This window comes from Danaus plexippus, assembly GCF_018135715.1.
Source record: "Danaus plexippus chromosome 22 unlocalized genomic scaffold, MEX_DaPlex mxdp_33, whole genome shotgun sequence".
Lineage (NCBI taxonomy): Eukaryota > Metazoa > Arthropoda > Insecta > Lepidoptera > Nymphalidae > Danaus > Danaus plexippus.
The window spans coordinates 2,218,061-2,290,149 of NW_026869856.1; the positions used below are offsets into that span (position 1 = coordinate 2,218,061).

General features: G+C 27.6%; 1 protein-coding gene across 1 annotated transcript; it reads left to right on the forward strand.

The window, feature by feature from the left end:
* Nucleotides 1-15,836: 15,836 nt before the first annotated feature.
* On the forward strand, nucleotides 15,837-44,028 carry LOC116773630 (uncharacterized). Its single transcript, XM_032666116.2, has 8 exons — nucleotides 15,837-15,998; nucleotides 34,293-34,646; nucleotides 34,940-35,421; nucleotides 36,537-36,638; nucleotides 38,418-38,526; nucleotides 38,757-38,903; nucleotides 42,010-42,144; nucleotides 43,407-44,028. Exons 2-8 carry the CDS (start codon nucleotides 34,430-34,432, stop codon nucleotides 43,526-43,528), a joined length of 1,314 nt encoding a protein of 437 aa, XP_032522007.1. The 5' UTR covers nucleotides 15,837-15,998; nucleotides 34,293-34,429; the 3' UTR covers nucleotides 43,529-44,028.
* Nucleotides 44,029-72,089: the final 28,061 nt, after the last annotated feature.

Genomic DNA, 72,089 nt, shown 5'->3' on the forward strand with positions numbered 1-72,089 from the left:
TGTTATTAGAAATATGTTATCCTCCACTGATGAGATGTTCTTATCAGTTACAACTGAGGCTAAAAGCGAAACGTTCTCCACATATATAAAGAAACATAGCCGACAATCCAAGTTATTCTAATTGTAGCATTTTCTCTTCGCATACATTTTAAAGCCTTTTATAAAATGTCTTTAATTCAATCATGTACTTTTATAATTATAAATTTGTATTGCAATTAACAAAGACAAAAAAGGTAAAATACACGTAAAGTACGTATGTGCATCTACAAGGTATTCTACACAGTTTTAATTAAAATGCAATGCAATTTTCTAAATGAATCCGTTTTAATTTTATACTTCGAAAGTCAAAGTACTATCAAAGTGTATAAAAAAAAAACAACATGTTCTAAGTGTGGAAGTTTATTATGGCCTTATACTATTGATTATAAAATATGTGAAATAGTTAAAAAATCAATAAAATTATTGAAGTGAAAATCATTCTTAGAGTGAGATAATTTTTCGGGTAGCTTTGTGTGGTGGCTATTTAAATTTTTCAAATGTAAAGTAAAGAAGTTATGAATTGCAAAAAAAATTTTGGCTCCAACAGGTAATAAATATCAATTTGCACCTTCTAACTCGTAATACTGTCAGAGTTATTATTTACAGGGGTATGAGGTTTTCTCGACATACAGAATTACGACAATCTATCATCTTTTTTGTTAAAATACAAAAAACGCTTAAACAACAGAATACCACAATAATAATATAAGCCTTAATATAGAGAATTGGTCTTATAAAGTCAATATTAAGGCTTTCAATTCATTTTTATTATTACATGTCACTTTTAATTTGGAATTATATACCACATTTTGTTTTTTGGAATGTAGCATTAACGAAGCTATTTTTTCTAGCAAATTTAGATATGCAACTGAAAATAATCTTTTCTTGTCTACTATTAATTTTTTTTGTCTACTATTAACTTTTTTTTTACATACGATTACTGTTTACAATATTTCTATTTCTATCACAACTCTTTTTTGTTTGTTGAGGTATTGTTAAGAATACGCTAATTAAAACATCTTATACGTAAATTTCTTATATTATAGAATTATAAAGATTTTAAAGAATTATTCAAAATTCAATCAAGAAACAAAAATTATTGAATTTAAAGATAATAAAAAAATTTACTAGCCTAAATTATCATCAATATGAAATTATGTGCAAGCTCTCTTGGTCTTAGTCTCTACAAAACTAGAGGTCTACAAAATGAAAAAAGCGGTCCACTTACACGGTTTGTCTATTTTTGTGGATAATAAGTAATTTGTTGTTGTTGTTTTCGGATGATAATAAATAATTTGTTCTTAACGTGTTACACATAGAGAAAAAAAAGAAGATTGTAATAAATACAAGACACTTAAAAATATTATTGATTAAATAAAATGTTTACAAGACATATCAATAGAACTTCTTTAAGTGTTGATCTTCTACAAGATCATCCTACTTTCGATCATATTTCATCACTTTATTCAATTAAGTTTTAGTACTAAATCCTTTAAAGTTACAAACAATTTGAAATATTTATAGAATTAAAATACATACTTAGGCCACCAATAAGACTAAACGAAACAATTCAAAAGCTTCAGAGAATGCCCTTTCAGTGCTAAAGTCTCACGGGAAATTTCTGGCTCAGAAACTATCGTACGGGCTTGCAATTAAAATCCTACAGTTCCTAAAAACAAACTAACTTAGCGTAGTAGAATTTCAGAAAATAAATATTGTATTTCATCGAAGGAATGTTGATAGTATTTCTTATTTTTTTTTTAAAATAGGGTAACAACATCTTAGGAATTTAGATGTCCCGAGCCAACAGCAAAATTTAAAATAACATGCAATAGAATCACCCAATTTCAACATTTGGATCTTAACTGCGTTTGACTTGTTAACGTCCGACGCAGGTAGCGAAAAAAAAGAGATCAAAGAAATACATTTACCCACATCGTGTTTTGGTGCAAATGAACGAATAAAATATAATTTGTATCATAAATTTTATTAATTTATTTTGTATACTAATAAATACATAATCATTCATACACAACCATAAATAGGAAAAAAATATTTTTGTATCTAACATTTTTTATACATTAAGCTGCTTAGAAATAAATGAAATTTTATTTTAACCCTTTACTAATAAATACAGACTAAAACCAGTATCTCAAGTTTTAGGAGTACGCGATTTTCGACAAAGTACCATTGGCCACTCGATGTTGATCGTGTGCTTTTCGTAACAGAAACCCGAACTACTAGTTCTATTAGTACGAACTCATTGTGATAGTAGAACAAATTTCAAGTTTTCACGAGATTGAAATACAATACAAATCATAAAATTTCCAAATATAAAACTGCTTTGGATGAACAGTTTCTGTACAAAAAGACGCTCATTTCAAAAGAATATTCAAAACCATCAATTTTAAACCCTTAAATATGTAATCCTTCTATTAACTAGTATCTTTATATTTGTTATTTAATCCTATTTGCATTTTCCATTTTTGCCAAGAGATATAAAACCAGGATTGGATTGAAATTTTAAAAATTCAGAAAACCATAAAACGTAGCAAGTGCCTGTGTATATTATTCTATCATTTCTTCAATACTTATGTTTTCCAAAGAGTTTGCAATTTAATGGAACTATAAAACAAGAATTTGTTAAGCCGATAAAATATCTACTTTCGTGACAAAAACTATTTCTTGTTTATCTTCTATAAATAGTAAAGTTTTGAAACTGTTTATATTATATTTCCGAGGATTCGAATTTGGTATAAGGTATTCGAATTTGGTATAAGGTATTGGTATTCAACATGTGTATTATAATAATGACTTAGTTCTCAAATACTAAAATATTCGAAACGATAAATATCAGAAAGCATTTTAAGAATTTCACTAGTTCATTTATTAATGCGAACTTTTTAAATAAGTAAGATGCACTTCGAATGAGAGGATTTTGCAAACGATATAAAAAATAGCTTCTTTTGGATGTATTTATTGTTAAGTTTGATTGATTATAATATTTAGTGAAATAGGACTTGAGCGATGCCTTGAAATAAGATCCCAAAAACAAGTTCAGATATACCGTACTAATATAAGTTTATTCTAGAGACCCATTTTATAGACATTCGCTCCAGAAACCGCTAAAATTTACTCTTGCCCGATCACCCACCGTACGACTCACTCTAGGATCAGACACAGCGGGGCAGACTTAAATTTGTTGCTAGCCCATTAATTATTCCCCTCACTGACTGGGTTGCTCACAAAGCACCCTTCTTGAGACTTCACAGCCCTCCATGACCAAGCATGATAGGCTAAGATTTTTATTAAATCTTAACTTATCGTACTTAGATTATACGGTTTGGTTTTGTTATGGCTTGACTTAAAAAATATCTTTAGTCCCATCTTCCAGTCGGCTTCATATACAAATACTTTTTCCAACAGATAATTCTAATGTTTTAAAGGTGGTCTTTTACAGCCTTTGATACAGGTTGTAATACGTAGTAAAATATTAGTATTATCATTCATTAGTCACATTCGGAATACTTATAAAGAGATTATTTTCTGAAACTATTATAACTACATTTTCCTCGACACATGGATTGTAACATTAACCTTTAATTAACAGTTTTAATGCGCTCATGGCCTTCTTAATACCCACAACATAATACGGCATGGTTCTATTCAGAGCAACACGTGTCTCATTTTGAACAATGTGCAGATTATTATGCGAATATAATTTATACGAGATAACATTGTAACATACACTTATGATGTTATTAAACAATGGGCTAGTTAATAAGCCTTATTTTAAGGAAATTTGGTAAATGTTTAACTTTTATATTCCAAAAATATCCATTATTATTGAACTGACCATTACTTTATTAGTTTTAGAAAGTCTGGCTGTTAAGATTTGTTGCAAAGAAAAATTCTTTAAAAGATACCGTGTCACAAAAACTGAAGCTTGCAGATGATATTCTACATTTTCTTTGTGGATATGTGTAAGATGGAAATTCCGTAACATGTTTATATTCACGAACAAATCCTTTACATTTTTCAGGGACTACACTAATTTATAGCTTTTTAATAACAAACATCTACTCTATTGTTTGACTTTTCTGAATTCTATACATTAAACTAGAGGCATTTTATATTACTTCTCGGGGATCATGATAATTATAGTAATTTATTTTATTTATCTATTCAATACAAATCTGATCTCTCTGTGATTTATTTTCTTCCATTGATGTTATAAAAATAAAATAGGCGTAGAAGTAAAATAAATTTTTAACGACTGTCGCCAAAAATAAATTAAAAACGTACTTATATTTCCCCATGTGTAGTTAAGACCAGTGTAGCAATTAAGTGTCCAAAAATTATTTCCGTGCTTATGTAACGAGTTTAAAAAAAACTTTTTCATTGGTTTAAATTATTTATGTAAAATGTAATTTAATATACTATTGTATATGTACATATAGTTAAAAAAAGTAAGCTATTATTTACACACATTACACTAATACATCAAAGAAACTGTAAAAGACAATGGTAGAATAGCGAAAAAATCAACGCTGTTGTTGAAAACGAACCAATAATAAAAACATTACTTGTCTAACTACTTTTGTTACTTTAAATATTCAGTTTATCAAATCTTAAAACGCTAGTTACTGTTTAATGTATCACAAAACGTCGAAATGAAACTCCCATTCACTTTAATACAAATATTTATCAAAAGAAAAGTGCTCCTAGTGTGCCCCGCCATTTATATACTAACCCGATGAAATCTAGTCTGTATTTTGTGGGTAATAAGGGTTATACATTTGCCAATGTACACAACAAAAGAAACGTCGGTCGAGTCGGTCTGTCATTCATCATATATTACTGAGGATATGAAATGTTTTTGGAGACAAAAAGTTTGAGAGGGTTCTGAGCGAAACGCAACGTTCCGCTTTATTGCAATGCTGCCCAAACGATATTGCAATTAAATATATAATTTTGATATTTCTAAAACTCTTAAAATTTTTAAAGGTCAACCATAGATGGAACTTATTTTGAAAGTAACATAAATATGTATTTAAGTGAAATTTTAGAATATTTTTTTTTTTATTCTAATTATTTTAATTTTAAACCAACAAGCTTTTAAACTATATAGTTTATATTTTTATAACATGAAGGAAACGGAGCGAATGTTTGGCAATTAATTATTCCTAGGAAGTTTTTATAAATAAAAAAAATTGTATAACAAATATATAGATAGTGGGATTAACGCAATATGGTGTGATTATATTACAGGCAATAATTTTTTTAATTTGCCTTATTTTTTTATCTAAAGAGCGATCAAATTCGTAAAAATGTATAAAGTACATTCTCCAGTATTCAACTGAATTCAAGATATCTTTAAGATTTTCGATAATCAAATCCTTAATGCAATTCAAATAATATCAGGTGCAAGTAGACAGATGTTTGATTATTTTTCATCTAAAACAATATAAGTATATGAATTAAGAAAAAAATTATGTAAAACGGTAACCAAATGCCATACGAAAATTAAGACGCATTTAATTTGAATAATTTTCAATCGATAGGATCAAATTATTAATAAAGGACTAAAACAAATATAACATTCACATCTTCTGCATTCATACATGTTTATGGGTAAGACCTTAAAATAGCATTAAATGTTAAAAGAGTAAGTAGGTCAGTACTGCAAGTTCAACAGAAACCACTCATTAATATTACGGAAGGCTTTTGTTCTGAGTGAAATTAACTGCGGAGTGAAGACTCCTACTTTGAGTTACGTAACTATGACAGATTAATTTTGTACAACGTAAAAAAATATATTTTCTGCTTATTCTGGGTACATAAATTTCTGGTCTTCGGATTTGAATATAATTTTGAAGCTAACTTAATATACATTATAGCTAGCTTATAGCTTATAATACATTAACGTCAGTTTTCAAGGCAACCGAGAAGTATAAATATTCATTGTAAGGAAGGTATTCTTAACTTTAATGTAATAATTTATCAAAAAAACAAAATACATCTAAATATAACTTTTTATTATTAAATTTCCAGCTGAAACTGCCGAATACCACACTATAGGGTAATTTTTACAGAATTGTAATTTTCAGTGAATCTAATAGTTTCATTGTTCGTGAGTATAAATTTATTTCAGGTCATCACACGTTTTTATTAGTAGACGGACATATTATTAATTTTATTCAAAAAACTTATTATTTTTCTCTACTTGGAAAAACTTTTTTTATAAAAAAAAGTAAATAATACATTCATCAAGGACCTTTCTTAAGACAAGCGTTTGTTCTTTTGATTCAATTATAAAAAAAAAAAATAACACCACAACTCGTAGACACCATCAATTTGTAGTTGAAAAAACTAATTTGTAGTTGAAAAAATTTATAAAAACAAATTATTATTAATAAAATAAACAATGTATCTCGATCAGCAGCGATATATTTCGAGAATCAAACTGTTTATCAAATTATTGGATTTTTCGCAGCAATAAATTGACCTGATTTATCGAGCAGAAACTTAATTTTAAAATATATAATTTAAGTATTAAATCTCGAGTGGAAATAAATTGACCGGGAAAGTTTTGATACGGCAAAATATTTATTTTAGTACTTACAAACTACTAAGAACTACAGTTTCTATTGACATAAAATTAACTAAAGGGTATCAATGCCTCCCTTTGTGTCTTAAAATTACAATTTTAAATTAAGTATATTTACATGCAAATGGTTATTAAATATATATGTTCTAAAATGTTCATACAATCAAACTTAAAATGAAAGTTTAAATTATTATTTTGTTTCCGTAAATTTTTAACAGCCGCATTTATATACGAAATCGACTGGACAGTCTTCTTCCAGAACCCTTATATATTGTTTTTAAATAAATAAATTTTGAGAATTTAAAAAATTGCTTCTAAATAGGGTTGGCAGGGTTTAAAGGTTAGATGGCAGTCTTGAGTTCGGCACCCTAATAAAAGCTTTAATTGTAGGTATAAATTAACAACTTTAACAACTAAAAGTTTTGTATTTATAACTTTAAAATTTAAAGATGCCCTCAATTTTATACACTACTTAGAACTATATAATTAGTTTAATTAATTTCTTTTGTCTAATTTTAAATATAAACATATAATTTTTAATATATTTAAAGATACAATAATGAGATCTAAGATTTTCGCGAGTATTCATTTACTATTCACGTGACACCTCGTCTGCCCGTGATCACGGTTGCTGCAAAGTAACCGAAACGTCGGGATTATGTAGTTTTTAAATAATAAAATCCGCGAAGTAAATCCGAATAATACTAGTTTCATTTAAAGATACAATCTAATAAGATTTTATTAAAATATACATTCACGACTCATTTATTAAAACTGATTGCAGTTATTACCATGTTATTATAATAATATATATTTATTATCTGAAAATTTCGTTCAGAATATATTAAGCCTGTATAAATTATATCGCTCATCAATTTTAGGAGTACTTTATAACGACATTACCATGAAACTCAAAGAAATTAAAGAACGCTCCATTAAGAGGCCATTTAAAAAACTTGGGAATTGGCAGGCATTGGAATAATAAATAAGTCATTCTCTGGAAAACTGGTATCCTATACTACGTTGGAGTCAATATATCAGGAATGGCATGACAATAGGGGTTCTCAGGGCTGACCATTTTAAGATATATCTAATCCATATTTTCTGAGCTATTTATATAAGACACAATTAAGAAAACAAGTATATAATATATCTACTTTCTTTAATTACACACTATTCGTTATTATATAAGTTTAAGTTAGTTTTACTTATGGTAAACGAAACCTTCAATTAAGGAATACAGAACGATAAAGCGATTTTTTTTAACCAAAGGATATAGAAGCAGGGTGTGAAATAAATTCCAAATGAGAAAGAAAATTAAAAATAATGTTGATGTCAAACCCAGCCCTGAAATACCTACCGATATTTTACATTGAGGGACAAGCCTTTGTTCACTCGGCCTATTGTAGCACGCGAAATTAAGATGTTCCAAAAATAATAGAATTCTGTTCCACGAATCACATCACACAGTTGTTTTATCTATAATTAAAATTTATTGATTTTGACTAATTCAAAATATATGTAAAATATTAATGTCACAAACAACGAATGCAAATGTGAATCGAAAATACTATTATCACATTTTAAATTCAAATAAATGATAATTAATTTCTATAAACACACAAACTAAAGTCACGGAAACAAATATTAAATAATTGCGTAAATTATTTAAATTTAACTAGACCATTTCCCTTGTATAAATTTTATCATAATATATTTGTGTTTTTAATTAATTAATTATTAATATTATATTTCAATCATTTTTTTAATTTAAGTACATATTTTATACATATATATTTTTTTACACTACTCTGTTTTATACGACCTTGGACGTTATTGAATTGAAGATACTGAAATCAACATACCGAATAATACAAATAGTTTCAGAGATTTCAAAAGTATTTAATGTAAAGTACCAGTCAATTTTATAAGCTCTTACCGAAAATGTCAAAGTAAATGCGGTTTCATCTTGTAAGCTTAGAAGTACAACCTGTGTCAGTGTTGCCAGATAGGATTATTTGGACACCGTGTCGCCCGAATGTCATATTAATCCCAACGGCTTGACAGATTTTATTTCGTTATATTGAACAGGATGCTAACCGTAACCAGGTAAACCGGTGATAAATAAAATAAATGCTCTTACATTTTATTAGAATACAGTATTGTAAGATTAATAATTGTATTCCAAGTATATAATATAGTGAGGATGTTGCCCATTTTTAAGCAAGTATCTATGGACTAAAAAAGAACTCATGCTTCATACATATATAAATATCTATTTGCTTAGAAAAATATTATTTATAATAGACTAAAATGTACCTAACATGTTAATATGTTAGAAGTGATATTGTAAATTTTCAGTAGTGCACTCGATTGGACAAAGCCTGATACGAGATTTTTCGAGGCTTATGATATCCGACAAAGAAAATAATATCTTTAATACCATTGAGAGTGTTTTCTTTCTTATTTTATAAAGCTTATATTTTTTTTCAAATGAATGAATTTTATCCCGTACATATATATTATAAATTGTATTATTTAAGAAACTTTAATATTAATTCACAATAAAAAATGTTTATAAATTGAGCCTTATAATAAAAAAAAATAGTAGGAAAAGTCATGAAAGAAAATACAGTTTAGAATGTTCTATACTATTTTTATTATTTATATAAATGTCACCGCTGTTTTATATGTAGGTACAAAGATACACAATATTGGAGCAGGTGGAATTCAAAAGGAATTTTTCTTCATTAACTCCGTTAAATGACAATATTTCTATTCTTTTACTACTAAATGCTTTTATATATATATTTTCTAACACTCCCAGGTCTTTTTCTGTTTATAAAAATTATATAACTTTTCATCTATTGTATTGTATTTCTCATATAGAGTTTCAGATTGTTATAAGAGAATCTTTCGAAAAATAATTTCCCTACAAAACTGTTGATATTCTAGACTTATTAAAATTATGCATTTTTTGTTATCAAACTGCGACATAAAACACATTTTTTTACGTTTTTGTATTTAACGTTAATGGCTTCCAAATAATAAAATGACTGCGAATAAAACGCTGCAAATGAAATATTTTTATTACGAGAGGAGGGCGTTTAAATTAACCGTATCGGTGATAAAAGATGTATATCATAATATGTAAGTTGTGAGCACAAATATTAAGGCTTTCATTTTCAATTTTCATTAAAGTGGATTCTCAGTATTATTAAATTAATATTGACTTTACTTTGCGATGTAAAATTAGAAATCGTTCTTGTATGTATATTTATATGTATTATATCTTTTGGTTTATTTAAAGTGTTATTAATAATTTTATAGGAAAAGTTAGCCAATAGTAATATCATTCAAAATTATGACTTTTAAGGCATTGCACCTAATTTTTATTGTCTGTGGATTATAAACGAACCATTTCACGGCAACAGATGGTGTTGGCGGGCTCGTAATTCTTTATAATAGTCCATGAATGACAAACCGAATAATCTATGGCTTATTTTATATCACTCCATTTCGAATGACTATATATATTTTTGGAAGTAATTTTTTAAATATTTCTTAAGAGGAATATATTTAAAATGAATCAGAACGTTAATGTAGTTCTAGGATTAAACAAAGGAACCAAAAGTCTCAATACAATACGATGTTTGTGTCAATAATTATAAGATATTTAAATGAGAATATCAGTGTACAAAACGAAATACAGATACTACATTCATTTTTGTGTGAGGCGATATAGTCAATCGATTTCACAGTCCGATCGTCCGCTTGAACGCACATTGGCTAGATGAAAGTATCCGTATTGACAGTGCGGTTTTATGAAAATGTATGCTATCAAATATTAAGTTCTTTGTGTGAGTTTTATTTCATAAAAAAATATATATTCAACCATTCCGATCATTAACACAATTTCAGTTGTGGGTAAATCTGTAACAAAACCAAAAAGTAAAACCTTTAGGCAACATACATTCCTTTGAAGCCCTTGTTATGTTGGTTGATATGGACAGATAAAAGTTAAAGCAATGGAACCCATATCAAAGTCTTTCTAAGACTTACAGAAATCTTACGTAAGCTGAAATGCGCTCTTTGCGTTGTCTGCTTATAAAGACTAGCGGCTAGAACCTTTACGTTTATTTAATAAAATTCCAAAATGTCTAAGTATATTTTATGTTATAAAAACTACTAAAACGATATAACAATAATAAAAAAATCCTAACGCATATATCATTAAACAGAAATTATTATTATGTAAAAAAAAAATATTTTACTTCCTACTCTATTATATTCATGTTTTTACTAACGATCACTTAAAACAAATTAAGCCTAAAAAGGCTTTAAATAGCTTTTAGCCATTAAACATAATCATTGCTTTAATCCCGTCTTTATCTGTAATCCGATGGCCGCAAATGTTTCCCCGAGCGATATTCCAGCGAAGATTACCAAGTTATTTATATATAAGAGGGTGACATTGTTTTTGTATTTGCAATAAAATGTTAGAGATACTCTTAAGAATCTCAATATCTCAACTTTAACTATACAATATTTACTTGGGATTGAACGAATAAGGTATTTCACTTCATCCATCGGAGATAATAGATATGTTCCATAGAAATATTCTGCTGTTTTTTACGATATATTTACTTCATTTCATCATATTTTTGTAATCGATATAAAATATTCAAACTTACAGAATATAATAAAAATATAGTACGGACCAATATGATTAGGATTTAATAAAATGGTAAGATTATTAAAAACAAGTTAAACACAAATACAAATCTAAAATTTTAATAATATGTTAATTATAAGATACATACATATTTGTTAATTTCAACCGAAACGACATTTTATTATAGTTTCCTATAATTACGCATAAATATAATAATAACACACATATTAAATAATGGATATATTTTTTTATTTAAACAACGTACAGCACATCTGTTGCGATATAAATTAAATAAAAAATCTAAAAATATAAGATGTTAACGTTTAGAAGTTATTTAAAATAGGAATAGAAGCGTTCTTTTTATTTCCTTGACCGCAAAAGAGACGTCGTAAAATCGGTTTACCGCTCTTACAGATATTTGAAGAGTCTTCGTTAATGTGAAGTGTATTCAAATAGGAACGCTCTTTAATGCCAAGTTATTGTTGGATTATGCATAATCTATAAGTAAAATACTATCATAATAACAATCATCTTATGATTATATAGTTCAAGGCATTTTCATTTATTTTTTGCCTAACGTTTATTGGACAGACATTTTTTTTTCTACATTTTCATGTCCATCATACAAATAAAGGGTTAATTATCTGTAAAGGGTAAAAATGGACATTTCACGGATTCATTTTGTTAAAAGTAATGTATTTAATGTATATATCGGCGCAAGGAGCTTCAATGACGGATGTAACATGAAAATAACTCAAGGCTGGCATCAATTATTATAACAACTTATTGGTCGTCGTTACTATTGTTAAAAGTAAAACGAAATCAAAGATAATAGAACTATGTTTGAATTCTGGTTTAAATATGACGTCTGGACGCACGACAGCGGACTGCAGAGTTCAGCGAGTGCGGATCATAAAGAATGTGATTATGAAGAACCTTCGAGAAATACAAGAACATTTAGAAGAATTGAAGTTTCATTTTAAAATATCTGGAACGTACTGAAACAAGTGACATTAGTGACGTCAGCGAGTCTGGCGTCCTGTCTTTAAAATAATGAATTTATAATAAATCCGATATATATTATAATGATACTATTTTATGGTTCCAAGAGAAAAACCAATTTAGAATGTGAATATAATGAAATACCGCTGAATCTACACGTATATCTATAAGATCCAACCACTATGATATGCCTCCATACGATTATCATTGCAATTATAAAAGTTTGACGGTAGTATTATATTTTATAAAATATATTATTACATTATAGAACATACAAAGGCAGTTCATATCCTTTCAAATGCTTAAGGATCTTATTAAAATAAAATTATATCGCCTCTCAGCATGAAACTGCCGGTGATTCACTTCACTTGTGCATTCCTTGTATTGTTCGGAGACAAGCGGCAAGAACAAGACCACGTACGGCGAACTGGTGATTTTTCCTTTTGTCAGTCTCTTATGACATGAATATCCGCAAAACAACTCAATATCGATAACGCTGTATCACTATTCAGAGCAAAGGAACAGAAGGATCAGGTCTATAAAGAGATAAAACTATTAAATCGCTTCTAATTATCAGTGTAGTGCAATAATATTATAAAAGACTACTAAAAACATTGAGGAAAAAAGATGTGATGTAGAAGTAGCCTCTAGTTTAATCTAATTTAATGTGCTATTTGTCTAGTTATGGAGACCTTGTTTTTAGGCATCAATATAAAAATAAATAAAATCATTAAGCCTGGCGGTTCCTATAAGGATAATGGAAAACTGTTATCAAATTATTGCATTGTCATTGGTCCGTGATACGTATGAAAGTTTCAAATTATTCAGACTTCTAGAAACCGGTGAAAATTAAGCTCAAAGATTTCGTTATATACATACATACATAGATAGACAAGCATACAAGACATACAACACAAGCTAATAAAAGCGTGCTAAAAAGACTTTTAACATCGAAGTTTAAACTACAACTCCTTTGTGCTTAAATATTGACAGTTATGAGTAACACTAATATTAATAATTTTTTCAATCCAACTTCGGGTAAATAATAAATATATATTTTTATACTGAAATGTACGATTTTCGAGTGTATTTATTAATATTTAACTAATATTTTCGAGTATTTTTATTTATTTTTTTCAACCAGCCTATCGGAGCCCACTGCTGAGCAAAGGCCTCTTCTCACATGGAGAAGGGTAGAGCATTAATCACCACGATTTCTGAAGAGGGGTTGGCGATTTCAATCTTATAATTTGAAATTATAAGACCAAGTTTCTTCACGATGTTGTCCTTCACCGTCCGTCAGTGGTGTCTAAATACTCTTAGAAAGTACATATGACTCGGAAAAGATCACATTGGCACTTGCCCGGTGTCGAACCCGCACTCTCACGTATGAGACCTCCAGGCCACCACGATTTTTTTTGCTACTTATTTTTTATTATTTTAGAATGACATAATCCCGACGTTTCGATTACTTTGCAGCAACCGTGGTTACAAGCAGATGAGTCAAATGTGTATGTGAGTTGGTCTTGTTATTTGTCACCTACCGCCAACATTCATCTCATCTTCCCGTGAATACGATTGCAAAGGAACCGAAACATCGGGATTATGTAGTTGTCAAATAAAAAAAAGCATAGTAATATCCGAAAACGTTAGGTTTATTTAAATATATATTTTTTTTAATATTACAAGAATAATTATAAATTATTGCAAATTTTACGTAAAATGTTAAATTTAAAAAAAAAAAAAATAAACCAGACTTAACATTGTTCAATGGTAGATAAAAGCACCGGTATTTCTGGTCTTATTTCTTGTGTTAGGTCTACGCCTATAACGGTGACACTTAAAGTTGTTATGGAAATCATGAAAATACTGAAAACTATTACCAATTGCATATAAATAATAATAAAATGTATGCGAGACTAACTGTTAATGGTTTTAGATTGATTAGATTATGACTGGTGAATGTTTAATACAAAAACATATTTGATGTTTCTTTCAAAATCTACTCATCTACTGAGAACTTCTTATTAAAATTAGCTGAATCAAAAACAAAATTAAAGATATATATTTAACAATTACTATTACAATAACAGGGGTATTCAACATAAATTTCGTAGAACTTATCTGTTATTCAAAACATAGTTGTAATTATTAAATCATTATAAAATGTCTAGTAGTTGTTTATTACTGCATTATACTGTGATGCTACTCATTTCTGTATATATGTGCAACATAGCTATTTACTATTCACAGTACTTATCTAGAATTAATCAAGGTTAGCGGTAGGTATCTAGAGTCTTTATAAATAGATACAAACCAACTCAAAAGTCGCAATTAAATACGAGATGTTAGTTACTTTTTTTCTATAAAGTTTGATTAGATTGGACATAATTAACAGTCCACTTGTCTTTGAACACAGTGAATAAAAAAATGATATATAACTACAACTGAAGTTTAATTTCTACTGTTGTTATAATTTTTGGATGGATACGTTTTTAACGATGGAAAATAAATGAAATTTACGATGGAAAATAAATGAAAAATTTTTAAAAGTAAATTTACTTTAATAAATAATACAATACGCATATAAATATGTGACGAGATAATTTAATGAGATTTTAATACAATGATTGTTATTAAGCCTATAAGAATAAACATCAATGGACCTAATAATAATATGATTAATTGTTAATAACCTGGTATTCTTAATTATTACATTTTAATAATATTTTTTCATTATAATTAGTATGAATATTTAAATTAAAACAATCGTTTTTTATTTACAGTGTGTATTGACAGAAAAATAACAGAATCTATTCATATAATAATTAAGATACATATTCTTCAGTTTTAAAACTGTAAAATACTTTTGACTTCAAAAATTAAAAATTAAGGTCTTGAAAATCTAGCAAACTTTGAAAACCTGTGAAAGATAAAACAAAGTGGAGCTATAGATTTCAATCACCCCAACTTGGTAACTTTTATAGATAAGAAAGTTACTATAGTTCACCTTCCATATAATCTTGATGAATAGGGATTTGTTTTGGCCGTGATGTATTAAGCAGGGGTGCATTTGTTATATAAAGACAAAGGCTTAGTTAGTATATATACTAAAATATAAAATTCTTTTAATTTTACATCATACTAAGCCGCGCTATATTTTAATTACTGCCCTCAAGAATTTTCTTCTAGTCCATTTCTAGCATTTCGAGAGGTACATATTTTATAAACAATCTTCAGCAACTTTTTGTTCCATATATATTTATTATATAAGATAATTAAAAAAAAAGAAAACAAAGAACCGTTTTGTTATAGTAATGAATAAAAAATTTCTTAGTTTATATTATGTCAGTAAGTTTTATTTATATAGGAACCATACGAGTAGAGCTTCCGCACCACTTGGGCAGTTTATAAGTTGTATACCCTATATACATTTCTCCCTTGCGTAGAAATCATCTCTCTCACTCCCACACTTGAGTATGCCCACCCTACTCAGTGCGTTATGAACTGTCGTGCGGTACAGACTCGTTTCTTCCTGTAATATTATACGAAATATTTCGATAAATAAATTGCAATATTTTTATAGTGTCGAATTTTGTTTGGTGTTTGTGTATTTCATGATTTTGTGAATTTAAGTGCTTTTAGGAATTTATGACTACGTTTAAAACTAAGGTAATAAAACTATAAATAATAATATTTTAATTTTGTAGTGAATTTTAATTATGAAGTCGAATTTTTTATTCATAGTTTATGTAAGCAAAATAATTGTAGTTGAGTTTGTATAATTAAAATAATTAATAAGAATAACAAACTTTACTATTATGGTAAGAACAAATTGTAAAAAAAAATATTTTTATGCGGTCTAGACGCTTAAAAAATATAGATTTATTTTAATTAGAGGTTATAGAAATTTAAGTAAAAGAAGAGATCTTATTTAATCATAATTATATATAACTTCTAATCTGTTAAATAATCTTTTTTACGGTGTGATGAAAAAGTATGTGTATAATTTATATTTTGCTGTGATATACATAAATATATGTTTAACTTAGTATCTACAATTATATGAAACCGACGGCTTCAACCTAAAACATATTTTCAACGTCAGTTTTTCATAGAAATCGGGGTAATAAAGGAAGATAAATTGTAGGTTTTGGTACAAATACTTAAAAATGCTAACAAGTGCATATTATGCCTTCAAGTCTTATTTAATCTGAATATTTTGCAACTGTGATATTAAAGTTACGTATAAAATTATGTTCAGTACATTTTCATCATAATTTTCAGATCTGATTTATTTGCAAGCGGTCGATTGACATGTTTTTGAAAAATAAATTTAAGTAATAATTACCGCAATTTCATAGGGTCTATTTTGTCTGATTGTACAAAAAATTGTTAACTCATGCTAAATCTATAATGTAAGGAGCGTCGTATCTAGGAGCGCCTTTGATACTAATCTATTTAGTGCTATAGGCTTCGCGGTTGTATATTTATATCGACTTCGAAATTGACTTCACGATAAGTCAAGGTCATTCTTCATTCGACAAACCTTATCACATCATCAGCAAACTTGGAAGTGACACTCAAAACCGTATTCTATGATACTTATCTTTTACCTATTTTTTTATAGTTATTGTAGGAAAATAGTCTCAACTTTTGTCCACGTTGCTTTGAACCATTATTAAGCTGAAAAACCAATTAAACTTAATGGTTTCGTCAACGCTTTAATGCAAATGTTTAATTGTAATCCTGATTGTCTGATATAATATGATTGATTTATTATATTGTGACATAATTAAAAATAATAAATATTACTTACTCACTTTTTATTCGTTTCACTTTATATTTTTTACTAATATTTCAGCGCTGATTGTTATTTTAATTACAATTCCTTTGTTTATTACGGAAATGTTAATTCAAATAGGTTAATACTAGTCATGTATAGGTTCTAAGTTATATAAAACAAATACATGAATTTATCATCACGTCTTTAGATTTATTTAACAAATAAATTGAATATTACGGACAAAGAAATAGATGAGTTTGATCGTTAACTAAAATTATGCAATCTTTGTGACAACCACAAATTATTAAATATATTTAAGTAAGACAAAATTGAATAGTCCTATCCTATTAAAATACATCGTTCCAATAAATAGTTAAACAGACAAAGTGATTACACCAATAAAAATAATGAGAGGCTTGATGAATAAATTTGAAGTTTAAGTGGTATGTACTTAAATGGTATCGCGATACCTAATAATATCTCTATAAAATTCCATCACGGTGATTAATATAAGCCCAATATTCGCTTAATATTATCTTACTTAATAAATATTTGGAAATATAAAATTATCAAAGAAATATCACATTTTACATTCAAAGCAATGAAATAAGAGAAAACAATTTCACCGTCCTATGGGAAATTTGATCAAATCAAACCTTATTCCGGCGCTGTTTATTCAGAAGAGCAAAGATCACATTTGTTTTGCACGTTTTAGTTCCTTTGAAACCTATAACACTGAAATAAGTTACATAAAAAAGTTTTGTATGCAGTAGCAAAAACAGATAGTTATACTCGGAATTGGTAAGATTTGGTTAGTCATAAATACATGTAGACGTATGTAGCTGTGTAGCTTCCCATCCACACCTTTGCTTTAGATGAAACCAAAAGAAATATTGCGTTTCCGATGCAATTTTCAAAATATGTTTAAAAAAACAATTCAAAGCTTCATCGTTGTTAATGTTTTATCTTAGAATTCTAACATCGTTAACCGATCTTATATCATTACTAGATGGGAATACGCTATAATAGTTGGTTATCCTCCACTTAAGTACTAATAACAAAAACTAATGATTTATATTAAATGAAAAAATATATTTTTAGTTCGAAATAAAAAATATGAATAAAACATAATGACTACTGCAATATTTTTCTCATATATAGCATTTTTTGATAACCATTCGCTGATTTAATTGTTGTTGACATAGTCCCCCTGAATGCTTGACTCGATTTCTACCGAACTTATCGATAACTCTTCACATTTGTTTCCCTAGATTTTATACCGTGTTGTAACTGGAAAATTATTAATGAGTATAATGACTTTTTTACCGATACAAACAAGTTTGTTTGAAGATATAGGTTTTATTCGCCTATATTCTTTCAAACAAACTTGTCGGTGGAATCTTTTTTTTTGATTATCATAATTAAGACGTAAGTTTCTTGAATTATTTTCTAGAATTTGCTGGCTTTTGAGTTTAGAAGCTGAATTTTTCCGATTATTCTTCATTATTATTCATTAAAAGGATATTGAGATTTTTAGCATGTCACCTTTGCAGATAGAATAATAATTTGAGTTATTTGAGTTAACCTCCCTTTTTTAGCATCTTTTTAGCATTTCAAATCGAATTTATTCAACAGTTATTATAAAGCCAGTTGATATGTGAATAATAATAATAATATAGATAATGAGATCTAAGATTTTCGCGAGTTTTATTCATTTAAATGAAACTAATATTTTTTCAGCAACTTGCTGCTTGCTAAAAAGTAACCGAAACGTCGGGAGTATTTAGTTTTTTTACAAAAATAAATCACGCGTAGTTTATCCGAATAATACCAGTTTCATTTAAATAATATAGATTATTTTAGTATTGAAAAAAAATATTTAACATACAAAATTGTTTCAAAATATTAACCAGGTACTTGTAAGTGGGTTTGAAATTATTTCTTCCCGAGTATATGACATTACACATTATATCTATATCATTAACAGATATTTGAAATGTCACTTTAAAAATTTCATTATTCTGAGAAGGTACCGAATAGCCTATTTTGTATTCTAACTCAGGTTTTGTAAGTTTCCCCAGATCCAGTGCAAATAGTTTCTGACTTTTGCTAGATTGCCGTCCGAACTCTGTAAGTTATTTGAGGTTTCAATAAATAAATAAGAAATATATATTCCAAAGCAACTACTTGTGATGGCCCTAGAATAATTCATTTCAACTTTTATACAGATTTCTTTTTACACAACTTTTCAGAAAATAAAAAATATGTACCTAATGTATCTAAGAATTTTTTTAATTTTTTCAGTTGGAATACTTACAACTATTACTTCTCGTGCTGTACAGTATAAAAAATATGAATACGTTTTAAATTTCAAAAGATACCAGTGAATAGAGTCTAAAGTGTTAATAGAAAAAGAAGAACCTTTTTTGCGCCAATTATTCGATCAATTGTGCCGGTTTGTATTAAAAGAGCTGCGTCGCTAAAAAAGTTGCTAAATCGTAAACAGTGTGATTTTTTCGATAAAATATTCTGGAAACTGCTGCCATGCAGTAAAGTTTAAACGGGTGAAAGGGCAAAGAGTAACTTTGATCAAACTATTAACAGCTTTTGTAGGTTGCAAGCGTATGGTAAATGTTTAACTTTGTTATTAACTAAATAAAATTGCAACTGGTATCCAAATTTTTATTCAATCGAAAGTTCAAAAATTATTGTATTTGTAATTTTTTTTGGCCTCAGTAAAGTGTCAAGTTCCGACTTGATAAATAATAATTGCTTCGATTAGAATCAGTAAGCGGTACAGGTTTAAAAAGTAAAAATTACAATTAATTTATGTTTAAAATATTTTGTTTGTAAGAATATTAAAAAAAATTACATCAAAAGACCCGAGATTTCGCAAAAGGTTGAATAAGGGAATTCTGACAAATAACAACAAACAACTTTGGTGATCTACATTTTATTTGTATTAACGTCTCAAAAGGTCTACGTTTCTGAGTATACCAAATAGGAAATATATAAGTTCGCATACAAAAACCCAAATGACAACAGTCTAGTAACCAATTGTATGCCATTTAGTAGTCCCCAGTAATATTAAATCGAAACTCTTTCGAAACGAGATAGACGAAATCTTGGTGAAAAACATAGGCTATCTTTTATCCTGATTCAGAATCCCGAATCCGAAATTACGCTGTTTAAATTTGACAGCACATTTTTGTATCGAATTCGAATAACCCAGTATTCGAAAATCAGCTGATAATATATTTCATCCCGATCACGATCCCTAGCCAAATCCTGATCCCAATCCCAATCCCGACCACGATCCCGAAACTACGCGGGGAACCATGGATTGTAGTTCGGGTTCAGTGGCCGAAGAAGCAGAGACCTACTCTAATATTCACACGGACTTAGCCGCGGGCAAAAGCTGATAATTTATAAATTTCTTGTAGAGTTGTAACTTCGATCGATGTTTTATAAAAAAATAACTTGATTTTACATAGTATTTGTATGAACGACAAAGTTGTGTATGCGTTTTTTGAAAATATATTATTTCTTAAAAATTAATAATGAATAAATAATTTATGAAAGGATATCTCGTTCGAACCCATTTTTGTTGAAAGTTTTCATTGAAATCTACAGCACAGATTTTTTTTAGTTTTCTTACTCTCTTATTTTAAAAGCTAGAGGGGGGACACTCTTTTTTCCACTTTGGAAGCGCCTATCTTTCAAACAATTGATTTTGACGATAAATGGTTTTAGGAACAATAATGTTTTTTTTTAAAGCTCTATCCATAGACACCCATATTTTTGAATCGGTTCCGTGTATGGAGTGCCCCCTTTAATTTTAAATTTATTAATTTTTATTCAAAATTCGAATGAAGGCCCGAAAGTTTCGGAAATAAATGGCTGTGATATGCAGACGGACAGACAGACATGACGAATCTATAAGGGGTCCGTTTTTGTCATTTGGCTACGGAACCATAAAAACATAACTTATGAATGAATAACTTTTACATTTATTCCTACTGACATTTATATAAAGTATTTTATATGAATTAACGATATATATATATAATTATAATTAGATAAATTAACATATGTTTTGCTAGCCCATAAAGATTGTAAATTATACGTAGGTTAAAAAATCAACATAATTGTTATCATTTTAGAGGCTACGAATTGTTTTGCAGATGTAAAGCGATTACGTTCTCAGCACAGTTTCAGACGATATGTTTTGCATACAAAAGCCTTACAAAGCCTACACACGAGTACGTAAAGGATTCAAGTCTGTAAACGAAATTATCCTTCTGGTGTTCTAAATGCAAAAATTTTGCAATTTTTATATAAGCACGAATTTCATAACTAAAGTTTGTTACTAAATAATTATATAAAATATATTACATGTTTAAGCTAAAAGATAATTATATTATGCATATTATGTATGCATATTTTTATTTCAATTTAAAAATAATAGATTTTTATAAAATGAACATTTTAATAAGATTACTTGTAATACGTTTTTTCATATTTTAATTAACAAAGCGGATTATAACGTTAATATTAAGTTTAAATGTGCACTTAGAAAATCATGATAGGTGATTACAACTCTCACGAAATGAAGATAATGATTTTATTTATTTTAATAATATTTTCTTTAATGTAAATATATAAAATATTTGTTGCTTTATAGCCTACTCATACATTCAAGTAACGTAACGCTGAAGTTAAAATGTTCCAATAGATTTGGAGGTTCGTATGAAATAACCTTATAAGAAAAGTAAAAGCACGTCCAATATTTGGAGATACCAATTTAAGTATCGCAAAAATATATTGCAATATTTTACAGTTTTCGTATTATTGGTTGTAATTCATCTGAATTCTTTATTTACGTTTTTTATCAATAATAAGTTAGTTGGATGATATTATTTTTTAACATAAAATAAATATTTTAATAAAATCGAGGCATGAAATATTTTTTTTTAAATCTTTACTATTATGAATATATATAAAAATACTAGATATAAATTATGTTGTTGGGAAATTTTCACGCTTACGTTCCGGTGCTATAACGAGATGATACACAGAGGCATTTCAGCCTTAATTTGTAGCATACATTTCAGTACAGCGGAATTAGAACTACGGTTTCATCAGGCTAAAATTAAATAGTGAATAGCCAACGTGGGGGTAATGTGTTTAAAAGTTATAGAGATACTAATGCTAGAAATATGAAATAATATTAAACACTCCAAAGTGAAAATGTAATTACGACTGAAAGATGGTGGTTTTGCTAGATGTTGAAATATGGCTATTAAAAAACAAATGGTTATTACTTTACTTATAGTCAAATTATGCTACTATTTTTAGTTTATTATTATACTTCTCAGAACTTATCAACAATCATTAATCGCATATAATTATGTAAACTAAATTCCATAGACCGCAATTTTCACCAGAAATCAATATAAAGCGGAGCCATTTATTAAAATTTAAGAACGGTATATGCGGGTAACTTTTCGTTTGATATTTATTCCGTGAAGTTAAACTACACGGATTTGAACTACAACCAAACTGTAACACACGTATATTAATTATGCAAAAGGAAACTACATCGCAGTGTAGCGTTTTCAGATTAATTTGTTGACGTAGCACTAACACTGGTTCTTCGTACCGCGTGTTATTTCTATCATTACTGCATTATTAATGAAACGTAAAGCACAATCAAAGGAGTACTGATATCAAATTTTAGATTCTAATAATTTTCTATGTTATATGCAACATTTGGTTTAAATATATTCATGCAACTGTAGGTTGTAGTCAGATTACGCTGGCCTCATTCCAAATTTTGGAGATGACACACTGTTAGGGAAACACTCAACCCGTCTTTCATTTAACCCTCGGAGCTAACACTTGACATGGAAATAGTCTGCATTTTGAGGTTGTAGTGTTTTACATTTTTTAACAGACTTGACTGGTAACTTCGGTATTTTATTATCTATTACAACGTTCATGGTTAACAAAGGCTAATTGTTACAAACAGTAAAATAATTAAACCTTAAAAATAGTCTACATAATAGAAGCACTACAATTGCACAGATCTTTTATGACGTTTCTTTTAATTTGAGTAACTTAATTTTTGTTTCTGAATTTAATGTTTTGAAATTTTTGTAAGTCAAATGCTTTAGGAAGTCAATGTCTCAACAGTCTGTATTTCGTTAAATTTGTTTATTGTAATTTTCTAAACATTTTATATTTCTATCAATACGGACACAGCTTCGAGGAGACACAATAGGAATGGCTTAAGCAAAATAGCCTAGAGAATATAAAAGTAAATTAATTAACTAATCTTAAACATAAATCACAGAGTAAATTATATCTCATTAAGCTTCTGATTCCACTGAATTCTAAAGAGCTCAAATTCGTTATGCTTATCTGTATGTGGATTATACATTTGGGTTTAATTATTATAATCCCAGTTATGTATTGAAGTTTGCTAACACTATTAATTATATAAACGAAATTATTGCTTTATGTTTGTAACATATTTTTCTCTGATTACAAAAAAAATATGAATACGAATATTTGTCTATTTGTTACATCTATTATACTATTTATTCTTTCTGATTTTTCTCTTGTCGGTTAGCTTGTATACAGAAAACCTTTATTATCTGTGTGTTTCCCCTGGGTTTTGTCTTTGTCGTAACATTTTTTTATGGCATAATGAATTTTAATGGGACCTTCACTGAATGACAGAAGGTTTTATCGGGTGAATTATAGGCAAGATGTCACCAAAATTATTTTGAGTTTCTATCATAATACTCAAAATTAGTTTGTGTCAAAAAGTAAGGAAATCATATATCATAAGGGTGAAAAAATATTATCATTATTAATACACAATGAATTGATATTTTCAATCTTATACCTAACAAACTCTATGTGTCTCCCAATACTTTAATCGAAATTGTAGATTTCTTTTCTTTAAATTATATATTTATTGAATTTAAACAATTTTCATAGACTAATTGATTTTCGTGACAAATCCCGCCTTTAAATTTCCTAGAAGTTGAACCTCTACTTATTGTTTTCCTGACATTAAATTCAAGATAATAATAAGTGCTACAATATTACAGCGATAATATAACTACTCATGAAACTGACATAATCCATACTTTAGTGTGGGTGTGTTTAAGTGACGTCACATGTCATACACACTACAAAATTAATATCAAATCTGTTAGTAATAATATTTAATATTCTCCGGCATACATACAACACAAATTTAACTAAGGATGAATTAATCTTCACAAAAAGGATTCCGAAAAGTAAAATGTATATATTATTTTCATAACGCAAGCAAATCAAAAAATAAAATAAATATGTTGTAGACGTATCAGTTCCTATTTAATGAATGCTATTTTTGTTTATACAGCTCTGAGCAAAATGAACTACACAACGAAAAATAATATGTTACGCGTGCTGTACGGTAATGAACAGTATTGATTATTTGCAAAAACATTAAGTAAAAATACGAATACTTTATATAGATTTTAGAATAAATATATATATATATATACTTAATAATATATATATATATACTTAATAATATATATATATATATATATATATATATATATATATATATATATATATATATTAAGTATCCACTTTGTATTAAATAATAATGAAAAAAAGTATCTTAATTTGAAAAGTTGTTGAAAAAAAGGAAAATTCAGCTTACAGATGCATCCATTCAGTCATGTATTGTTAACAATGATGTAAAATAAATATCGTTAATATATTTTTTATTCTGTTTTAAAGTTATTCAGTCAGTACCCTAGGGTTTGAATATTATTTGGCACAACCTTAAAGTTCCTGTGTAGCTAGCTATATAAAATAAGATAAAGCAATGGATAATAGAAAAAAAAAACAACATCTATAGTAAATATTTAAAATTCTGAAATAATTTTACCAGTATTGTTCTTTCGATTGGGAAACCATTTTTGTGCATTCTTTTAAATTAATCAGGGTAACTTCTGGCTATAATGGCAGTAAAAAATTAAAAAATAACACTGAAGTTTTCTCCATAGAAATTAGTTAAAACAGGATTAAAAATACGAGAATTCCCATTTTCAATTAAAGCGCAGTTTTCTAGCCATTTAAGTTAGTGAAACAATTAGACTGGGTTTTCAGTTTTTTTTTTCATATATTATTAATTTTAATTGTCAAAGTTTTCACAAAGATGATAACTAAGATATTGTAAAATTTTTGCATTTTGCATTCCGTAATATATTACGTCACAATTATTTATATAAGAAAGTACTAGAGAAGATTTTTATTAGTTTTAATGAACCTCGTAAGGTGTGCGCCACAAAAGTAATAGATATGTATAATTAGATAAAATAGGGGGTTTGAAAAACGCCTGTAAAACGCCCTTTTAAACCACCACAAGCAGGATTTAACTGTGAACAATTAAAATCGTCACAGCGTTAATACAAGCTGGATGTTTAAAAAAGAATTCTATGATTAAAAGAGTAAAAATCTATAGTAAAATACCATAAGATTAATACCTATCATTTAAAACACTAAATAGGTACAGTATTAATGATGTGTTATGTTGTATTGTTTTTAAAGAACTCTTGTTGTAGAATATATTTTTAGTTTGCAAACTACGATGTCATCTGGTGGTTCACAACTTTTTCAACAAGCTTGAACAAAACAGGCAGAACAACTAACAGGCTTAAGTCTTTTATATCTTCTTTGACTCTTTCGGTATCAATTTTGTGTACTGCGTATATTTAGGTTCATTATATTATGTAGTTAAGCTACGAAAAATACTTCTATTTTAACTCTATGACAGTCATGTCAGATATTAATTGTGCATTGGCCTTTATTATATCGTTCTCACTATTAATACATAATATTATATATTTTAGGAGTTCTGTGCATAGAGTATTCTAGCGTTTTCGAAATCAAAAGTTCAATATTGTTATAATTAAGTCAATCTTTAAATTAAAGAATCATTATTAAACCTGACACTTTAAAAAAGATACTTATGTACATTTACAATATTAAAAACCGTCTATTAGGGTGAGCTGTTTTGTAGAATATGTTGATGTTATTGCATAACTTTATTTATGATTTTATATGTATATATATATATATATATATATATATATATATTCTTCAATTTTAGTTAACCAAGATTTTTATTACCGCTTTTATAATATTTTAATTATTATTTAGGCTACTAATGAAGATGAAAATTCAAGGTTTTTGGTCCATTAGTTAAATTTTAATCTTTCTAGAAAGATCTTGTAATCTCTCAACAAAAAAAAAATATGTATTTGAATTAGAAAGCAGTCTTATTCAGTAGAGACTTCAAATTATTTCATTTATAAATTAAATACTTTTACATTCAATAACAACTTATTTCAAAACGGAAGCTATTTCATTTAATAAATACATTGAAAATATATTCCTTACGTCTATTTCTGAGGTAGGCTTTTTCGACCCAACGAGGCAGCGAAGGGTTGACGTCTAATATCAACCAAAGCTAAACCCAAGTGAATAAATGTCATGAAGCATGCGAAGGGTTAATTTGATATCTGAATAGTGCTACTTGTGGGCTTGCCCGTAGTGTTATTTACACGACGGACGTTACTGATGTCTTTGTGGGTGAATTATCTTTGAAAATATATCCTTTACATAAAATAATACGAAATACGGGAAATGAAACACGAAAACACAGAACATAGAAAGATTAAAGTTGTCTTTACAGCACATGTTTATAATAGCATCGTAAAATCTATTTCGTTTAATTTTTTTATCACAATCATAGTGATAATTTAAAGATAAAGATTAACCATCAAGACGCATTACTTATGCGTCCCAGTTACTCTTCGGACTCTCTTCTTTTGGCATTTCTAATCACTGAAAAAAAAAACACATTCCACCATAAAATTCACATAAAATACTCGTTTGTCAAATATTGCAGAATATAATCTATATTTATTACTTTTATAATTTCTTCCTAAATGTTATTCGACAGGTCTAGTTTTGTGCAATATTTTATATGGCTAAGAATATAAATAAAAATAAACTAATAAATTATTAATTAATAAATTATGTTATTCAGTTAGTGCTACGATGATTGCGATTGGCAGGATTTGTTAGTTTTTTCAAAATGTAAAATGAAAACATTTTTTTTTTGTACCTAGACAAAATTAACACTCAATTGTTTGAAAACCTTTTGGACTATAAATGTGAAATATATATACAATCTAGTTTCAACCGTGGAAACAGACATGCTTCAAGACAGCCTGTGTTTCATTACTCCTTACTGTCACTTAATGAAAAAGATTGTTCACTTATAAGACGTGAAGTAATTTGGTAGAATTCTACCACTGTATTGATTAAATTTCAGAAATTTTAATACAATTTTAGTTTATACTTTTGATTAACTTTTCAAACAAAATATTTATAAATTCAGATCTGGTCTAAGTTTTTATTGACCTGACGTCTGAAGGCTAGACATAATTTAATGCAATGGGATAGAAATACACCCCAGTAATAAATATCTTTCTCATATTTATATCAAACTTTAAGATAAATTATGACAACAAAATTCATGTGATTTATGATTTATCAATATAAAATATTGATAATTTGCAAAGCGAGTGAACATATCGAACAAATGTATGTATGTAATTTTACCAACTTAAAGTTTAAATACTTATATACCGGTAATTAAACCTCACTAACGATGCTGGACATTATATTTGGGAACCACCTACAAACCATTACTAAGAAAATTTATCATATAATGAGAAAAATTAAATAGTATTAAAAACCGTTTCCATTATATAGCAATTATAAAAATATTTACTTGCATCTTATTTTTAGTTTACCTTGTTTTATTGTATTTTATTTCTTTAAAACTCCTAAATTAATTTTAATATCTCCTTTGTAAAAATTCTACAAATTTGTATGCCTGAATTATGAGTTTTCCATTTATATACATAATACAAGTTCAGAAAAAAATTTAATTCCATTCCAATAATTCCGGCCTTATCTTTTATAAGTGCAAATTACGTTCTGCGTTATTGAATCTTGATGAATTTGAATTCCTATTAAAATCTTCCCTTTCGTATTATAAATCAGCAAAAAAATATTAAATTATATTATATCAGCAGTGATACTTCAACTCTGAGTGAACATAAAAACTGGTTACTCTAACTTTCAACGAAGCTAATAAAAAGGTCATTTGAACTTTGACTTTTGCTTTTTCTGTTTCGATTTATAAACCAAAATAAATTTTAGTTTTAAATTGTTACAAGTTTTCGTTAAGGTTACCATGAATAAGAGTTATTTTTCGTATTTTTAAAAATTTTACGTAACTGCTTAGCGTCTTCAAAAAGTCAATGCTACTATTTGAAATTCTTTTATTAGAGCAAGCTTCAACCAACCTTGATTACATTAAGCTCAAAAAAATCTTGTTATCTTACTGTAAGAGAAATAGTGCTTCTTTATTTTTTTCCCTATTCTTTAAATAAGGTTAGCTGTCAAAGAGCTCGCTTTCATGAACTGTAACCGACGGTCGATATAATAAAGAATTAACTCTATTTAGTGCTCTTTCGATGTTATTTAAAATGAGAAACAATAATGGTTGTAATATTTTATATTGGTGGAAGTGTAACGCTTTAACTTTATTCCTTCGCAAGGATTTTAATTCATTTAAATGAAACTAATATATTTCGGATATACTACGCGGATTTTACGGTTGACGTGAACCGTGATCTCGTCTGCCCGTGATCACGGTTGCTGAAAAGTAACCGAAACGTCGGGATTATGTAGTTTTAAAATAATAAAATCCGCGGAGTATACTCGAAATATATTAGTTTCATTTAAATAAATAAAACTCGCGAAAGTCTTAGATCTCATTAAGGATTTTAATTGTAATGAAATAAAACGTAACGTATTCGTAGTGCCATTTTTAGTATTTTTATGTTAAGTGCGTAAAAATTTGGGCGTTATTAAAAAAATAAAAAAATCTATATTTTATACTTTTAGACTTTCTGAGCTAACGATTTTCTCAAATGGCTTAAGTTTTTTAGTACTTTCAAATTAGCAGAAAACACAATTTTATATATTAGGTATATTATTGCAAGTATATCTTTATATTTTCCCTCCTTTGTAATTTTTTTTTAATAAAGTACAAAAATTATCTACTTTCAAACCAATAAAAAAAATCTATAGTACGTAAATGTTTATCATATATTTTTCTCCAGAGAAATGAATGTTTTATATATGTTTTAGAAATTCTATTTGCAGTTTGCTGAAATATAAATTGACTTAGTTTTAAATTTTAAATCATACTTAATTTTACTAAGATTATTATACTCAGTTTGCTACCAAAATTAAATTATAATCATGGCACATAATATTACAAGCCCTTTAATAATAAGACTAAAGGATGTATGTACTGAAAATAGTGGTCGCTCCTTAACTCAAGGCTGTTAATACTGTTGAATATTCAAATGAACCCAAATTACAATATTACTTATTAAGATAACATAGTTATGATACAGAAGTAGCGGGGGAGTTAATACATATTCTCGTAATTTAATTTTTCCTATATTATGTGATGAATTATATTAGTTATAAATGAAATAAAAATATTTTTATAATAGTTTAAATCATTGACTCTTGTTATCTACAAATAAAAAATATTGAATATTATCTGAAAAACCGTTGAAAACGAAAGATAAGTTTTTCCTTTTATATTACAGGTTTATTCAAACAAGTAATTTAAGGCACGGCATGTTAGCTGCTGGCATATTCTAGCACTTTCAAACTTTCCTGGCCTTTGAGACATTATATTGCCACGAGCTATTTCCAACTGGTTGTTCAACAAACAATCCAATTAATTCTTGCTTAAATAACATAGAACGGATATTTAATATTTTTATATGTAAATTTGTAAAGATTGTCTTATAAAAATATGCAAATATAAAAAATATGTAATACTTAAGAGTGACTTTAAATTTATCTTTTTGATAGTTTTTGAAATGTTTAAATCTGATTCAAGTTTTTTGTAAATCTTTTTATAAATATCACTTTCATACAATGGATAAACAGTTAAATATTTTTTTACATGCAGAATGTATGATTACGATTTAGAAGATGAAAATTAAAAGAAAATAAGAAATATGTTATTATTTTAATAAAATACCAAAAATAATATATAAAAATAAATATGCAATAATGATATTATGCAGATGAAAAAACTAATTTTTTATGTCTGGCTATATATAATCTTGCACAAAATACTTTAAGTCGAACCATATCTGTGCCGCACCCTTAAAGCTGAACATATTTTCAACTCACCCCTTACGTTACTATTATCCCAAACATAAGTATCAGCATAAAAAATATAATACCAAAAATAAATTATGTACGATGTGATACTCCGCGGATTAGCTGTCTCATCTTAAATGTAGCCTTCGGGTTTTAGTCGTAAATAAAGATAACAATCTTGCGAGGGAAGCGCTTATCTCGTCGATAAAAAGTACAGTTATAATAAAATTTCATCACATACTAACATTTCGTATGACACTCTACGTTTAGGAAAGATGTTTAACAAAGTAAAATTGATAATATTGTCGCAGGCAATCCTGATGACTGCTGCTGTGTGCTTCATACGATAAAAGTAGTTACTCTACTATTTGTACAGGACGACCACTTTTGACGTAAAGCATTTAATTACAGTAATAGTTGCCTATATTACAAGAATTATATAAATGTATAAATGAAACAAAATACCGGTTTCATTACATTTAAATACAAAGTAAAGAAAAGCTTAATAAATGACTCAAAGAACAGAAAGCAAATTGCTTATAATACGTGTTATTAGTGAAGAAACGTTTATAATATTTGCTTTGGTCTAATAAACTCAATTTGTATTTCGAATGTATTAATTGAAGAGCTACGCATCGTTTGTAACATAAAAAAATCGTACCATGCACGCAGTAGCACGAATACTTTTCGTCCGTCTGTAACCATTTTTCGCATATGAATAAAAGATTAGGATACTTCTACAATACGTTTGAACATGTTTTTGCGACCCTGAATCTAAAACTAAGATTGCCTTTCCTTTTCCAGTCCGGAGTTTTTACGGTCAATTAAACAGTTTTTGTTTTTCATGTGGTTCCACTTGTTTGATTTTAGCTAGCTTTTAGATACGAAGTAGAAAGATTGCCTTAATTGCTTTTTGAGAGTATATCAGAGTTACTTTTAAATAAATAATGTGTTGTCGATTTTTATAAAAAAAAAATCAAATAAGTATATGATTATGTATATATACCTAGCGTTTATATTATTTTTGATTAAAAATGCTTTATGAGGGAGTTTAAAGCGATAAAAAGTAAATTTGTATTTTTTCCAATTCCAGTTTTCTAAAATTTCGAAAACTCATTCTTAAATTCTGAACATAATTAAAGAATTTAATCTTTTAGAATATGTACTAAGACTTATGTTACAGTAACATAGTGAGCTCATACTCAAATGTAATATTTGTATTTTAAATATATTTCATTAAGGGGTAGTAAAAAAAAATTCATTCTCAAAACGGATATTTAAGTGACACGGTCACTAAATGGTTGGTTTATAATTAAATTCAGCTATTTTAATTTAAAATAAAATGATTACACATACGAATAAGTTAGGTATTCCTTTTCTAGTTTGAGACGCTGAATTATATAACGCGTCAGTCATATAAAGTTTCCGAATGAAAAAAAAATGGTTCTGTACCATTGGATTTCTCATCGTCATACTATATAGTTACAGTAAATTTATTAGGTATACTAAATTTTTTAAGAAAATCCAATATAAATGTAACAATTGATAATGCAAAGCTTTATAATGTTATGAAGGTGTAGATGTCTTTTTTCTAATTATTTTTTGTTATAATAGTGCAATTGTTTAAGATGTGTTTTTTTATTCTCTGTCATCTTATATAAAATACTTAATCACATGAGAGACCAATCTTTTAAATAACGTATTATACTTTATAACTTATAACTCTTATAATTTATTTTTTCACTCGAACCAAAACTGGTTGAATGATTCGATTTGGATGAAGTTTTATATAGTGATAGTTATAAGCTGAGATAACACATTGTAAAATTATAAAATATTGGAGGTAACAGTGGGTATTCAAGGATGCAAAGGAAACCTAGATGAGAAGTGGTATAAAGTGATATATTACGAAGATTACTGAGCAAATCTTAATATATTAACTATTAGAATAGCCATAAGTAACATCTAATTTCTTATTACTTTTACAGTTTACACAATACACATTAATGCATATTGATAAGTGTTTCTTATATTTTTATTGAAATTAAATACTTTGTAAGTGTAAAGAAAATACATAAATATAAAATAATTTTAAACTAAAACTTTAAAGTATTTTTAGTCATCGTTGTGGCTCTAAGAGTGCTACGAAAGTTTTCCTCTGCGAATATTGTTATCACTTCTGCAGAGCTCTTCAAGTTGTATGTATATTTTTTTTCATTTTAAGAAGCAACTCAACTTTGATTCATAAAAGTATACATTTTTAAACTTGAGAAATGAAATGGAATAATATTAAAGATTTTATTTTTAGACGGAAATAATATGTGAGATTTAATAAAAAAAAGAATATTTGTATCCGTGTTAAGAAGAATTAATGTTGCAAAAGTAAAATAACATTACTTATACCCAAATATTAAGTCTGATCTATAATGTTTTTATCAATAATATACAGTAGATAGAAAGTAAGATTAGAATTTTTTTGTATAATCATTAACGTATTTTTTTTATGTTTTATAATTGAGATTAAGCCTTAATTGTGACCTGAATCTGACTCACACTGCACTAATAACCTAACCTTGACCTCAGCATATGATAGAAAAATCAATGATTTTAACGAATAATGTCATTTATTTTTTGCTTAGAATTGATGGACTGAAATGATGATGATGAGAAGACTAATGCAAGATGGATTGTTTTTCAATAACAATTGTTTATTTCTTTTAACAGCTTATAACTTTGTATATGGCTTGGTAGAATATATATTTCTTTAATCATAGCTTCTTAAATTTTATTTTTAAAATGACCTGAATCTAATTATCATTTCGTGCTCTTATTACATATTATTTTTTTGTAAAAAAAAAATTTGTAACTTCAAGCAACTTATAACGAGAATGTGTTTGATGAGCTTGAAATAATACTAGAAAGATTTTCCACATTTCTATTCCAAAAAATATTGAATATTATTGTTTTTTAAATATTCACACAAACACAGAAATAAAATATCCACACACGAGATGGTTAAAAACACATGGCACATAAGGACGTTAAAGTATATTATGCAATCAGCTATAAATGTAAGCCATTAATTTTAATTAGCAGTTAATCTGATAATGCACGTGTGTAAATTATGAAACACTGCTTCATTTAAAATAAGAGTATAAAACAATCCATTTCAATGTATGTTGCTATTATAAATAACAATTCGGCATTCTGTCTTCTAATGTTTCAAATTAAATTTAAGCAATTGTCGAAGTTTTTGATCAATCTCTATACTCAAATTTTAAAATTAAACTTTCTTTCAATATACTGATGCAACTTCATTTTTGAACTTTAATTTATTTCTGCCGTAATGTGCACAACATGTTCTAAATGTTAGAAAACATAGGTTTTTACTACACTTTGACTTTTTTCTTACGTCCGTGTTTGTGGTTAAAAGTTGGGATTGAAATAGATTCCCAGAGAAAAAAATATGTGAATTTTTTATTTATGACACCATTTTTTCATGTCTGGTTTCTAGAGGAATACGTCATAAAAATTGTGATGTTATCAAAAAAAATTCAAGATATTTGAATCACTGTCTTAGCGTCAAGCAGCTTTGTATGAACAAAATTTCAAAATCATATCTATTTTGGCAAAAAGATCTATACTGATAAACCTTAAGAAGACTTACTTTTGATATTAAAGTATAAAGTGCTCAGAAATTATGTCCTTGTAAATTTTTCTCCGTAAGAAAAAATACATTTACTTTGTTATTACGCCGTACTGAAATTAAATTAAAACTAAATTAAGTTAAGTTTAAGTGGCTGATTCTAATATATTTTTTTCTTTTTTTACAGAATGTACCAGTCATTCAGAAACAAAACATCGTTTTGCACACAACCAAAATAGCAAGTAATAATGACTATCAATTTAAGTGTAAAGAAATGTGACAAAATTTACCAAATGTGACATTCACTGTATTCAGTACCAAACAATGTTGTGCTGTAAAGAACTTAAACTACTCTACGCAACTGTTGTTCTATTGCTTGAGGCTGAATTGTTGGTGAACACAGATGCTATGGAGTCGAAAAGATCTCCAATATCTGTGACTCAAAATATGGATGACCTTAAATCATTAGAACTATGTACAACCAGAAATCAACAAAGGTTGGGAAGCGTATTCGGTAATTTTACAAGACATCATAAAAAAGGTAAAAAATTTAAAAAAATACTTTTTAATCTCGGTATTGTTATTAAAATGCTATAAATCTCATTAGTTAACGTTTTATTTAACGCTTTCTGTTATTAATTAAAAAATAATACCACAAAAACAAATTAATGAATAAATTGAAACAGGACCTCAAAACCAAATGCAGCCTTTTATATTACAACTCGACATTAATTAAAATTTAAACATGATGTAAAAATGCTCTCCATATATTGCATAAAGATTTAAAATTTATTAAAAGTAAACAAAGTTTTTATTTATCCTTTTTATTCACAGGCCATAGGAGAAGAACAACGACAACTTCTTCAACTCAAACGACTATAATATACACTACCATTGAAAATGACGAAGATTCCACGGAATCTTACACTAGTGCCTACAACATAAGCACAGCTATATATCCAAACTTACCCAAACCGCTCCACTTATTATCTAATTTAGATGAGGATAATGTAAATAATATAGATATAATAGAGAATAGAGAAAACGTTGAAAAAATTCGAGAAAGACATCATAGTAAACATCGTGATCGATTTCAAAAAGAAATCATATCTGAACTTGAGGAAGAATCACTGTCAAAATCATTAAATAAAGTTAAGAAAATGTACAGAGATGCGACTGTATCAGCAGTTAATAAATTAGGTGGTAAAAATATAAAAAACGGCATATTTTTGACTGAGAATTGTACAACGGTCATAGCTCAAATAGGAACCACGGCAGTATTACACTGTGAAGTCAGCGACATAACTGAAAATACTGTAAGTATTAGATTCTATTTACAAAATTATCCGAGTAACTCAATCGACTATTATTTTGTTAGGAAGTTCATTTATATTAATAAAAGTCGCGTAATAAGTTCATCAACAGAAAAAAAAATTACGATTTATTTATGAAATCTAAACTTAAATTACTTTTTGGGGCTTGTATTAAAGTAACTTTATTAACATCTTAATTATGAACTTATTAAAACGTGTTGTAACTTGGTAACTAAGTTATCCATGTTAAATTTTATCAGATAGTAGAATTAACAGCTCCCATTTATTCAGTTGACGTCTCTGTTTATCATTCTTACGTTGGTAAACTTTATTATTAATTGTTAGATATTCATAGTTTTAAATATTTTTATTTATAATTTTTCTTCGAAACAAAAAATTTGCATTCGACTTTCCTGCTAACAAACCAAATTTATCTCGGTAGGGCTTAGATAATAAAGTTTTAATACTATCCGTAAAACTTAAATAAAACTGTTGAATATTTTAGTCAGATCTGTAATAAGACTTAATATATAATGTATTGCCTAAAAGAAAAAGAAATAAAATCTTTATAAGAAATTAGTTATTTTATGCTTCATTGAACTATCACTACAATAAAGCACAGATAACCTATGATATGAAAAAATAACATATATGTAATTGTTTCTTATAAAATAAATAATATAAAAATATTGATTAAATAGGGGTTAGAGATTATTGCTCAAATCCAGAAAACAATAAGCTCTAAACTCACTATTAGTCACATAAACCTAAATCCAAGCCATCGTTTTAGATTCATCTAATGGAAATCCGTTGGTTGAATCCTCTGTTCCAACAAAGAGACATGAATTTTAGGCAAAGCCATAAATACTCTTGATGTATAGACCATTCGATGTACATGCTACATAATTTGTATCGTCCCTTAATAAATATAATCATGACTAACATACATCAATCATAGGACAATACAATTATAACCAACGTAGAAGTGGAAAAATAAATGCGTAAAAATTTATGTCGTTAAATAATAGAATAGTGATCCTAACACACGAATATTTACTCGTGTTTCAATTACTCAGAGGTATATGAAATGCCCTTGCTCAACGTATCTCTTGTTTCAGGTAACATGGATAAGACGTAAGGATTACTCACTAATGTCAGTCGGTCTTGTCACTTACAGCGCGGATAGCAGGTTCTTTTCCGCCCATGGGAGACATGTTAAGGTAAAGCCTCCGTAATTTATTGGATCATGTTCTGTCAGTTAGGGTTTGTTTATGGCCATCGTTTTATTTGATAGTTTTTGTACAGGATTTTGTTATTGAGTGCGGTTTCACTTAGTTATTGTAAGTAAATTAACTTCTGTTTGTAACTTATGTTAATTGTTTCAATTAAGTTTCTTTAATTACTTTTAGTCTATGAACTATTATCGACTAATTTGTATTAATATCGACAGTTGTATTTACTACTTTTAATAACAAAGTAAACGGAGGTATTTAAATTAGTGTCCAATTAGGTGAATGAGATTTAAAAAAAAAACAGATTTATATTATTATTTCATTATTGAAGCCAAGAAAATAAAATAAAAAAAAACTATATGAATCATTATAATTATCAATAATTAACGTACTTATGCTGTTGTGTTGCTGTTTTTAATAACAAAGGACTTGTTATTCACTTTATAAGAGTCTTTTTCACTGACAGTTGTTTATAATCCATGAAATTCACCATTTATACATGCATATTAAATTTTCTTGCAATTTACCAACAATTGTTCATTTCATGTCAGCTTAATTATGCATCGTATAAGAGTTTTCCGAAATATCGATTTTCAAAGTGACCCAGATACGTAAAGCTAATATTGATTAATTCACAATAAGGCTAAATCATTAACTTTCTGTCATATAAGATTCATACATTTATCAAAAGATACATATATGTAATTATAAATATTTCAAACTCGGTAATAATAATAGTCATTCATTCAAGATACCATAGTTTCCACAAATATTGTTTTATATTCAAAAGTACAAAGAAACTTAATAAGTTGAAATGTGTACCTAATAATTGTAAAATATTGTGAATTTTATTAAATTAAAATAAATTGTCAAATCCAATAACAAACTAGGTTCCAAATTTAAAAACGTATAGCAATTATATTTCTTATAAAAAAAAAAATTAAGAATTTAGGATCATTGTCTCGCCTACCTAAGTTTGACTAGTCATAACGTCGTGCCCCTTGATTTTTTATGAGGAACTTTTATAGGAGATTAATATTTTTCTTCAAAATATTATTCAAAGCCACTCAAAGCGCTCTGGACATTTGTTTGTAATCCTAAAGTAATGCTAGTAATTTCATATTCCAGAATTTCAAAGCCGGAGAAATAAAAAATAATGAATAAAAATGCCCAGTCCCTCTATTTCTCTTTATTAATTTAATAAAATATTATATAAAAATGAATAAAGATTTTTACCTTATAAAAAATATAGACTTCTTATTTTCTATTCTCTCCCGATTTCTCGTTATAAATTTTATTGTTGATGTTGTATTGTTGTCACAATCTGGGATTTAAGTTTGCAAATCTATTAAAAGTTCCGTGCAAGAGATATTGATCATACCAGTACTTTTTCGATCCTATCGTTGAAATTATATTTTAGACTTCAAAAATAAAACACTAACTACAATAGTAAAAACAAAAATTATATGTTCCATGATTGTTACAGCTTTTATACTGAGTTTTATAGAATGGGTACAATTTAAATTTCGTTAATAATTAATGATGAAGTTAAATAGGTATTAAACATTTGTACAAAAACAGTTTTAACGTTTGAATAAATGATAAAGAGTTATTGGATTTATAATATTTCTGGAACGATACAAATTATGACAAAAATTAAAGATTGTAATTATGGATTTTATATTACGTTAAATCCTCAAAGACAATTGAAATCGTTTCGTTTAAAACTGCACATACAAATATTATTAACTGTAGTTTTATTTCAAGGACTGGGCGCTGCATATACGATTCGCTACGTCCGCTGATGCCGGATACTACGAGTGCCAGGTGCCGAGGCATCCGCCTACAAGCATATTTTTTAAACTCGTACTTGTAGGTAAGTTATACTTTAGTAAGTTATATTAATACCCTAATGATCATTTGTATTGGAATATGTTAGTCAGGACATTAATAACGTATCTTCTACAGAAAAATGTATTTAAATTATTACTTCTATTTTCATATTCATGTATAAATAATAATACAAAATAATAATATTTGAACATAGAAATGTTACTTTATAACTTTTGTTCTCTTCGTTAAGATCTTTCGTAATTTATCTCTCAGCTGCCTATGCAGAAATTGTGGGTGAGTCAGAGAAAATCATCCACGAAGGCTCTATGTTGAAACTTGTCTGTGTAGTCAAGAGATCTACAGAACCACCGTCGTACGTCTTTTGGTATTTTGAAAATCGGATGATAAATTATGACCTCAGTAAGTATATCGACGTATCAATTAAAGTGAGTTATAAATGTGTGAAATATGTGACGCAGAATTAATTTAGGAATCTAAAAAACATTAATACTATAATTAATTTAAGCAACGTTATAATTATGGGAACAAGATTTCCAATACGACTTGTAAATACATAGTAGAGTTTGTTAAATTAATTATAAGGTGAAAATGAAAGTAAAATCCTTAAATATTTCAAGATATAAAGTATTTTGTTCTCACTTTAAATATAAAAATTCCTACGTCAGCTTAAAATATCCAATACCATTGTGTTACTCATTCAGCATCTATTGTATTGCAGACGTAGAGATTAATCTTGCTGTCGTGAACTTTTTATGTTTGGCATAATAACTGAAAATTAAACATACAAGCAACTTTTGGGACATTAAAATAAAATGAGCTAAAAATATAACAGAATATTGTTTATGAAATATAAAATATCTATAAAAGTTATAAAGTCAGCAGCCGTTACTTAGTTTCTCTCAAGACATGAAAATCGATATTATGTCCAATTCAGTTTGGTTCAATTACTTTCAAATAGATAAAGGCAATTTTTTTTTCATATAAATTTCAATAGGAGAGGATAGCCTATAAATGCGTTATGTGACCACTTATTTTGCTGTTGTTTTTTTTTTTAGTTAAGTTTCAAATACGATTAAAAATTAACGTGATAAAGTCCATTAAAGAATTGGTGATAGAATTGATTTGTGATAGTATTAGGATGATAAAATTGATTTGATAAAGTATTACAACTTTATAAGCGAAAAATAGAAATGAAAAATCTTTACGCGAAATAAGGTAAAATTTATAATAAAGCAATGCAAAATCCAAAAAGGTTAAAACCCATAAGCTCAAACCTTATCTGATAATTTCGGCTGGTTCCTAAAAGATATGGGTATATAACCCTTAAAGTGAACGAGCCGAAGTAACTGTGTTCTCATTAATAGTAGATGAGCTCTTTTCCCACCTGTGACATTCGATGTATGAACTCTGTGACTAGACCCAGTTTTCAAAATAAACATCCAGATCACATCACGTCACGTCATCTACGCGAGACAAATTATAAAAAACTTATATAAACATTTCTCTATCTTATTTAAAATATGTGTTAAGTAATTAAGTTACAATTATTAAAATAATTAAACACAATATTTTATTCATCCAATGAAATTAAAGTCATCAATTACTATTAACGTTATGTCGAAACAAAGTTCTAAATAACAAAGTGCGCTATACTATGGATTTCAACCGTCTCAGTTATTCTTGTTACAACTTAGACTGCGCTGTTACGATCGATTCTATCGCCTTCAATCAGGGTTATAGAAATCAAAGATTCAATATACTAAAGCGTCTGTATTAATGTAAAGGATATATATAAGTTTCAAACACCATACTTTTATTACTTTTAATTTATTTATTTATATTAAAGTTTAAAACTGAAAGATTTTTATATTAAAACATTCAATTTATTGTGTGATTAAATTTTTTGATACTTAACAGTAACTTGGAGATTTGAATGTTTAAAAACTGAACAGTTTAGTACTTATTATTTGTATCATACGTAATTCTATCATATGATTTGTAACACAAATATCAAAATTATTAGTTGAACTATTTTGCAATTCGTATATTATGTGAACTATGTACATATGTATATAGAAGCATTATATGAATTATATTGAAAATTACATCGAAGCATTGGAAGTTTAAATACACACTGAGCTTGCACATTCCGTTCTAGTCGCTCGGCGACATTGCGGAATAGCGTAATGTATTTTTTTCCGACTTGAGCGACTTAGCCTTAATGGCTTTGACTGAGCCAACGGGGTGATGAATGTATGCAAGTCTCGTCTTCTATTATCCGTCGAGTATTGCAATTTTGTGTATGCTATGCATATGAATCAGAATATTTCTAGAGCTACGTATCGCAGCAAATACTATTTAGTTATTTTTTGTAAAAGCATTATACTATTTATTAGAAATATAAGTATTAAAAAAATTAACATTGTTCAATTGTTGTGTACTTACTTCTTTTTTTATTGATTTTCCTGTTTCATATTAGGTGTTTTTATAAATATTATAATATTTTAAATATTATAACATCTTACAAATTAATTAAATTCGGAGTACCAAATATTTTCAACATCAAAATTTTACATAAAAGTATTTACAATGATTTGTAAAAATACTTTTTGATATTAACTAGTGTTTGGGTCCTATTTAAGGAAAAATATGTTATATTGATATAAGTTAAATAGGCATAGAATTAATTCATTATAAAAGCATCATACCGAATTATGAAGAGCTAAAAATCTTATTCAAGGATAACCTAACTCAAGTAGGCCTTAAAATCTAATTAAATTTATAAGCTATTTAGAGATCCATTAAGGATACCTTAAAGAACATTTGAGATTCTCGATACAGTTAAAAATCGGTGCTTGAGAGAGAAGGAAACAATTAGAAGATACAAATTAAAGTGCTCTGAGAAATACTGAAATATCTCCTGTCTCAAATAACTCACTAATTGCTCTTACGTACTTCAAATGCTTAGATTGTTAAATCTATTCTTTTTTATCACTGACAACTAACAAGTAGAGAAAATAAAATCTTTATCTGGCCACAGCTTTGCTTGGCTTCTTAAAGATGGAGACGTCTAAATTTAATATTATTTTAAATATCGAATATAATTTACTCTCTATAAATTCTGATACAGAAAAATTTCAAAAATTATCCAAAAATGTTGCTGTATTATTTGTGATGCTTCTAATTACTTAAATTTTAATTTGCTAGTGAGACAAAATGAAAAGTGGAATAACGTAATAGTTATATGTAAAATAACTTGAAAAACAAGCAGGATGTAGTAGGAATTTAAAATATACTCATATGACTGAAAATATATAAAGCTCTCTAACAATACAAAACTATTTACATGGAGAAAATATTATTTATAAAATGATGCATCAAAACCAACGAAATGGGAACCTTATATTTATTTTGAGAACATTAAGGTATATAAAGATTACAGATGCAATGAAATCATATGGGATATTTATGTGCATTTATGTAACACTAATTCAATAATTCCTAGATGGGGTGAGTGTCCACAACGGTAGGCAAACCAGTGAGCTGATTATCGGGAAAGCGGAACCTCGGCATGCAGGCAACTACACGTGTGTTCCGGCTAATGCCCGAGCCGCCTCCGTTACAGTACACGTCGTACAAAGTGAGTATTGATAAGATTACAATCAACGATATGCAAAGCAATTCACTAAGTTGTTACATTTATATGAAAGTGTGAAATTTCTTCACCATGTTACACTTAGGCTAGGGAGGTAATTTATTTAGCAGATTATGTTTTGTTTGTCTCAAAATAGCAATTTAAAGATAATGACCCATTTTACGAGCATATACTTTTATAAAGTTTTATGAACAAATGTTACAGGTACAATGAAATTGAAAAAAGGTTGTGTTTTTAATTTACAACAAACTTTTTATGTTATACATCATTATTTCAAGAGTCATTGAATTCTTTGTAATATGATTTACAAATAATAAAGGTTAGAATTATTTCAACAACTATATTTATAATGTCTTAAATTTTATATTAAGGTCAATAGTATTTTATTTAGCACTTGTTATCACTTTTATAATGTTTATATCATAACACTTAAGTTACGTTTTTAAGACTTATGTTAAGTCTTAAAGAAGCTTCTGTTGTCCCCGCATTCAGGATTGGTTTGAGCATTTGAAACGGGTAGTCAGTTTATAAAATTTAACAAAAAGAATTTCTAGCAACTTCTTGGTTTCCTTTTGAATAAATTCTGATATTATTATTTACCAGACAAAATAGGATAGTTATTTTTAGGTCGTCCTTAGTAGACGCTATAGGTCGACTTAAGCGAATTATACAAATATAAATATCATTTTTTATTTGACACAATATAAATTAATATCAATATTTTTAATATAAAAATAATTTTACCACAAAATATTAATACTTACGTGAAACGAAAGATATGATTATTCTTTGTTGTGGATTATTATAATAAGTAAATTGTTGGGGAGTGTGTTACGTACGCGCAACATATTAAAAAATAAAGGAACATCGCCGGGCAACATAGTTGTATATATAAAATATCATATTACGAGTGACCTTGCCTACTCCGTGGAACGAGCACCAAGCCGTGTGAACGAGAACATTCCTCCTACCACACAACCAATGGAATGAGATTGCTATCCTAACATCGGGGCAATCATGCAGTCTTAGGTATAGGTCATAAGTTTTAATGTTTAATTCTTATTATAATATACATATAAGTAAGTTTCGTAGTTTGCCTGGAACCTGTGGTCATTCATTCTACTACGATTCATAATTAGTGAAAAAATACATTGTTGTATTCAGGAAATACATTACGCTATAATAATATAGTTCTCACCCCATGAAAAATTGGGACTCAATATATTTATGTGAAATATTTGTTTCAGGCGAAACGCCAGCCGCAATGCAGCACGGAAATAATTCTTCAGTTAAAATACAACTTTCACAATTATTATTTGCTATGACATTATTATATATAATTCAACACATTTTGCGAGGATATGGATAACATTATATTAATTCTATTACACTTTGATGTTTTCCGGCTTATTCAATGTCCTGTGAAAATTTATGGCATATATAATTAAACTAAATTGATAAATATAATGCTTCGCTGCAGTATATTGATACAAATACACGTTGTTATATTATATATAATGACAATTTATTATTAAATAAACAATTTTCATGCAAATAATAAAGACTTGTCCTAAATAACAAACATGTTTCAGCTGGAACAGTCTTTGAAGAGTTGTAATATTTTGTAGTTTGACGTGTGTTGATAATATTAAATGTGTATAGAAACTATTTTTTATCTTAATAAATAAGCCTTGGAAAACATCTTGTAATATTTTTCATATAATTAAAAATACTTTAGGTCTATTAAAATGAAGTATACCGAATGAGTACAATAATGGTTATTGTAAATAATTGTGAAATATATTCGCATTTAAGTATTATATAAATTATCTGTCATGGTTATAAAAATAAATAAGATTTTGAATTTAACGTGCCAAGTCTTGTTTATTTTTCCCTTAATTTTAATTGATTTTTAACCGGCTTTTTACATTAAAACTAAGTTTTTTTATGTCATGATTTTGTTAATTTTGACGATGTCCGTCGTTTTGGTTCTATCTAATGAAGAAAAGGTATTAAACAATATGTTGCATCAGTATTAGGACAGAATATGGGCTAGCAACCTAAATCTAACATATAAATAAATAGGAATGAATGGTAAACAAATTTTTGGATGAAGCTTATGGCTGATTCATGATTTCCATAATGCATGATTTCTTGTTTATAACAGCAATTTTAAGTTGTGGCTAAAGACTCAGAAAACAAGGGAAACGCTTTCAGTTTAATAGGAAAAAACTATATGAGCTGATATAAGATATACATACATAGAATATTTTTGTTAATTTGGCCCCATGGTTTTTCATGCCAAATTAATACCACTGACAAGTTTTTGCTAATAATCTTTTGTATTCTTATTAAAAATCACATTATATAATATTTGATCTTTTTAAATCTTTCTTTATTTTTTTTTCATTAGGTAAAGTAAAATTTTTCACACTTCAAAATTTTAACTAAAATTAATAACTTATATCAACCACCTATTTCTCTAATATAATTTTTATTTTACAGAATTATAAAGGCTTTTCGTGTATGCGATTCATGGATATTATATGTTCTTATATTATATCCGCTTTAATGGACGGAGTAAGTTTAATTGCTACTTAATTATTCCGTGGCATAGTGTGAATAATACTTACTGGTTCGTACCCACAGCAATGGTTTAAATAGTTCTGAGGGTGTAGTGTTGACAGCGTTTGTTGAACTGACGTGGGTGATATGACATGAAGGATAAAGGCGAAACGATTACAGCGTTTTATACAATTATATAGTTGGATAATTTTAATCATATGTACATAGTAAAGGTTAAATATCATTAATTAAATGATTGTTGGTAGTAATTGGATTTTGGCAAATAGAAATGATACCCTATTTGCATGTCAAATATATCATCGGTCATATATATTATGAAAATCGCTGTAAAAAAAACTTTTATAGTTTTAAACGATAAATAGTAAAAAATTGACATGTATTTTTAAGATCAGGTTAAAGCAAAGTTAATATTTATAAATATATGTAACACACATACAGGGACTCCTTATATAAGGTTTGTATGATTATTTATTTCAAAATCGTTATTATTTAATTAATCATACTAGGTTTTATATAAAAAGACGACGGACCGACGAAATCCTAATACTGGTATTTAAATAATAGTCTGATAAAACTTTTTATTATGCTTAAGGGCGAAATAAGAAGATAGTATAAAACCGGGAAAGGTAATTTGAGCTTTCGGCATCTGCTTACTGAAAAATGGGTTTGTAAGCTATTTCAGCTAAAATATCTGTCATATCCAGCTTTTAATATATATGAATAAAAACCTACATAATCTCCTCAGAATACAACACCTAAAATTATTTAAACAATAATACATCAATGAAAGCCTTTCATCCAGCTGACTGTTAGCGATATATACTTAATATTTTAACATTGCGTGACCTCAAACAGCATTATCGAAAATTTCAAAAGTATTACAAACTGTCCAAAAACAGTTATAATAAACCTCATTTAGTGTCATTACCTAAAGCCTTGAACCAGAAATGTCAGCAGAAATTTAATAATCATTATTAGGGGAACGCTGACCTAAAGATTTGTAGGCAACGATCTGGAAATTATTTTTACTAGTCCAATCCTAGTTTTAGGGGACTTCATAAAATAGTTACATTGATAATCTACTTCAATATCATTTCATATACGAGGATATAGCAATTAAGGGTTTTTGCTGTCATAATTTTACAGTAAATACATAAAAAAATACAAGACACGAAAATAATAGTAAAAAAATTTTTTTTTTTAAGGATCTCTTATTTTTGTCGTTTATCAAATTAAATACAGGTGATCATTGGTTTGTAAAAAACCACATTGATATTTATTAACTATACACAAGTAGCTATTTTTTATACACAATTATACATTTATACTTAAATACCCATAAAAAAGTAAGAGAACAACTTAAGTGTAAGTAGTCGTTAGTCTAGACATAGATTATTAGATATTGTTTTTCGTACAACATTCGTTATTTGATATTTTACAAGACAAAGAAAGATTTCCAAGCGTGTATGTTAGTTTAATATACCACTTCACCTTATAAATAAGGCTAAAGCGAGTATAGGGATAAGACACTGTGTTTGTATAATTTTGGGAGAAATTAAAAGAACATACAAATTATGTATAAGTGTATCATAATATTTTTAACTGAGATTTGATGTTAATTAATTTATCTTCAAATAATTCAGAATACTTTAAACACATTTCTGTTAAAAACTCTTAACTCTGAATTTAAGCAAACTTAATGAAGAGGCTACAATGTTTGGAGCATTTATTTATCTCTACCAATTTAAAATAATCAAGCCCGTATCAAAAGGTAACAAATAATGATAATGATATAAAATCATTGTAAATCACAATCACTGAATCAGATAATTACTAGTACTATAATAATAATAATAATACAGATACAAAAAAACGTATGAATATCGTATTTTTTCTCTTTCATTATAAAGAACAGAACAGAATTTAAGGTCAACTTTAAACACGTTTTAATGGCATTTGTGATAAGGTAATATAAAATTAGATAATATTCTACATCTCTCTATACTACAAATATTTTTTCTTATATTTTAACTGTTTTAAAGATAATTAAACGTACAATCTAATCTTAATGCATTTTACAAAATTAGTTTTCAATGTATCACTTAAAACGTTCGCGTGACATAATCCATTGAATTTTGTATTCGAAAACTTGATGACTTTTGATTAATACCGATTGCAATTTGTTATTCCTAGTAACTATACATTTTTGAAGTCCTACAAAAAAAGAAATTCTTTTAAAAAGAAGGCTCTCGTATAAATGGAATCTCATATATTATAATATATATTTAATATTTAGCATAATGTAGAAATTATTTGACTAGCGATATGTTTGTGAACATGAAAGAACATCAATATCAATTAAGAGGAAATACAGTACTAATTATATTTATGTCGAAACTTAGCGGTTTAATAAACTGCATCTACATTCTACACTACGAAGTAAAAAGCAGAGAATAATGAAGTACAGACAAAAGAAAAATTTTATAAATTTTATTTTCTTGAATTTTTATCTTCTTTGCATGTTATCTTTATTGCATGTGACTTTAGAAATTATTATAGATATTTTTTTAAGAGTACACTTTGTAATTAATTTATCAAGAATATTGATATAAAAGGGCTAAATAGAAATAGCTTGAAGATAATCTATAATCAAATGTTCGGGGAAGAAATTATTTTCTTATCATTCCAAGCTTTTTTGACTTTACTTAAGCCAAGAGAAAGAGTTAAGGGACTATAGGATAAGTGACTGTTAGACTTAGAAGAATTGTTACCACAAATATGATCAGTAACAATATTATCGAATCCATTAATAGAGGATACATATCAGTAAAAAAATATTAAAAATGTAATAAATACATTCATTATGAAGCATACATTAATGTGTCTGACACTATTAAATTATATAATGATATAATAAATGATAAAAAGTGACCTATTTCCTATACTACGTTTTTGTTCCACGAATTCTTCCGACCATTAGTTCGGGTATCCTGCTGATAAATGTTTGTGCCAACTGGCTGAATACGACGTAAAATAAAATGCCACTTATGTTTTCTTTTCTTTTGAAAAAGAACTGTGTAATTATATACATATTTTAGCATTACTTGTTGTCATAGTGGAGTTTGTAGTCAGGCAAGATAATTGTTAGAAAATTGTAAACATTGAGAGAGGAACACTGTTATATAATATATAGTATAGTTAACGTTTGACATTGCTGAGTCATTAAGACGTGGAAGGCAAGATTTACCAAATAAAATATGTAATTTTATTGCTAACTTTATATCGGATGAATTTGGATCGGATCGAAGGTCCAGATTATTGATCTTATAAAATATACTTTTAACTGAGTATTTTTTTCCATATTTTGTACAGAAAAATAGTGATAAACTAAATTAGGAACGAACTGAACAGTTACGTTATTGGGTTGAAGTAGTGGAATTTGTTTTGACTTTAAGATATTTTGTTACGAATATTGAACCACAAAAGAAATTATAGAAAAAGCTGAGCTGCTTCCATTCAAATAAAAATTACTGCTGATTTTTTATTTCATTTAACCAGACAGCCCCATTAATGCTTAAATATGCTTAATAGCTACCGCTATCAGGTATAAGAATGCACGGGTAGACGAGATGATGGTGACGTGATCACGGTTGCTGAAAAGTAACCGAAACGTCGGGAGTATGTAGTTTTTAACAAAAATAAAGCACGCGTAGTATATCCGAAAAATATTAGTTTCATTTGAATGAATAAAACTCGCGAAAATCTTAGATCTTATTATAAAAAGCCTTTTTATTTCTTAATAATAAGATGCTTCTTAAATGAAATAATTTTATTAGTTAAAATAAAAATCATGTCTTTAATGTGTACCTAAATCGTAATCAAGTCATTTGTTTCCTTGTTTTAATCATTGAGTTTTCATTCCTTATTGAAACAAACAAACAAACAAACAAACATTAAAGTTATTTTAGCTCCCTTAATATTCAATGTAATACATTGTAGCAAGTAATTACAAAGTTAGGTCCTAATTAGTTTAATATACAAGACCTAACTCCTTAACGTCTATATGAAACTTTACAAGAATGTTATAAGGAGTGTTAAAGTTTACCTTAAAAGAATTTATTTAACTAAGTCAATTACTTCAAACAACTCTCGTTTTAAATCGTTAAGGTAGATATGCATCGAATAATAAAACAGATGCATATTGCTGCATTTAGTTTTAGAAGGACCAAAATATTCTCTTTGCTTTTTATTATTATGAGGCGATAACATTCTAAAAGTTTTTCATTCTATTTTTGTGCTATTATTTATATCAATGATAGTTTTTATTTTTATGCACCTATATATTTCAATGATATTTAATTTAATCGTTTTCGTATGTGTATTTTTATTGCAGCTATTAATTCATATTGTTTTAAAGTGCTGCTATTATTGCCATTTAAAGTAGTTTTATATCTTTAAAGCATTATATATCAATTTCGTGATAACTTTATAATTACACATTTTTTGTTGTATTACAAATTTATTTTTTAATTTTATTACAAGTAAACCAATATTTAGATAGTATTTAAAAATAGATCTCTCACGTAATAATGATACATTAGTAGATGAATACCAAATAATTTTAATAACTAAATAATACAGGCCTTTCAGGTGTTCTATACAGATATAATTACTAGTTCAAAACAGATTCACGTATAAAAATTTAATAAACAAATGTCTTTGAAATTTTCGTCATAAAATAGTCGATCAAAACAAATTAGTCAATTTTAATTTATAAATTTTAATAAATATATTTTATATCAGATGAATATAATATTTCGAGAACAGTGCATTATAATTTTATAACAATAAAACATTGCTTATATAAATAGCATTGAAATACACAAGTCCCCCTTGTTTACAATAGTCACTTCAAATGTCAATCATTCATCATCGCATAAAAGTAACTAAACAATAGCGATATCAACTTGTCCCTATGATGAATAAGCTACACATGACATTGGTATTTCCATATAAATAGCGTATTCTTATAATGCTATCACTAACCACTACAAGCATTAATAACTATAAACCCGGAAACTATGACAAAATTTAAAAAAAAGGAATTTCCTAAACAAGCACTTGATTTCAAAAACACATAGTTTATAAAACATTTCCTTTTTTCAAAATTTTTTATATTTTTATGTAGTGGGGTTAGATAGATATCCCTAATAACAGAAGAATTCCGGTAACTGGGGACTATTATCATAATTTAATTCAATTCTATATGCAAAAAACTTTACTAAATTTAAATAAAAGATCGTAGTATAACTGTTTAACCGAAATAAAATAAATGCGTATTGTCAGCCCTGCTGTACAGAAAATTTATTTTCAGTAAAGGAACTGTAATTAGATGGAGTGAGTGCATGAAACTGTAAGGGTTACCCTTCATGGTTTCCAAGAAAAACCATTACTTCTTCCCTTCTTGCCAAAAACTTATATTTACTATGATTACTACATAAGTGTATTTATATGACGACAATGGACATTTACAAAAAAAAAAAACATTAAATTGACAGTTTAAGTACATATTTGTTTTCAAATCCTTTTTGTACAAGACTCACCGCTCCACTTTGCTATCATTAAACCAATGTGTTTGCTTGATAAATTATCCTAATGTTGAAATATTAAAACCAAGGTCTCCCTTTCGTTCTTTGATTCAGGTATAGTAAAAGGAAATATTTAAAAATACTACATTAATATATACGAAGTATAACATTATATACACAGTATAAATTATAGACTGCAAAGTAAGATTTAATATCATTCAAAAAATATGTTTTAAATTTCAAACATGGATTTAGTTAAGTTTAAGTTACATTTCATTGGTATTACAAAAGCAAGAGTAAAAAAAATACTTCAAATGACAAAAATAGGACCAAATTAATATCGCATATTTTGTATTGTATATTTAATAAAAGTGGATGTCATATAGTGTCACAGAACTTCTTTTATGTTTACAAAAAGGAGATATAATTTCAAAATTATTACGAAACAAAAGAAATTAAATAAAAACCGAAACAAACATAATATAATGGCTTCCTAAATATTAAATTATTCTATACTTGATAAGGAAGGTTATTAGGGTTCTGAAAAGCAATGTTTTGTATGTAAACAAAATTTGACGAAATAACTGCATCAAACAAAAAGATCTTTCGAGACTAATTTCAAACAATTGCTGGAATAATTTTTGTGGACTGTGTTGTAATATTTTTTATCTCAATGTATCGAAACAATTTCGATGGCAAAACCCTACTTGTAGTGGATGGAATATTAACATTGTAACTTGTATTTGAACTAGTTTAGCGATAATAGATGATTGTCTTGTATTAGCCTCGAGGAGTTTTTACGGTATAAGAAATCAAACAAATATATTACAGATTTATTCATAATAGCAAAATTTTAATGAGAAATCTCATTATTTATTGAACACACATATAACAATTATAACCGACTACTACGTATCAAACTTTGCCTTTGAATCAGGAACTGTGATGTTAACACTAAACTCTACACTAAACTAGTTGTCAACTTTGTAATATCATAACTTGGAATATATATCTTCATAGCCTTCCCGTCTCACCAACTAATTTTGTTCATACTTTCAAATAGATAGAAGTGCATAAATTTAAAGAACACTATTGGTCGTTGGTAAATAAATTGTTTAGAAGAATATTTGATAGTGCACTTTGTTCATTTCACATTGTGCTTAAAAAAAATTGCTATAAAAAACAAAACAAAATTAAAATGAAATGTATAGGTAAAACTCTAAGTATGCAAAAGATGGGGAAATCGTATTTTTAGTTAAAAGTTTCAACTTTACCATTATTGTTTCAAAGTTGGTCAGGATTTAAAAATTCTCTTAGTATGAAGCCAAAGTTATTGAGAAAATGTTAACCTGTTTTCCATCACATTATAATGTTAAAAAAAATATTCTTAGGAGAAAAAAAAAACCTTAAGGTTAATGATGACACGTTCTATCAATCAAGGTGAAAGCATTCGTAATTTAAATTGAAAAAAGTTACCACGAAAATTTGTGTTATAAAAGAATATGGCTTTTGATAATTAATATATATTTCAATCACAGAGTTTTAAACATTCTACGGAAAAAATGCTTCTGTAAGCAATACATAAAAACAAATAAACATGATTAAGAAATATTAATAATAAAAATATATAATACAAAAACATAAACTATACTCACGTACGTTTCTACTAACTTCAACATTTTAATTTCAGCTTTAAGCCGTTAGTATATTGAGAACATGTTTTATGTATGAATAGATCACACGTACAAAGTTTTAGACCACTCATAGCTTCCTTTTTCATAACTTCTTTAATAAATCTTATTAAATAATATAGCAGAAGGTAATTTTTTTTTCTCTTTATCACGATGAGAAGATTAATTGAAAGTAAACTAGTTTCTAAACAAGATTACTTGTAATCGTCAATATTTTTAGAAGTACTATATTTTAATTATCGTATTCCATACTTATTTATTAAACCGATTCAAAACAATCTTTCAAGTGATTTGTGTAGAAAGTAGGTGTAGGAGTAATCCATATTTTTGAATCGGTAAAAATTCTAAAATTATCGTATTTTTCTATATCTGCTATTATAATTGTGCTATTTGCAGATCTATGGAATAGAATAATACAAAGGGATGGCTTTTCTAATATTCGTATTTTCTATTCGAATAACATATGACCAGAAAAGCAATGTTTTCAATAACATAATTCGGGCTGTATGCCAAATTCGTCTGTTTATATTAGATTCTCTATACGTGGGTTTGTCAGCATTAATGAGACACGTTGATGGATTGAAATTCTATTGAAACAAATGTTTTATTTTTTTATTATTTTTTCATTATTTCCTTTACATATGCCATTATTTATTGTTTTATTCTTAACAAAGTCTGTTTAAATGGGTATTGTCAAAGGGCAGTAATTTTATCTGTTATAAATTCGAATAGAAATCGCACCTAAAATGTATAGCGTTAAACTTATTATGTATTAGTAATATTTTAATGAAAACCAAGTAATTCAAAAATAAAATATAATAATTCTAAAATTCATTTACAGAACTATTTGTTTTATATCAAAAAAACAAGAGTCCTCTAGTTAGGCCGTACAAAGAGGAAATAATAGGAAATAAGTCATCAGAAGTTAGTAAAGAGATGGAATATACTTTGGTGATTTCACCTAAAAAGTAAAAATTTATTTAACTGGTAGATCCAAACGAAACTAATATAAATATAAGCAATACATATTATTTTGTCTTTCAATTGACTTTTTGTTATATTAAAAGTTTATTTATTTTTCACTACTTTCTGATAAACAATAGAGTATTGTTCAATAGTTACCAGCCCAATTGAAATATAAAATATTAAAACATTTTACATTAAAAGAATACAATATTTTTTATCGTGCAATAAAAACTGAAAAGACAAACTAGTAAGTTTTTGGAAAAATTATGTAGAAGGTAGAAATTAAAACAGGTAGTGATTATTGAAAAAAAAGTCGTGGTGGCCTGGAGGTTAAAGGACCGCCTCTCATGCGTGAGGGCGCGGGTTCGAAACCTGGCAAGTACCAATGTGATTTTTCATACTCATATGTACTTTCTAACAGTATTTTGACACCACTGACAGACGGTGAAGGAAAACATCGTGAGGAAACCTGGACCTATAACTTCAAATTATAAGTTTGAAATCGCCAACCCGTCTTGATCAAGCGTGGTGATTAGTGCTCAAACCTTCTCCATGTGAGAAGAGGCCTTTCCTTAATAGTCGGCTCCTCTAGGCTGATGATGATGATGATTATTGAAACAAATAATGATTGAAGTTTTAAAATATGACCACAGCTATAGATTTAATCAAATAGGGTATTATTATAATTTTACGTTTACGTTTACATAAATATATGCTTTCTGGTTTATTTCCATACTTTTGGCAGTTTTGAATGCATTTCCGTTTGGTAATAGAGTATAAATCTGATTTTTGTTTTTGTTTCAAAGGCGCTAAATGAGCAGACGGCCTGATGGAAATTAGTCACCGTCGCCCATGGGCATCTGCAACATGAGGAATATGTATGTACAATGTATGTATAATATATAATATAATGTATGTATAACATTTTACAGATGCATTGCTGACCTTGATTGTGGGAAAGGAAGAGAAAAGGGTGGGAAAAGGGTAAGGACAGGAAAGGGTGGGAAAAGGGAAAGGCCAACCGGCTCCTTCTTTCAACGGACGAAACGCAGCTATTACAGAATACTTTACGCCGATCTTCTGTAAGAAGGTAGTCCTTCTCCGGTCGAGCCCGCCTATGTTCGAGCTGTAGTTACTCTACCCAACTAGGCTCTACCACTTAACCAAATGGGCTCTATTTAATTTTATTACACTTCAGACGAATCATAAATATTATATTACTAAAATATTAAAATCATATTGTTTCAGTCTAATACATTTCTAGCAACAAATGACTTTAAAATTGTATGATTTATGTATACTTTTAGCACTCATCGTTTACTTATCACATTACTTAAAAAAAAAACCTTTAACAGTAGCACTAACGTGAAATTAAACAATTAAGTATAATTAAAATTAATTCCTTTAATTGTTTTTATAAAATTCTAAAAAGCCACTGTTTCTCTAATAAATAAAAAAAAACTAAATTATATATTTTTTTGCTGGTTTTGTTTGAATGACATGTATTTATTATGGAATGCATACATATGTATTAAGTGACTTGTATGTCATCATAAAACATTTATTACTGATATTTGAAATCACTTTGACATTTATTATATTTAATCAGTAGTAAACAGTATTAAAAGCAGTCATTCCATTTAAGTACATAAAATCTTATTGTAATTGAACAGTTTAAGGATATGGCTGTAGAACTGTCCTACATTAACTGTGTCAGAAGCTCATATTAAGCAATCCATAAAATGAAATGGTTCAATAGCAATATCAATGAACTCGAATTCATTGAATAACTTGGGTTAATGTTCCAATCATTCTTTCTTGAAATAAAAAATATATAGCTTTTATATTACGCTCATAATCTTAAAATATTATAGTTGTTTCTGATCTCTTCGATATAAAATGACAATAGTATTATTTAAAATACTTTTAATATTATTTTCGGCTTTTATTGCATTTAAAGATTGTTATTTAATTTCTAAATAAAATTGAAGAAATGTTCAATGAAAAATTGATTTGGTACGAATGTGATTCAAAACTTTCACGTCTGAGATGATAAATAACATAATCAAGACATCATGCCCCTATTCGAGTCCTTTATTGTATTAATACGTTTAAATAAATTTTGTACACAAACAGTACACTTTCATAATGAGATGTAAGACTTTCGCGAGACATTTAAATGAAACATATTTTTTTGATTTACTTCCCGAATTTTTGGTATCTTAAAAACTACAGAATTCCGATGTTTCTATTACTTTTCAGCAACCGTGATCACGGGCAGACGAGATGTGAATCTCTGTCAGTCAGTTCTGTTATTTATCATCTACCACCATCGATTTCTTAATTTTCTGGCTTACTTTGTGTGAACACACTGCTGACAAACCAGGCCACTACATTTGGTTTGATAAACCACAAATCCTCGCTCCTGAAGACAGGCACATACCGAGGTTAATCCGAGGGGTTATTAAAATTAAAAAACATCCGAATTTCAATGGAGAAGATGGCTGAAAACTATCCAACACCTGGGACCCCCTCCTTAAAAATATGAAACCCCATGTCCGGCATTCTGCCGGCATCCAGAGCGGTACGCCAGAGAATTAAGAAATCGATGGCTGTAGGTGATAAATAACAAGGACCAACTGACAGACATTCACATCTCGTCTGCCCGTGATCACGGTTGCTGAAAATTAACCGAAACGTCGGGAGTATATAGTTTTTAAAATAATAAAAATTCGCGTAGCAAATCCTAAAAAAATATTAGTTTTATTTTTAGTACATTTTCATTTTCTAAAACGTAAACCAGCTTTTAAACTTTATAATAATATCTTTTAGTAGAGTATTTTTGGAGAAGCAGAATAATATTTTATCATAACAATATATTTTCATTTGCTTACAAATGAATTTAAATCAAATTATTTTAAACAAAATTATTTAAAAGGATTAGAATGACACTTTGGTTTAATTAAATTTTAATTACTGTTGTACGATTGTTTATTTGATAATTTTGGAGCATGAAAATAGAAGAGATTTGTTAAAAACAGTACAGAGGTATAAACGTAAGTATCCACTATTTACATAATAAGTCTATTTGAGTAAGTACTGTTGTATATTAAATTTGTTCGTTACACTATTTTTAAACACGTTTTAATGTTCGTATACTTCGTTAAATCCTCTAAAAGATCTATTTCTAATATTGCATGACAGTTCAGCTTCTTTGTACTAGATAACCAATGAGATCAACTCCGTACTTGATCTCACTATCCTCAGGCTTACAAAAATAATACAGGGAAGATTAGAACTTATAATCTGATAACTGGAAACTTGTGAATAAAAAGAACAAAGAACCAAAAGGTCATTTTCAACTTAGAAGGACTTGAGACCAAAATTGGCTTTTTCAAATCTATTAAATAGATATAACGAAAAAAAAAATTATTTTGAGATATTATGCTTAAATTATTACAATATTACATTTTTAACTTAGTTAATATTAATAATATTTAAATTCATACACATGTACAATATCACCTTTAATCAATAAATATTTTTATAGAAAAATAAAACTAAGCATATAACAATTTATAATGCTTTTCAACATAAACAGGAATTTAATTCAGTAACAAAATTCACGTATTTAAATTTTTTTGAAAGAAACTAACGTAAAAATCTCTATAGATAAATATTCTCTTCGCTATTTTTATAACGCCATATATTTTAATGGACAATTCTCTCTGACCATTAGTTCCCAAATCCGGGTGATTAATGCTTGTGCCGACTCAGCGAACACGACGAAAACATACAATAGAATTCTACCAAGTCGTGTTTTTGTCTTTCAATGTAAAACAAAAGAGATAGTTTGTTAGTAATTCATCATGTAACAGTTTTTTTTTTAATAATTTACTTGATATAAAATTAATGACATTGTTATAGTACAAGGTATAGTAAAAATAAAACAACTTTGGAATACAAACGATTTACAAATAAATAAAAATGATGTAGGTATATATTTTTAAATTAATTTCTCAATAGTCTCTTCCTAAGATTTATTCGAGAATAAATCGAAGAAAATTTCTTTTACGACAAAAATATATATATATTTAAATATTTGTCGAATAAATAAACATACTAACATATAAATATAGATACAGCAAACCAGGAACCACTTTTTCTTTGTCGCCTAAAAACACTCAGTTAAATAAGAAGTTTGCAAAGTGATAGATTTATTTGTTTGAGACCCTTCGCGAGCTTTCAAGCGGAAACATTTATGTTAACGTAAAACTGTACACTCAGCACACTCTACTATCAGTCGTTTTCAAATTTCAATATATGACACGGCATAGAATTTGTTTTAGTGGATTGCATTAATTTAAAAAAGAGTGCATTTGTCATATATCTTTGTTGTTTTATAAAATTTCCTTAAGTGTAAGGGTACTCGTTTATGCAATGCCTTTAATTTTTTATAAAAATTAAACATGTTGTATGTGCATAAAAGACAAAATTTCTCATTTAATTTTGTATAAGAATTGACAAACTTATCAAAATATAAATGTAAAAATAAATATAATATGTAAAACCTTGCACTCAAATCTGTATAAATCTTTCTGATATTAACGATCACAAGCCGATAATAGACAAACAAAAATAGTAAAATTCGTTTTTATTTTATTAAGTTGATTAGATCATTTATAATATTTATTTGACTTACACCTTCTATGTTCTGATAGCAATCAGTTGCAATTTCTATTCAAAAATATTCATATTTTTATCAACATTTTAGTAAATAAGCATCAATAGATGACATTCGTTTTATTCTACATTGCTTTATAAATTTTTACCTTGTGTATAAATGTATATTATATAATAGGTCTGTCCCAAATCCCAACCCGGTTAATATAACGACAATATTGCGTGTCCTTTATTGAGACAGACTTACGACATGATTAAAAACAATACGTTTAGAAAACATCATAATATCTGACAAATCTGTATTATTATGACCAAAAATAACATCAAAATAGATTATTTTTTATCAACACAATGGTATTTTGCATTTATTTTCTTTCTATTGATAAAATTATATGAGAGACATTGTTTTCGATTGTACCGATGAGAGCTTTCAAAATATAATATATTAGTTTTTATGCTCCTTAAATAAAAACTGTAAAACATATGTAATTAAATAAAGTAAAATTTGGTGGATAATAAAGCACTGTTAAAATTTTGATCGTTGAAAAATATTGATTGATTGCGTTTAACTTATTGAGTTCTGCTGAAAGTAGAAAATATTATAATTTTCGTAAAGAGTTTTCGATAAGTTTAGAAAACTGCTTTTGCAACTAAAGTTGGGCTTTATTTGAAGCCTTAATTATTCTTATTGCTTTATTTCGCGGTTTGTTTTTTAACGAGTTCCTCAATTACACACCTAATTATAAGTAATATATGTATCTGTTAATATTGAAGCACAGAGAGTGTTTTATGTAGAGATGTATAAACATGTGGATTGAATAGACCTCTGTGTGTAAATTAGGAAATTTGTTACTTAACTGCAGAAATTAATTTAATTGAGTCTTTAATTCATTAAAAGGTAAGTAAAATTATATTTTATATAATCTACTATACATTACTACCACAAAGCTCAGACCTCACAGCTTTAATTTTCCATAATCCGTTACTAAACTTTATAGTTTATTCATCTGCATCCAGAAAAATAAAAAAATAAAATAGACAAAAAAATGGAAATATAAAGCTATGTGACCACTAGTATTAAATCATCTGTGACCGATAGTATGTAAGTTTTAACATAAAATTATAGGTTTTTCTATTTTACGTGTAATGTATGCAGTGGTTATTTGCATCTATCTAGTGCACGTCACTCATTTAGTCTGTGCTTGATTTAAAATTTAAATATACCTGCGATCATAAAGGTTCAGACCGTATTTATCTCCTGGATATTGCTGTTAAAGTATTAACTAATCATGACAGTACGGAAGGACACAATAAAAAATAACTTATGATTAAAAACCCTTAGAAATTGCTCCATTAATTAAAGTAGATATATTAAAGAAGTTACAAGAATATTTCTTTATAAACAATAAAGCAAATAAATATTACGTTAGATTTTACGTTTTACGCTCCTCCATTTCATGGTTAAAGGTTCTTTACAAAGGATTCTTTATCAAGATGGTCAACAAAGTGGTTGCGTTCAGATTGCTTTACTTCTTTTGAGAAGTGAAGACTCCAAACAACTAAGCGATATTTTTTTTATGCCTTAATATATTCTTCATTTCTATAAAATTATAAATGTTCTAAAATTTTTTAAACGAGATAGATGTTTCTGTTTAAACGATCTTTTATTTAATGTAATACAGAATGATAGACAGCCTTAATATATATCTCTTTGATGTTTCCTATGGTTTATTGGTTACATAAATTTACATAAATTGTGTTTCTAAGACGCTGCTACAAAAATAGCAAAACAGATCTTAAGTTCGATCTCCTTTAGCAATATTCTGTGCTAATTCAACATCATATCGTAATTAAACACTTTTTTGGAATTGAATACTAAAATAACACTAATATTTTTCGATGAATACACGTTATTTTATTATTTTAAGAAAACTAAATATTCCCGACGTTACAGTTATATTTGTTACTTTGCAGCAACCACGAATACGTCCATAAAAAGAATGACTACGATTTGTGTAAAGTATACGTTGAAATTAATCCACTTCATGAAGATGATTTCCAACGCTACGACGGCAGATATGATAATGAAATAAGATTCTGCTCTTTTATATTTAAGAACAAAGAGAAAAACGTTAAAAGAGCTATCAGGAAAGTACTGTGGACACTAATGGAACATTTTTTCCATCTTTTGTAATCCATTTTAAGTTACGTCATTACAAAGTTGGGAACTAGTTAAGTGAACTAAGTATACTCTTCAATGTAAGCGCAACTGTTTCCACTCTTTAGGTCATAAAGCAAAGTAAAGGTCCCCTCAAGAGTTTCGAATCTAATGATAAAGTTTAGTTACAATTTAAAAAAAAATAGTCACTTTTAATTGCAGGAAACTGTTATAGAATTCTTATTTATAAACAAAAACGAAACGAATGTTTTAAATTTGATTTCCATGATCCATTCATAAATCAAGAATAATCACAGCTTCAAATATTTAATATTTATAATGCCAATAATAGAAAATTGAGTAGACGCTGGCATATACGATCGGTATATCATTTGTTTCTGAGGTATTTATATCTAGACATCGAATTTATTTATATCAAATGACAATTACCTATCAAAGATTTCAATTTTTTATTTGTTGATGTCAAATCATTCAAGCTATACGAGAAATTTCAATTTACTAGGTTAGAATTTAATATCTAAACCAATTACTCGTATTCAATTGTAAACACAAATCGTTGATTAACAATAATGGTTATACTACCAGACCTGGCTATTAAAGATTTATTTTGCATATATGAGAATTTTGCTCATTATCCCCCATGAGTTATAGCCCAATTATATTTATAATGGGTATGCCACATCAATCACAACTATGTAGTAAGAAATACAAAAAGTATGCGTTATGATTGCAGTATTTATAAACTTTAAATTAATTCAACTGTATATTTCCACATATTCCTCGCATATAAAAAACAATCGTTACAGAAGAATAATTTTAACGACAACGCTGAAATGGTTTAAAAATTTTATGTCCCATTTTGTATAAACATTATTTCGTACGAATGGTGCCGTGTAAAGTATGATTTAAATAAAACTAAGACTGCAATTGATATTTATATGAAACTGCAATGTATTTTTTTTATTATGCAATGATAAATGAAACAACTAAATGATTAACAAATGCAATCAATTAATTCATTCAAACGTTTAATGTGTATAAATGCATTTAAAAATACAGTAATAATTATATATTCGATAATTTTGAAAAAAAAATATGTTAATTAAAAAGATCATCGTGAAAATTTTTGCTACTAAAATATAAAAATATTTTGCTGCCTATGTTCATACTCAAATCTCAGATTAAATATTTGTGAAATACTTTTTTTAATTACTTTTTTATCCATGAAACTTTTCTTGGTTGTAGCAATGACATACATTACGTTCACACTTACAAACTTAAATAGAAATGAAATCAACGTAACATAATAACTTTCGGAGAAAGTCAAAGTACTTGTAACCTTCACAAAAAGCAAATTTATTATGTTCGCAAAAATCTCGCAAAATCGTTACGGTAAATTAAAAATGTATTTTTTATATTTTGAAATGAAATTTTCCTGAAAAATAAGAACTTCAAACATTTTCAGGATTAAGTAAATTAACATTGCTGTTTTTAAAATTCAGTAGGAAACTGAAAACTTATGCATTTCTAAGTGATTATAATTGTAATATCATTATAATATTCGTGATTGATTTTAGTGTTAATTAATATACGTAAGTGTGCACTTGTGTATTAATGACACCTCTAAACTAGTTTAGTTAGTATTTGAGATACGACAGCGGTAAGAAATGCGCCGGCCATTTACACCATTCAGATAGCAAAAGGCAAACTTTTGTACATTAATCTCTGTTGAATTCTGACTCCTGAAATTTGTAAGCCTTTCAACGGAAAATTGGAAACATTTGGGAAATAACAACAAAACCTCTTCATTCAACACCTTTGGCTATTGTTGCTTCGTGAATTTATAACGTTTATATAAATTAGCGTTTAAGTTCGAGATTAACTTATAAATTTCGGTAATTTACTATCCATGGTTGTTTGTTATATATATATTGCCTCCAAAAGGTCAACCCAAAGTTTACGTAGCTTAATTAAAGTACGTTATCAGCGCAGTAATTAATTGGTTGATTCTGTCAGCGATTCAATTAATCCTTCGATCTGCTTTGTTGAGCATTCATTTATAATTGTATAAATTATTAAAAAGTATAAAATGATCCAAATAAGAATTTTTCACACAGGCTGGATAATACTTGACTATTATTTAACCTGATGGTAGGTAGTTAGGAAGGAGGATTATTGATATGGCTTAATAGATTAAAGCCTATCAAAATATTTTGAAAAGTCAAGTTAAAGTGTGGGACCTCCGTCCTTGCTTTTTTGAACTTCTTATTTTTCTTAGTCATCGAGAGAACAATTACCTTCTAGGTTTACCATAAGGTGTCTATTCAATATACGTTCCAAAATATTATAGAATATGGAGGTAATTGCAATCGAATTCTATTTAGCTACGTCTGTGTGCCTTCTGACTAAAGTATAGGTCACCTGTCTGTAATTTTTATTCTAAATATTATTCTAATTTTTTTTTGTGAAAAGAGACGAAAATTATGTTACTTTTTTTTAATCTGTTGAATGCTAATCTTCTATTAAGTCAAGCCAGAGAGATAATGAGAACTGATATAAGATTTTCTCGCCCGCTTCATCTATGACCAGCAATCTTTGGTACCACAAGGTTGAGTCGCTTGTTTCGGATCATAACGGTAATACTTAGACTTGGTGATAGGGTCCCTTTTTAAAACTAACGGGTGCTTTGAGGTTTCATACATCTAAGAGACTCACACTAAATGCTTGTCTTTTCAGCCTAACCACATTCGGTCGTGAACCATGACCGACCTTGTATTTGCTTTTATTGTATATGTCAATGAATGGAATGAAATTTTCCAGATTTTAACGCATCATATTATTTATAGAGTCCATGCAGCTTGACAGGTGTACAGTAAAAAAACAAACCTGCCAACAAAGATAAGATGCAGAAAAATTTCACCTCTCATCCTAATTTGCTAATATATAACTGTCTGAAGCTCGTGGTTATTGCTCTTTGGACCCGTTAGTGACCGTGAGAGGCCATCGTAGCTCCCGTCTTCGGATCTCACTACCCTTCATCAGACATAACAAAGAACTTGGCGTATAGTACTCGGCTCAAATTTGAAAGATAATATTTAGATCATTCTCCATATGGTTTCATCAAACAACATATCAAAACCTGTCAAATCGATGGTGGCATAATTTTACCTAACGGGAAGATAAAATAAAAGTAAATAAAAAATATCACTTTGAAATTAATACTATAATTTTTGAATTATTTCAAAATCTTTTTTAAATAACTATGTTTATCCTAAATTTACAAAACAATATAGTTTATTAATTTTCTATACTTGCCTTTTGGAAAACATCGTTGATAAACCCAAACATTGTTGACAATGTTTTTGTAATGTCTTTTATTAAAAGTTAAATTTTATCAACAATTTACCGTACTTCTTACTAGCCATATCTATACAGTCATCCATATGTGTAATGTATTAAACAATAAAAGTTGAACTCGATACAAGGAAAAAAAAATAGTTCTCATTATCGATACAAGAATTTTGTCATTTATTATTTACATAAATAAAAGAAAAGAACGTGGTATTCAGTTTTATTTTGGAAATATATTTCAAAATAGCATTTTTATGTCACTGAAACTACAAAGCCTCCTTTTCACTATATTCAATTCTTATAATTCGATCTCCATATAACAATATCTGGTAACAAATGAGGGTCACGTTGGCACTAAGATGATATCCGACCTGCCATATTGAATTCGGAACTTGTCGTTTCTCCCACCTAACAAATTTACTTTTGACATTTTTATTAAGAACTTGCTACTGCCAGCTACGTCCTTTTAGTAAATAAGTGCTATATCGTTTCATTTCCTTCAATCTATTTATACCTTGGTGCAAAAAAATTAAGAACTCGTTCAATACGATCTATATTTATATATATATATATAAATATGATACTTGTTGCCCTTAGAACACTTAGAAAAGTATTTCTCAAAATAAAATACCGTCGAGAAATACAATTCTATACTCTTACTAATGAAATAATAGTTTCTTTATCTGAATTATATATTTTGCTCTATATCTACATTTTATCTTATATATATTTCAATTATGTTCTCGTAAGGATACTGTATTTCAAGTTAGGTCGTGACAAAGTTGGTAAATGGTTAAGTGAACTCAGTACATTATTTAATGATAGTGCAACGGTTCCAACTACAGATGATTGTAAGGACTAGTAACTACTTCTAAAATTGTCCACATTTATTGAAATGTTCAAGCCACAGTCTTCACTGTAAAATGGCAGTTGAAGAATTTTAAGAGTTTAAACCGTGATCACATCTCGTCTGCGTGATCACGGTTGCCGCAAGGTAACCGAAACCTCGGGAGTGTGTAGTTTTTTACAAAAATAAAGCACGCGTAGTATATCATATAAATGAATAAAACTCGTGAAAGTTAGATCTCATTAAATCTTACATATCATTACTTTCATTATGGATGAATCAATGAAAATCTAAATTAAATTCACAATTTTTTTTTCATACCAAAATTTATAACTGTGCTATCGGAACCAATGGCACAAAAAAATCTTTAGGATACAGAGCACTTTTATATTTTGATTCAATTAACAAGAAGAATAATATTTTAAACCGACTGAATTTCTGTTTATTTTTGGATTTACCGTAGTGACTTTTTTATTTTTTTTTAAATATTTTTGGTATCGAAATACCAGACTATATTTAAGTCATACTGAGCTTGGATGTAAACATTACTCAGGCTAGACGTTTGCCAGAAAAAATGGACGTGTCCAAACCAATACTTTGAATTATACTAAACAATTCCGACTGCTATTGACTACGTTCACTTCTGATGCTTAATAAATGGCCAAATACAAATATTTATTAAAGTTACGTTGCTATCTTTATTCAAGCAATATCTTTATTTTTACTCTTTAGAAATTATTGTATAAAAAACTTTATACCGTCGACTAATATTTCTGACTAGTCGGAAAAATCTTCCATCTTTGTTAGATATTATATCTATGATTATACTTGGATAAAAGCCTACTATATAAGGATAATCTAAGGCTCCAATTCCAAAACTTAAATTTTCTAATTTCAAATATTCATGATGTTTTAAATGGTTCTTCAATTTGTATATTTTCAGAAGAAATTTTTCGCACCCTACCAGACTTAAAATCAAACTCTGTAACGACTTATTGAACCTATAAGACTTTCTTCTTACAAAAGTATTTTTAAATATACTTGAGCTGATTATTTGTTGATGTATTGTGAGTAAAGTACCTCAGAATAATTATATATGTATGTGTGTGTATGTGTGTGTCTGTGTATTTGTGTGTGTGTGTGTGTGTGTCTGTGTGTTTGTGAATAGTATTATCTAGTAGAATCTACGTAAATGTTATGTTTAAATCTATAATTATTCCCTTTATTTGAAACCGAATATTGTTTTCTTTCTAACAACTTTTTTATTTAGTCTATTCAATTGTTTAATGTTTTTTTAAAAAGCCTTATTTTTACTTTATTTATTTTTACTTTACTGCAAGGTACTATCTTTTCATGACATTGACACAATAGGGCAGAATAAAGAATTAAAATGAATTTCATCTTTAATATTGAGTGTAGAGGAGAGCAAAGACTATTTTTTGTTGATTACTTATTGTCATGATTGAAATTTAAATTTAAATCACACTTGGATCCTTCGTACTTAACAAAAAAGCAAAAATTCAACTATGAATAAGAAAAAAAAGATCCATATAAATAATATTGTCCATATTTTGTCCGTAACCTTTAGTGCCTAAAAGCTAACATTAGGCAGACGATAAAATGAAATGGTTCAGTAGCAATAACAATGAAGCTGAATTTATTGGAAGGATAACATTTAGGAAAAAAAAAACACCAGACTGAATTAGTCTTTAAGTTGAGACGAAGGCTACGAAAAATTATTTACTATTGTCCGAAAGATCAAGATACATAAATTTTACGTATGTGAGAGTTTTATTGTCTTTAAAATTATGTAATTTGGAATTGCAGAACCTCCAATTTTTTTGACTTATATAATTTTTTATCTTAACATAGAGACAATATAATATAAAAGATACAAGCGCCGTAGGAGTAATTTTTTTGCAATGTATTACTTTCTTAAATTGAAGTAATTATACTTTTAATGTAGGAAATCACGTTTTTCAGAAGTAATTCCAAAACTGATTACTTCTATAAGTGAATCATATGTATGTGTAAAAAGTAATCACAGCTACACCAAAAAGAAGAAATTTGTTTTAAATGTTATTTGGGAGATTTTAATTTAGTATACACAAAAACTTCAAATTTACAATTTATATAACCATCACATAATGTAAATATTTTCATCTAATTATCCTTATTTTTAGTTAAAATAACCCCGTGACCCTTAAAAGTCTGTGGTCATATAACAAGTTATCTCCTGATACAATCTTATTGTTGCGAATAGCTTTTGTTACATTTTTGTGAAAGTATATAAGTACATATCAGAAAAATTCTATATAACAAATGTATAATAAATTTTTCTATTGAATTGGTGTTACCAACAAAATACCTCACTAAAAAAAACTGAACGTAAATTATTATTTTCAGGTTTGAAGAATTTATCGTCGATAATTTAAGAAGTTGTGTTAATCGTTTTTACTATTTACTAGTATTTATGTTTCTCTCATACCCTTAGCAGAAACAAATGAATTTAGAAGTATCAAATGGGACAGTTCAAGAGCAGCGCTGAAGTAAGAAGAATCTTTGTTGAGATGACGTATTAAATAAATTCTTATAATCTTCTTCGAGCTGTGATTTTTTCAGCGAAGATATAAACAACACCTGATATCTTTACCTGACATCCACACCACACTACCCTACATACAACAACCCTTTTTAAATCCATCGAACACTTTAATCGTAATTATTAAATTATATGCTCTATAAATACGATTTCAATAGCCTTCACTTGAAATTATAAGATAATTGTAGCATTAATCAAAACACGCCTCAACGTCGCAGGTGTTTTAACATTAGATTAAAACATTACAGGTCCTTTCACACAAACACTAAACCAACTTATAATTAATGCACTTTTAAGTTGTTATGATATCGTTTACTTCAATAAGATTTATTAATATATTAGAAAGAATTCCAAGAGCGTAAAATATTTTAGAATGTACTTTTTATACGTCTGCTAATTACTCCGAATATAATCCCATTACGTATTCTATAGTGCGCTTAGCAAACACTTCTAAAAGTTGCTGAGTGACATTTTAAATAAAAACTTAGTGATTTTTACTTTGAATTTCAAACTATTAATGGAAATATTTTTTTCAGCTGGAATCGTCACTGTATTGTTACAAAAATAAAAAATGAAGCGTTATTTTAAGCTGACCGTCATATTGAATTTAAAATGAAGTCATGTATTTTTCGTGTTTTTCTCAAAATAAAACAAAACAATTTTTTGATCTTTGCCCTATCCACAACGTATATTAAGTTTTTTATGAGCCATTTTCAATATAAGCTGTAAATTCAGATTTTCAGTTTTACTTCCCATAAAACTTTTTATTTGACGGTTCAATCAGATTACAAAATCCTGAATTAATTAATCGTTTCTAATGATTTAAAAACAAATTAAAGTTTATCTCAAACATTGGTATAAATATTGTAGTTGAAATAAAAGCTCGTAAATTGATAAAGTAACATGAATAAATATTTTCCATAACAATGTGTTTCGATTCGTCTTGAGTCGTCAAGGTTAGAATGAACTCACAATACGTTTGTAGTATAACCTTGTCAGGGTCAATAAAATGACAAAAAAAATATCATTTTCAGAATGCATAGAAAGCTAAAAATAACCGTCTTTATACAGTTTATATAAATAATAAAAAAAAATAAACAACTACCCGATATAATCGATTAAACATTAAATAAAAGGGTTGACTTTTGCTTCTTGGAGCTCTTAAAACATTAATTAATTTTAACATTTAATGTAAAATAACAATTTACAACAACTCTATATTATATCGATAACAATATCTGGGACAAACACTTTATTGTAAAATTTTCCTCAAAATTGTCTCCATTTTATCTTTCAGCTATATGGCCGTTCAGATTTTCCAAGCAAATAATATCGGCTACCCAAACAGAGCACTTATAGCGCAGAAATGACTTCTTTTGTGGTCGACACAAAACATGATTTATAATCTGACAACGTTGCCTTCAAATACATATTAAAATAGGCCAATGTTATCACAGATTATTCAGTAGAAGTGCACATCATGAAAACTAAATAAAACTCCAATGTTATAACGTTGTACAGTTTTACTTCATGTATATACATATAATTCTTTTTACAACATATTTTAAATGTGTTTTATAATATAGTTTATATTATAAAACACATTGTCTTCAGTGATGTAAAAAAAAAGGCATCATACTCGTACTGTCGTAGAAATTGATTTCAGTTATTATACTTTTCGTTATTTTTATTAAAGTAATCAATCAATTTTGGAGTGATTTATAGTTGACAATTGAAAAACCATTGGATTTCGTATAGTTAGAAAGGATAAGGGGGCAAATTATTTTTTCATCATCACCTTTGGAACGGTACTAATTACTTTATGAGAGTTTTCTGTGTGAAATTAGTGTTACTTATTCAAGTATTCTTGATGACTTTAAATAATATAAGCAAATCGTTCTGACCTAGATCAATTGTATTTAATATATTAGAAATTAACTGTTTATTTCAAACAAAACATAATAATATATTTAGGTATTAAAATAATTTTATCAAAATTAATTGACTGTGCGAGTGCACCGGAAGGCATGACGAAATAATGAAAGTTAATTGTTACATTAAATTGAATATCAAAGGCAATTGAATAAATATTTATTGGAAAACATAAAATAGATATTTTATTATTATAATTGTTGAAATATTATACGGTCATTCTAATAATAAAAATAGTAACAGAAACCCTACGGAACCATCTAATGTCGAAAAGATTTAAAACGAAATAAAAGATAATTGAACATCACTATAAGTAACAAAATATTATCTTATATTTCTCTTGAAGTAAAGCTTTTAAAAGATTATATATATATATATATATAACAAAGGCATACATTATATAAATATATATATATATATATATATATATATAACAAAGGCAAGGATATATAATAAGTATGTTATAGTATATACAGTATATAAATATTTAAATTATATGGATCATAGACGCTTTTTAATCTTACAATCAGCTTTGAACTTTTAATTATACATTTGATGCAGTACATTTCCGGTTTCTTTTATTAATTAATTTCAAAACAAGAATTGCAAAATATTTAAGGATAACTTTAAATTATTCTTTTGATTAGTTAATGCATTTATGGAATGACATTATTTTAAATAAATAAAATTACATCAAAAGATAAACATTTTTACTCGAAAGGGGGAATTGCTGCCATTATAACTTCTAAAGTCTTGAAAAGTTGCCAAGCCAATTATGGATAGATTTTCTTAGTTTGTTAAAAGTTCCTGTTTATTCAACGTAAGGAACGTAATAGAACATGTCACATTCTTTATTGACAAAGTTAAATGTGAACACTAACGTTAATTAAAAACTTTCAGTGACGTTAAATTCCACATCAGCAACTTTTAAGTTTGAGAACAGTGTAGGATCTGCGGTATGAATGACATTTAAGTTCCTTATATTATATTTCAATTCTACGTCAACAAAATTTCATACAAAAAAAACATTTAAAAATGGTAAAGTATTATTGGAATTAATAAATGAGAGACAGCAAAAAAAAAAAAAACCATGATACGATAAAAAGTCTAAATTCAATATTTTCAATTTAATATGCCCGAAAATTTTTAAAATTCTCTCACAAAATTTACTGGATGACATATAGATTGAATATGATTAAATGGTCGGTCAAGACAAAAGTTATTCTTTGCTGATAGAAAGCAGACAGATCTAAAAATGGTTAATAAAATTTTTAGTGTTTGTATTAAAAACAGCCGCCTAACTTTTTAGTCATAGAAACTATTAAATCTTTCGCAAGCTATACTCAATACAGTTCATATACGGGAAGTATAATGGCTTTGACATAAAATTAACTGTAAAAACTTAAAAAAAATATTTTACTTAAAAGATCGAGTAGATTATTTTTGAAAAAAAATTATCACTTTTCAATACAAAAATCATTACGACGGAAGACATTATTCTATTAACAAAATATTTAATTCTTACCTTAGAAAACAAATATATATAATATGGTGATGAAAGATAAGAGAAGATTCTTGTAACCACATTAAGGTTACTCTCTTACTGAAGAGAGGAAGCCTTATTATAGGTTATAGGTTTCTTCTGAAAATTCTTTTAAAAAAGAAAGAGATCCTTTCCTTCCACACGCTCATTTAAATTTATGTTTGAAATAAATATCGATCGCAATGTACACATAATATTTTATACAGCTTTATTGGATTGAATCTGTGTTTTTCGTCTGCGAAGATACCAAAGAATTAATTGATATGATGATTATCGAATTCACTTGGTATTTTATTTTTATTAAATACAAATCCATTATCAAAATGCCACATATTGCAATCAAATCAGATTATAATTAGTACATTAAAAAAAATTTCAGCTCAAGATCTCGCAGCTCAGAACTTAGATAAAAGTTCACTTATTGTATCTTTATAAGTTGAGAACCATATGAATGTGTATAACAGAGAGTTCATAAAAATAATTTAACATGTGAGCATTAACTTTTGTTAATTATAGCAATTTTACTTTATTATTCAACATTAACTTATAAAGTCAATTTGTGATCCTTGTTTATTGGAGATACACATTGCCCCCAAAAAGGTCAACACCAAAGTTTATTTTAGTTGATTAAAGTATGTTTATCAGCGCTTTAATTAATTGGGACACTTTGTCAGCCATTAAATTAAATCATACAGCACGTGTTGTGATGGATTTATTATAAAAAATATATAGAATATCTATATATATTCTCTTCATTAAGAGAAACAAAGTATAACAGGATTAATAAAACTAAATTACCTTTAGTTTAATATTTTATACAAGACAATACGGTTTATTAAAAACAATAAAATAATTATTTCACATGTTCCTAATTGTAACTTTCGTATTTTCTTTAATTATATAAATATTTCAATGTTTTTGTTTTGTTCAATATTTATATTAATTAAATATTATAACATAGTAATATAATATAATTATAAACAAGTGCCATATTCTAACCTCTTATTTTCTTATGTTTTGGTGACTTAACAAATTAAAGAACATACTAGCTAAATGACTATGATTATGTTGCATCATAACAAAATTAATAGAAAATTTTCATTAATTTGTTACAAGTGAGAAAAGTGCCAATTTTCCTTGATTTCAATAACTTGCAGAAAATTAATTTAAACTATTATCAGACATGTACAGTTTGAGTATATCAAATCTTATGACTCACTAACTATTAATTAATTTTACAACACTTTATTTTGAACATTAATAATACAATATTACAGAAACCTTAGACTAGTTTAGTAAAATTGATACTTAGCTTTAAAAAATCAATTATTATATTGATTTTATTCTACAGTTAAATTACAACAATAATTCCATTTTTGATCATATTCACCTTGAATTTAATTTTTATCGTTTTGTGTACACCGAAATGTGTGATATATACAGACTACTAATGAACGACAAAGATTATTCTATTGTTAAAAAAAATAAAAATATAATTGTTTTATTAAAATTCCGGAAGGCATATAGCTAAGTCTTTCTAACGGCTTTATTAGCTAGAAACTAGAAAGACCAATTAAGTACGGGTATAACACCCTAATTTTCTAGCTGCCTTGCGTATAACCTTACATGAATTGGTGATTCTATTTCTGTTGGAATAACAATATTAAGTATTTTGAAGACATTATAAAGACAACGATTTAATAGTGCAAAAGGTTTTTCCTTACTTTTTATAAAAATCAGTTTTATAGCTTGCGGGATTTCCAAGCACATAATACCGGGCCACCAAACAACACTTCAGACCATGAATGACTTCTTTTGTCACCAATACAAAAGCATGATTTATTACTTGACAACGTGTCATGACCTCGAATTTTTATTATAAAGTAGGCTAACAATATCGAATACAAAAAATAATAATACCTGCTTTGTTAATTTGACGTCATTCCCGGGCCTAGTACGCAC

Excerpts from the sequence above, each read along its gene's own strand:
- LOC116773630 (XM_032666116.2), top strand. The coding sequence starts at position 34,430 with ATGTTGTGCTGTAAAGAACTTAAACTACTCTACGCAACTGTTGTTCTA. Across the intron at positions 36,639-38,417 it reads CCCATGGGAGACATGTTAAG|GACTGGGCGCTGCATATACG; the intron begins GTAAAGCCTCCG and ends TTTTATTTCAAG. Across the intron at positions 38,904-42,009 it reads GATGATAAATTATGACCTCA|ATGGGGTGAGTGTCCACAAC; the intron begins GTAAGTATATCG and ends AATAATTCCTAG.